Source organism: Lepisosteus oculatus, chromosome 7 (genome assembly GCF_040954835.1).
Source record: "Lepisosteus oculatus isolate fLepOcu1 chromosome 7, fLepOcu1.hap2, whole genome shotgun sequence".
NCBI lineage: Eukaryota > Metazoa > Chordata > Actinopteri > Semionotiformes > Lepisosteidae > Lepisosteus > Lepisosteus oculatus.
In genome coordinates this window covers 4044598-4116686 of record NC_090702.1, presented here as the reverse complement: position 1 = coordinate 4116686, position 72089 = coordinate 4044598, and positions in this window count along the sequence as shown.

Sequence of the window (72089 nt, the reverse complement as noted above, 5' to 3'; positions counted from 1 at the left end):
TTCAAACTCTAGCCATGGGCTTGAAAATCAAAGGCATATTAAAAATAAAGCCAAAATGTATTACATGTTTCAGACATTTAGGCCACGTAAGCCTAAACGTACATTCATTCAGCACTCCGTTTTACACAAAATGTCCAATGAAAGAATATTTTTGAAAAATTAATTTGACCATTCCTGACACACTCTTTCGGTTTTGGCAGTGTTGTATTGTCTTTTCAGACTAATATTTTGATTCAGACATGCAAATTTCCCAGTCAAATGAGTGTAATATTGAGAAAGTTGTCTTTGAGAAATATTTGAACCCTAACCCTAACTAGCAAAACCCGAAGCTAGGGTTAGGGTTTTTTTTCCCATACAATGTAGACAGTTTTGGATGGTATGGCTGTGTTTTAGGGTTGAAAGAATACTTAGGAATCTAGTTCTTTCAATGTTTTCTAAACCTTTTTTTCTGACCCATATGGCTGTATACAGTGCTTTGCTCCAAAAAGGAATGGTGTCTGAATTGCCCGACATGCAACAGTTCGAAAGAACCTGATTTCACTTTCAAACTCTAGCCATGGGCTTGAAAATCAAAGGCATATTAAAAATAAAGCCAAAATGTATTACATGTTTCAGACATTTAGGCCACGTAAGCCTAAACGTACATTCATTCAGCACTCCGTTTTACACAAAATGTCCAATGAAAGAATACTTTTGAAAAATTAATTTGACCATTCCTGACACACTCTTTCGGTTTTGGCAGTGTTGTATTGTCTTTTCAGACTAATATTTTGATTCAGACATGCAAATTTCCCAGTCAAATGAGTGGAATATTGAGAAAGTTGTCTTTGAGAAATATTTGAACCCTAACCCTAACTAGCAAAACCCGAAGCTAGGGTTAGGGTTTTATTCCCATACAATGTAGACAGTTTTTGATGGTATGGCTGTGTTTTAGGGTTGAAAGGATACTTAGGAATCTAGTTCTTTCAATGGTTTCTAAACATTTTTTTCTGACCCATATGGCTGTATACAGTGCTTTGCTCCAAAAAGGAATGGTGTCTGAATTGCCCGACAAGCAACAGTTGGAAAGAACCTGATTTAACTTTCAAACTCTTGCCATGGGCTTGAAAATCAAAGGCATATTAACAAATAAAGCCAAAATGTATTACATGTTTCAGACATTTAGGCCACTTAAGCCTAAACGTACATACATTCAGCAGTCCCTTTTACAAAAAATGTCCAATGAAAGAATAATTTTGAAAAATTAATTTGACCATTCCTGACACACTCTTTCGGTTTTGGCAGTGTTGTATTGTCTTTTCAGACTAATATTTTGATTCAGACATGCAAATTTCCCAGTCAAATGAGTGGAATATTGAGAAAGTTGTCTTTGAGAAATATTTGAACCCTAACCCTAACTAGCAAAACCCGAAGCTAGGGTTAGGGTTTTATTCCCATACAATGTAGACAGTTTTTGATGGTATGGCTGTGTTTTAGGGTTGAAAGGATACTTAGGAATCTAGTTCTTTCAATGGTTTCTAAACATTTTTTTCTGACCCATATGGCTGTATACAGTGCTTTGCTCCAAAAAGGAATGGTGTCTGAATTGCCCGACAAGCAACAGTTCGAAAGAACCTGATTTAACTTTCAAACTCTTGCCATGGGCTTGAAAATCAAAGGCATATTAACAAATAAAGCCAAAATGTATTACATGTTTCAGACATTTAGGCCACTTAAGCCTAAACGTACATTCATTCAGCACTCCGTTTTACACAAAATGTCCAATGAAAGAATATTTTTGAAAAATTAATTTGACCATTCCTGACACACTCTTTCGGTTTTGGCAGTGTTGTATTGTCTTTTCAGACTAATATTTTGATTCAGACATGCAAATTTCCCAGTCAAATGAGTGGAATATTGAGAAAGTTGTCTTTGAGAAATATTTGAACCCTAACCCTAACTAGCAAAACCCGAAGCTAGGGATAGGGTTTTTTTTCCCATACAATGTAGACAGTTTTGGATGGTATGGCTGTGTTTTAGGGTTGAAAGAATACTTAGGAATCTAGTTCTTTCAATGTTTTCTAAACATTTTTTTCTGACCCATATGGCTGTATACAGTGCTTTGCTCCAAAAAGGAATGGTGTCTGAATTGCCCGACAAGCAACAGTTCGAAAGAACCTGAATTAACTTTCAAACTCTTGCCATGGGCTTGAAAATCAAAGGCATATTAAAAATAAAGCCAAATTGTATTACATGTTTCAGACATTTAGGCCACTTAAGCTTAAACGTACATTCATTCAGCACTCCGTTTTACACAAAATGTCCAATGAAAGAATATTTTTGAAAAATTAATTTGACCATTCCTGACACACTCTTTCGGTTTTGGCAGTGTTGTATTGTCTTTTCAGACTAATATTTTGATTCAGACATGCAAATTTCCCAGTCAAATGAGTGTAATATTGAGAAAGTTGTCTTTGAGAAATATTTGAACCCTAACCCTAACTAGCAAAACCCGAAGCTAGGGTTAGGGTTTTTTTTCCCATACAATGTAGACAGTTTTGGATGGTATGGCTGTGTTTTAGGGTTGAAAGAATACTTAGGAATCTAGTTCTTTCAATGTTTTCTAAACCTTTTTTTCTGACCCATATGGCTGTATACAGTGCTTTGCTCCAAAAAGGAATGGTGTCTGAATTGCCCGACATGCAACAGTTCGAAAGAACCTGATTTCACTTTCAAACTCTAGCCATGGGCTTGAAAATCAAAGGCATATTAAAAATAAAGCCAAAATGTATTACATGTTTCAGACATTTAGGCCACGTAAGCCTAAACGTACATTCATTCAGCACTCCGTTTTACACAAAATGTCCAATGAAAGAATACTTTTGAAAAATTAATTTGACCATTCCTGACACACTCTTTCGGTTTTGGCAGTGTTGTATTGTCTTTTCAGACTAATATTTTGATTCAGACATGCAAATTTCCCAGTCAAATGAGTCGAATATTGAGAAAGTTGTCTTTGAGAAATATTTGAACCCTAACCCTAACTAGCAAAACCCGAAGCTAGGGTTAGGGTTTTATTCCCATACAATGTAGACAGTTTTTGATGGTATGGCTGTGTTTTAGGGTTGAAAGGATACTTAGGAATCTAGTTCTTTCAAAGGTTTCTAAACATTTTTTTCTGACCCATATGGCTGTATACAGTGCTTTGCTCCAAAAAGGAATGGTGTCTGAATTGCCCGACAAGCAACAGTTCGAAAGAACCTGATTTCACTTTCAAACTCTAGCCATGGGCTTGAAAATCAAAGGCATATTAAAAATAAAGCCAAAATGTATTACATGTTTCAGACATTTAGGCCACGTAAGCCTAAACGTACATTCATTCAGCACTCCGTTTTACACAAAATGTCCAATGAAAGAATATTTTTGAAAAATTAATTTGACCATTCCTGACACACTCTTTCGGTTTTGGCAGTGTTGTATTGTCTTTTCAGACTAATATTTTGATTAAGACATGCAAATTTCCCAGTCAAATGAGTGTAATATTGAGAAAGTTGTCTTTGAGAAATATTTGAACCCTAACCCTAACTAGCAAAACCCGAAGCTAGGGTTAGGGTTTTTTTTCCCATACAATGTAGACAGTTTTGGATGGTATGGCTGTGTTTTAGGGTTGAAAGAATACTTAGGAATCTAGTTCTTTCAATGTTTTCTAAACCTTTTTTTCTGACCCATATGGCTGTATACAGTGCTTTGCTCCAAAAAGGAATGGTGTCTGAATTGCCCGACATGCAACAGTTCGAAAGAACCTGATTTCACTTTCAAACTCTAGCCATGGGCTTGAAAATCAAAGGCATATTAAAAATAAAGCCAAAATGTATTACATGTTTCAGACATTTAGGCCACGTAAGCCTAAACGTACATTCATTCAGCACTCCGTTTTACACAAAATGTCCAATGAAAGAATACTTTTGAAAAATTAATTTGACCATTCCTGACACACTCTTTCGGTTTTGGCAGTGTTGTATTGTCTTTTCAGACTAATATTTTGATTCAGACATGCAAATTTCCCAGTCAAATGAGTGGAATATTGAGAAAGTTGTCTTTGAGAAATATTTGAACCCTAACCCTAACTAGCAAAACCCGAAGCTAGGGTTAGGGTTTTATTCCCATACAATGTAGACAGTTTTTGATGGTATGGCTGTGTTTTAGGGTTGAAAGGATACTTAGGAATCTAGTTCTTTCAATGGTTTCTAAACATTTTTTTCTGACCCATATGGCTGTATACAGTGCTTTGCTCCAAAAAGGAATGGTGTCTGAATTGCCCGACAAGCAACAGTTGGAAAGAACCTGATTTAACTTTCAAACTCTTGCCATGGGCTTGAAAATCAAAGGCATATTAACAAATAAAGCCAAAATGTATTACATGTTTCAGACATTTAGGCCACTTAAGCCTAAACGTACATACATTCAGCAGTCCCTTTTACAAAAAATGTCCAATGAAAGAATAATTTTGAAAAATTAATTTGACCATTCCTGACACACTCTTTCGGTTTTGGCAGTGTTGTATTGTCTTTTCAGACTAATATTTTGATTCAGACATGCAAATTTCCCAGTCAAATGAGTGGAATATTGAGAAAGTTGTCTTTGAGAAATATTTGAACCCTAACCCTAACTAGCAAAACCCGAAGCTAGGGTTAGGGTTTTATTCCCATACAATGTAGACAGTTTTTGATGGTATGGCTGTGTTTTAGGGTTGAAAGGATACTTAGGAATCTAGTTCTTTCAATGGTTTCTAAACATTTTTTTCTGACCCATATGGCTGTATACAGTGCTTTGCTCCAAAAAGGAATGGTGTCTGAATTGCCCGACAAGCAACAGTTCGAAAGAACCTGATTTAACTTTCAAACTCTTGCCATGGGCTTGAAAATCAAAGGCATATTAACAAATAAAGCCAAATTGTATTACATGTTTCAGACATTTAGGCCACTTAAGCCTAAACGTACATTCATTCAGCACTCCGTTTTACACAAAATGTCCAATGAAAGAATATTTTTGAAAAATTAATTTGACCATTCCTGACACACTCTTTCGGTTTTGGCAGTGTTGTATTGTCTTTTCAGACTAATATTTTGATTCAGACATGCAAATTTCCCAGTCAAATGAGTGGAATATTGAGAAAGTTGTCTTTGAGAAATATTTGAACCCTAACCCTAACTAGCAAAACCCGAAGCTAGGGTTAGGGTTTTTTTTCCCATACAATGTAGACAGTTTTTGATGGTATGGCTCTGTTTTATGGTTGAAAGGATACCTAGGAATCTAGTTCTTTCAATGTTTTCTAAACATTTTTTTCTGACCCATATGGCTGTATACAGTGCTTTGCTCCAAAAAGGAATGGTGTCTGAATTGCCCGACAAGCAACAGTTCGAAAGAACCTGATTTCACTTTCAAACTCTTGCCATGGGCTTGAAAATCAAAGGCATATTAACAAATAAAGCCAAAATGTATTACATGTTTCAGACATTTAGGCCACTTAAGCCTAAACGTACATTCATTCAGCACTCCGTTTTACACAAAATGTCCAATGAAAGAATACTTTTGAAAAATTAATTTGACCATTCCTGACACACTCTTTCGGTTTTGGCAGTGTTGTATTGTCTTTTCAGACTAATATTTTGATTCAGACATGCAAATTTCCCAGTCAAATGAGTGGAATATTGAGAAAGTTGTCTTTGAGAAATATTTGAACCCTAACCCTAACTAGCAAAACCCGAAGCTAGGGTTAGGGTTTTATTCCCATACAATGTAGACAGTTTTTGATGGTATGGCTGTGTTTTAGGGTTGAAAGGATACTTAGGAATCTAGTTCTTTCAATGGTTTCTAAACATTTTTTTCTGACCCATATGGCTGTATACAGTGCTTTGCTCCAAAAAGGAATGGTGTCTGAATTGCCCGACAAGCAACAGTTGGAAAGAACCTGATTTAACTTTCAAACTCTTGCCATGGGCTTGAAAATCAAAGGCATATTAACAAATAAAGCCAAAATGTATTACATGTTTCAGACATTTAGGCCACTTAAGCCTAAACGTACATACATTCAGCAGTCCCTTTTACAAAAAATGTCCAATGAAAGAATAATTTTGAAAAATTAATTTGACCATTCCTGACACACTCTTTCGGTTTTGGCAGTGTTGTATTGTCTTTTCAGACTAATATTTTGATTCAGACATGCAAATTTCCCAGTCAAATGAGTGGAATATTGAGAAAGTTGTCTTTGAGAAATATTTGAACCCTAACCCTAACTAGCAAAACCCGAAGCTAGGGTTAGGGTTTTATTCCCATACAATGTAGACAGTTTTTGATGGTATGGCTGTGTTTTAGGGTTGAAAGGATACTTAGGAATCTAGTTCTTTCAATGGTTTCTAAACATTTTTTTCTGACCCATATGGCTGTATACAGTGCTTTGCTCCAAAAAGGAATGGTGTCTGAATTGCCCGACAAGCAACAGTTCGAAAGAACCTGATTTAACTTTCAAACTCTTGCCATGGGCTTGAAAATCAAAGGCATATTAACAAATAAAGCCAAAATGTATTACATGTTTCAGACATTTAGGACACTTAAGCCTAAACGTACATTCATTCAGCACTCCGTTTTACACAAAATGTCCAATGAAAGAATATTTTTGAAAAATTAATTTGACCATTCCTGACACACTCTTTCGGTTTTGGCAGTGTTGTATTGTCTTTTCAGAGTAATATTTTGATTCAGACATGCAAATTTCCCAGTCAAATGAGTGGAATATTGAGAAAGTTGTCTTTGAGAAATATTTGAACCCTAACCCTAACTAGCAAAACCCGAAGCTAGGGTTAGGGTTTTATTCCCATACAATGTAGACAGTTTTTGATGGTATGGCTGTGTTTTAGGGTTGAAAGGATACTTAGGAATCTAGTTCTTTCAATGGTTTCTAAACATTTTTTTCTGACCCATATGGCTGTATACAGTGCTTTGCTCCAAAAAGGAATGGTGTCTGAATTGCCCGACAAGCAACAGTTGGAAAGAACCTGATTTAACTTTCAAACTCTTGCCATGGGCTTGAAAATCAAAGGCATATTAACAAATAAAGCCAAAATGTATTACATGTTTCAGACATTTAGGCCACTTAAGCCTAAACGTACATACATTCAGCAGTCCCTTTTACAAAAAATGTCCAATGAAAGAATAATTTTGAAAAATTAATTTGACCATTCCTGACACACTCTTTCGGTTTTGGCAGTGTTGTATTGTCTTTTCAGACTAATATTTTGATTCAGACATGCAAATTTCCCAGTCAAATGAGTGGAATATTGAGAAAGTTGTCTTTGAGAAATATTTGAACCCTAACCCTAACTAGCAAAACCCGAAGCTAGGGTTAGGGTTTTATTCCCATACAATGTAGACAGTTTTTGATGGTATGGCTGTGTTTTAGGGTTGAAAGGATACTTAGGAATCTAGTTCTTTCAATGTTTTCTAAACATTTTTTTCTGACCCATATGGCTGTATACAGTGCTTTGCTCCAAAAAGGAATGGTGTCTGAATTGCCCGACAAGCAACAGTTGGAAAGAACCTGATTTAACTTTCAAACTCTTGCCATGGGCTTGAAAATCAAAGGCATATTAACAAATAAAGCCAAAATGTATTACATGTTTCAGACATTTAGGCCACTTAAGCCTAAACGTACATACATTCAGCAGTCCCTTTTACAAAAAATGTCCAATGAAAGAATAATTTTGAAAAATTAATTTGACCATTCCTGACACACTCTTTCGGTTTTGGCAGTGTTGTATTGTCTTTTCAGACTAATATTTTGATTCAGACATGCAAATTTCCCAGTCAAATGAGTGGAATATTGAGAAAGTTGTCTTTGAGAAATATTTGAACCCTAACCCTAACTAGCAAAACCCGAAGCTAGGGTTAGGGTTTTATTCCCATACAATGTAGACAGTTTTTGATGGTATGGCTGTGTTTTAGGGTTGAAAGGATACTTAGGAATCTAGTTCTTTCAATGGTTTCTAAACATTTTTTTCTGACCCATATGGCTGTATACAGTGCTTTGCTCCAAAAAGGAATGGTGTCTGAATTGCCCGACAAGCAACAGTTCGAAAGAACCTGATTTAACTTTCAAACTCTTGCCATGGGCTTGAAAATCAAAGGCATATTAACAAATAAAGCCAAATTGTATTACATGTTTCAGACATTTAGGCCACTTAAGCCTAAACGTACATTCATTCAGCACTCCGTTTTACACAAAATGTCCAATGAAAGAATATTTTTGAAAAATTAATTTGACCATTCCTGACACACTCTTTCGGTTTTGGCAGTGTTGTATTGTCTTTTCAGACTAATATTTTGATTCAGACATGCAAATTTCCCAGTCAAATGAGTGGAATATTGAGAAAGTTGTCTTTGAGAAATATTTGAACCCTAACCCTAACTAGCAAAACCCGAAGCTAGGGTTAGGGTTTTTTTTCCCATACAATGTAGACAGTTTTGGATGGTATGGCTGTGTTTTAGGGTTGAAAGAATACTTAGGAATCTAGTTCTTTCAATGTTTTCTAAACCTTTTTTTCTGACCCATATGGCTGTATACAGTGCTTTGCTCCAAAAAGGAATGGTGTCTGAATTGCCCGACAAGCAACAGTTGGAAAGAACCTGATTTAACTTTCAAACTCTTGCCATGGGCTTGAAAATCAAAGGCATATTAACAAATAAAGCCAAATTGTATTACATGTTTCAGACATTTAGGACACTTAAGCTTAAACGTACATTCATTCAGCACTCCGTTTTACACAAAATGTCCAATGAAAGAATACTTTTGAAAAATTAATTTGACCATTCCTGACACACTCTTTCTGTTTTGGCAGTGTTGTATTGTCTTTTCAGACTAATATTTTGATTCAGACATGCAAATTTCCCAGTCAAATGAGTGGAATATTGAGAAAGTTGTCTTTGAGAAATATTTGAACCCTAACCCTAACTAGCAAAACCCGAAGCTAGGGTTAGGGTTTTATTCCCATACAATGTAGACAGTTTTTGATGGTATGGCTGTGTTTTAGGGTTGAAAGGATACTTAGGAATCTAGTTCTTTCAATGGTTTCTAAACATTTTTTTCTGACCTATATGGCTGTATACAGTGCTTTGCTCCAAAAAGGAATGGTGTCTGAATTGCCCAACAAGCAACAGTTGGAAAGAACCTGATTTAACTTTCAAACTCTTGCCATGGGCTTGAAAATCAAAGGCATATTAACAAATAAAGCCAAAATGTATTACATGTTTCAGACATTTAGGCCACTTAAGCCTAAACGTACATTCATTCAGCACTCCGTTTTACACAAAATGTCCAATGAAAGAATATTTTTGAAAAATTAATTTGACCATTCCTGACACACTCTTTCGGTTTTGGCAGTGTTGTATTGTCTTTTCAGACTAATATTTTGATTCAGACATGCAAATTTCCCAGTCAAATGAGTGGAATATTGAGAAAGTTGTCTTTGAGAAATATTTGAACCCTAACCCTAACTAGCAAAACCCGAAGCTAGGGTTAGGGTTTTTTTTCCCATACAATGTAGACAGTTTTGGATGGTATGGCTGTGTTTTAGGGTTGAAAGAATACTTAGGAATCTAGTTCTTTCAATGTTTTCTAAACATTTTTTTCTGACCCATATGGCTGTATACAGTGCTTTGCTCCAAAAAGGAATGGTGTCTGAATTGCCCGACAAGCAACAGTTCGAAAGAACCTGATTTCACTTTCAAACTCTTGCCATGGGCTTGAAAATCAAAGGCATATTAACAAATAAAGCCAAAATGTATTACATGTTTCAGACATTTAGGCCACTTAAGCCTAAACGTACATTCATTCAGCACTCCGTTTTACACAAAATGTCCAATGAAAGAATATTTTTGAAAAATTAATTTGACCATTCCTGACACACTCTTTCGGTTTTGGCAGTGTTGTATTGTCTTTTCAGACTAATATTTTGATTCAGACATGCAAATTTCCCAGTCAAATGAGTGGAATATTGAGAAAGTTGTCTTTGAGAAATATTTGAACCCTAACCCTAACTAGCAAAACCCGAAGCTAGGGTTAGGGTTTTTTTTCCCATACAATGTAGACAGTTTTGGATGGTATGGCTGTGTTTTAGGGTTGAAAGAATACTTAGGAATCTAGTTCTTTCAATGTTTTCTAAACATTTTTTTCTGACCCATATGGCTGTATACAGTGCTTTGCTCCAAAAAGGAATGGTGTCTGAATTGCCCGACAAGCAACAGTTCGAAAGAACCTGATTTCACTTTCAAACTCTAGCCATGGGCTTGAAAATCAAAGGCATATTAAAAATAAAGCCAAAATGTATTACATGTTTCAGACATTTAGGCCACGTAAGCCTAAACGTACATTCATTCAGCACTCCGTTTTACACAAAATGTCCAATGAAAGAATATTTTTGAAAAATTAATTTGACCATTCCTGACACACTCTTTCGGTTTTGGCAGTGTTGTATTGTCTTTTCAGACTAATATTTTGATTCAGACATGCAAATTTCCCAGTCAAATGAGTGGAATATTGAGAAAGTTGTCTTTGAGAAATATTTGAACCCTAACCCTAACTAGCAAAACCCGAAGCTAGGGTTAGGGTTTTTTTTCCCATACAATGTAGACAGTTTTGGATGGTATGGCTGTGTTTTAGGGTTGAAAGAATACTTAGGAATCTAGTTCTTTCAATGTTTTCTAAACATTTTTTTCTGACCCATATGGCTGTATACAGTGCTTTGCTCCAAAAAGGAATGGTGTCTGAATTGCCCGACAAGCAACAGTTGGAAAGAACCTGATTTCACTTTCAAACTCTTGCCATGGGCTTGAAAATCAAAGGCATATTAACAAATAAAGCCAAAATGTATTACATGTTTCAGACATTTAGGCCACTTAAGCCTAAACGTACATTCATTCAGCACTCCGTTTTACACAAAATGTCCAATGAAAGAATATTTTTGAAAAATTAATTTGACCATTCCTGACACACTCTTTCGGTTTTGGCAGTGTTGTATTGTCTTTTCAGACTAATATTTTGATTCAGACATGCAAATTTCCCAGTCAAATGAGTGGAATATTGAGAAAGTTGTCTTTGAGAAATATTTGAACCCTAACCCTAACTAGCAAAACCCGAAGCTAGGGTTAGGGTTTTTTTTCCCATACAATATAGACAGTTTTGGATGGTATGGCTGTGTTTTAGGGTTAAAGAATACTTAGGAATCTAGTTCTTTCAATGTTTTCTAAACATTTTTTTCTGACCCATATGGCTGTATACAGTGCTTTGCTCCAAAAAGGAATGGTGTCTGAATTGCCCGACAAGCAACAGTTGGAAAGAACCTGATTTCACTTTCAAACTCTAGCCATGGGCTTGAAAATCAAAGGCATATTAAAAATAAAGCCAAAATGTATTACATGTTTCAGACATTTAGGCCACTTAAGCCTAAACGTACATTCATTCAGCACTCCGTTTTACACAAAATGTCCAATGAAAGAATATTTTTGAAAAATTAATTTGACCATTCCTGACACACTCTTTCGGTTTTGGCAGTGTTGTATTGTCTTTTCAGACTAATATTTTGATTCAGACATGCAAATTTCCCAGTCAAATGAGTGGAATATTGAGAAAGTTGTCTTTGAGAAATATTTGAACCCTAACCCTAACTAGCAAAACCCGAAGCTAGGGTTAGGGTTTTTTTTCCCATACAATGTAGACAGTTTTGGATGGTATGGCTGTGTTTTAGGGTTGAAAGAATACTTAGGAATCTAGTTCTTTCAATGTTTTCTAAACATTTTTTTCTGACCCATATGGCTGTATACAGTGCTTTGCTCCAAAAAGGAATGGTGTCTGAATTGCCCGACAAGCAACAGTTGGAAAGAACCTGATTTAACTTTCAAACTCTTACCATGGGCTTGAAAATCAAAGGCATATTAACAAATAAAGCCAAAATGTATTACATGTTTCAGACATTTAGGCCACGTAAGCCTAAACGTACATTCATTCAGCACTCCGTTTTACACAAAATGTCCAATGAAAGAATATTTTTGAAAAATTAATTTGACCATTCCTGACACACTCTTTCGGTTTTGGCAGTGTTGTATTGTCTTTTCAGACTAATATTTTGATTCAGACATGCAAATTTCCCAGTCAAATGAGTGGAATATTGAGAAAGTTGTCTTTGAGAAATATTTGAACCCTAACCCTAACTAGCAAAACCCGAAGCTAGGGTTAGGGTTTTTTTTCCCATACAATGTAGACAGTTTTGGATGGTATGGCTGTGTTTTAGGGTTGAAAGAATACTTAGGAATCTAGTTCTTTCAATGTTTTCTAAACATTTTTTTCTGACCCATGTGGCTGTATACAGTGCTTTGCTCCTTAAAGGAATGGTGTCTGAATTGCCCGACAAGCAACAGTTCGAAAGAACCTGATTTAACTTTCAAACTCTTGCCATGGGCTTGAAAATCAAACGCATATTAAAAATAAAGCCAAATTGTATTACATGTTTCAGACATTTAGGCCACTTAAGCTTAAACGTACATTCATTCAGCACTCAGTTTTACACAAAATGTCCAATGAAAGAATATTTTTGAAAAATTAATTTGACCATTCCTGACACACTCTTTCGGTTTTGGCAGTGTTGTATTGTCTTTTCAGAATAATATTTTGATTCAGACATGCAAATTTCCCAGTCAAATGAGTGGAATATTGAGAAAGTTGTCTTTGAGAAATATTTGAACCCTAACCCTAACTAGCAAAACCCGAAGCTAGGGTTAGGGTTTTTTTTCCCATACAATGTAGACAGTTTTGGATGGTATGGCTGTGTTTTAGGGTTGAAAGAATACTTAGGAATCTAGTTCTTTCAATGTTTTCTAAACCTTTTTTTCTGACCCATATGGCTGTATACAGTGCTTTGCTCCAAAAAGGAATGGTGTCTGAATTGCCCGACAAGCAACAGTTCGAAAGAACCTGATTTAACTTTCAAACTCTTGCCATGGGCTTGAAAATCAAAGGCATATTAACAAATAAACCAAAATGTATTACATGTTTCAGACATTTAGGACACTTAAGCCTAAACGTACATTCATTCAGCACTCCGTTTTACACAAAATGTCCAATGAAAGAATATTTTTGAAAAATTAATTTGACCATTCCTGACACACTCTTTCGGTTTTGGCAGTGTTGTATTGTCTTTTCAGACTAATATTTTGATTCAGACATGCAAATTTCCCAGTCAAATGAGTGGAATATTGAGAAAGTTGTCTTTGAGAAATATTTGAACCCTAACCCTAACTAGCAAAACCCGAAGCTAGGGTTAAGGTTTTTTTTCCCATAAAATGTAGACAGTTTTGGATGGTATGGCTGTGTTTTAGGGTTGAAAGAATACTTAGGAATCTAGTTCTTTCAATGTTTTCTAAACATTTTTTTCTGACCCATATGGCTGTATACAGTGCTTTGCTCCAAAAAGGAATGGTGTCTGAATTGCCCGAAAAGCAACAGTTGGAAAGAACCTGATTTAACTTTCAAACTCTTGCCATGGGCTTGAAAATCAAAGGCATATTAACAAATAAAGCCAAAATGTATTACATGTTTCAGACATTTAGGCCACTTAAGCCTAAACGTACATTCATTCAGCACTCCGTTTTACACAAAATGTCCAATGAAAGAATATTTTTGAAAAATTAATTTGACCATTCCTGACACACTCTTTCGGTTTTGGCAGTGTTGTATTGTCTTTTCAGACTAATATTTTGATTCAGACATGCAAATTTCCCAGTCAAATGAGTGGAATATTGAGAAAGTTGTCTTTGAGAAATATTTGAACCCTAACCCTAACTAGCAAAACCCGAAGCTAGGGTTAGGGTTTTTTTTCCCATACAATGTAGACAGTTTTGGATGGTATGGCTGTGTTTTAGGGTTGAAAGAATACTTAGGAATCTAGTTCTTTCAATGTTTTCTAAACATTTTTTTCTGACCCATATGGCTGTATACAGTGCTTTGCTCCAAAAAGGAATGGTGTCTGAATTGCCCGACAAGCAACAGTTGGAAAGAACCTGATTTAACTTTCAAACTCTTACCATGGGCTTGAAAATCAAAGGCATATTAACAAATAAAGCCAAAATGTATTACATGTTTCAGACATTTAGGCCACGTAAGCCTAAACGTACATTCATTCAGCACTCCGTTTTACACAAAATGTCCAATGAAAGAATATTTTTGAAAAATTAATTTGACCATTCCTGACACACTCTTTCGGTTTTGGCAGTGTTGTATTGTCTTTTCAGACTAATATTTTGATTCAGACATGCAAATTTCCCAGTCAAATGAGTGGAATATTGAGAAAGTTGTCTTTGAGAAATATTTGAACCCTAACCCTAACTAGCAAAACCCGAAGCTAGGGTTAGGGTTTTTTTTCCCATACAATGTAGACAGTTTTGGATGGTATGGCTGTGTTTTAGGGTTGAAAGAATACTTAGGAATCTAGTTCTTTCAATGTTTTCTAAACATTTTTTTCTGACCCATGTGGCTGTATACAGTGCTTTGCTCCTTAAAGGAATGGTGTCTGAATTGCCCGACAAGCAACAGTTCGAAAGAACCTGATTTAACTTTCAAACTCTTGCCATGGGCTTGAAAATCAAACGCATATTAAAAATAAAGCCAAATTGTATTACATGTTTCAGACATTTAGGCCACTTAAGCTTAAACGTACATTCATTCAGCACTCAGTTTTACACAAAATGTCCAATGAAAGAATATTTTTGAAAAATTAATTTGACCATTCCTGACACACTCTTTCGGTTTTGGCAGTGTTGTATTGTCTTTTCAGAATAATATTTTGATTCAGACATGCAAATTTCCCAGTCAAATGAGTGGAATATTGAGAAAGTTGTCTTTGAGAAATATTTGAACCCTAACCCTAACTAGCAAAACCCGAAGCTAGGGTTAGGGTTTTTTTTCCCATACAATGTAGACAGTTTTGGATGGTATGGCTGTGTTTTAGGGTTGAAAGAATACTTAGGAATCTAGTTCTTTCAATGTTTTCTAAACCTTTTTTTCTGACCCATATGGCTGTATACAGTGCTTTGCTCCAAAAAGGAATGGTGTCTGAATTGCCCGACAAGCAACAGTTCGAAAGAACCTGATTTAACTTTCAAACTCTTGCCATGGGCTTGAAAATCAAAGGCATATTAACAAATAAACCAAAATGTATTACATGTTTCAGACATTTAGGACACTTAAGCCTAAACGTACATTCATTCAGCACTCCGTTTTACACAAAATGTCCAATGAAAGAATATTTTTGAAAAATTAATTTGACCATTCCTGACACACTCTTTCGGTTTTGGCAGTGTTGTATTGTCTTTTCAGACTAATATTTTGATTCAGACATGCAAATTTCCCAGTCAAATGAGTGGAATATTGAGAAAGTTGTCTTTGAGAAATATTTGAACCCTAACCCTAACTAGCAAAACCCGAAGCTAGGGTTAAGGTTTTTTTTCCCATAAAATGTAGACAGTTTTGGATGGTATGGCTGTGTTTTAGGGTTGAAAGAATACTTAGGAATCTAGTTCTTTCAATGTTTTCTAAACATTTTTTTCTGACCCATATGGCTGTATACAGTGCTTTGCTCCAAAAAGGAATGGTGTCTGAATTGCCCGAAAAGCAACAGTTGGAAAGAACCTGATTTAACTTTCAAACTCTTGCCATGGGCTTGAAAATCAAAGGCATATTAACAAATAAAGCCAAAATGTATTACATGTTTCAGACATTTAGGCCACTTAAGCCTAAACGTACATTCATTCAGCACTCCGTTTTACACAAAATGTCCAATGAAAGAATATTTTTGAAAAATTAATTTGACCATTCCTGACACACTCTTTCGGTTTTGGCAGTGTTGTATTGTCTTTTCAGACTAATATTTTGATTCAGACATGCAAATTTCCCAGTCAAATGAGTGGAATATTGAGAAAGTTGTCTTTGAGAAATATTTGAACCCTAACCCTAACTAGCAAAACCCGAAGCTAGGGTTAGGGTTTTTTTTCCCATACAATGTAGACAGTTTTGGATGGTATGGCTGTGTTTTAGGGTTGAAAGAATACTTAGGAATCTAGTTCTTTCAATGTTTTCTAAACCTTTTTTTCTGACCCATATGGCTGTATACAGTGCTTTGCTCCAAAAAGGAATGGTGTCTGAATTGCCCGACAAGCAACAGTTCGAAAGAACCTGATTTAACTTTCAAACTCTTGCCATGGGCTTGAAAATCAAAGGCATATTAACAAATAAAGCCAAAATGTATTACATGTTTCAGACATTTAGGCCACTTAAGCTTAAACGTACATTCATTCAGCACTCCGTTTTACACAAAATGTCCAATGAAAGAATACTTTTGAAAAATTAATTTGACCATTCCTGACACACTCTTTCTGTTTTGGCAGTGTTGTATTGTCTTTTCAGACTAATATTTTGATTCAGACATGCAAATTTCCCAGTCAAATGAGTGGAATATTGAGAAAGTTGTCTTTGAGAAATATTTGAACCCTAACCCTAACTAGCAAAACCCGAAGCTAGGGTTAGGGTTTTATTCCCATACAATGTAGACAGTTTTTGATGGTATGGCTGTGTTTTAGGGTTGAAAGGATACTTAGGAATCTAGTTCTTTCAATGGTTTCTAAACATTTTTTTCTGACCCATATGGCTGTATACAGTGCTTTGCTCCAAAAAGGAATGGTGTCTGAATTGCCCGACAAGCAACAGTTCGAAAGAACCTGATTTCACTTTCAAACTCTAGCCATGGGCTTGAAAATCAAAGGCATATTAAAAATAAAGCCAAAATGTATTACATGTTTCAGACATTTAGGCCACGTAAGCCTAAACGTACATTCATTCAGCACTCCGTTTTACACAAAATGTCCAATGAAAGAATATTTTTGAAAAATTAATTTGACCATTCCTGACACACTCTTTCGGTTTTGGCAGTGTTGTATTGTCTTTTCAGACTAATATTTTGATTCAGACATGCAAATTTCCCAGTCAAATGAGTGGAATATTGAGAAAGTTGTCTTTGAGAAATATTTGAACCCTAACCCTAACTAGCAAAACCCGAAGCTAGGGTTAGGGTTTTTTTTCCCATACAATGTAGACAGTTTTGGATGGTATGGCTGTGTTTTAGGGTTGAAAGAATACTTAGGAATCTAGTTCTTTCAATGTTTTCTAAACATTTTTTTCTGACCCATGTGGCTGTATACAGTGCTTTGCTCCTTAAAGGAATGGTGTCTGAATTGCCCGACAAGCAACAGTTCGAAAGAACCTGATTTAACTTTCAAACTCTTGCCATGGGCTTGAAAATCAAAGGCATATTAAAAATAAAGCCAAATTGTATTACATGTTTCAGACATTTAGGCCACTTAAGCTTAAACGTACATTCATTCAGCACTCAGTTTTACACAAAATGTCCAATGAAAGAATATTTTTGAAAAATTAATTTGACCATTCCTGACACACTCTTTCGGTTTTGGCAGTGTTGTATTGTCTTTTCAGAATAATATTTTGATTCAGACATGCAAATTTCCCAGTCAAATGAGTGGAATATTGAGAAAGTTGTCTTTGAGAAATATTTGAACCCTAACCCTAACTAGCAAAACCCGAAGCTAGGGTTAGGGTTTTTTTTCCCATACAATGTAGACAGTTTTGGATGGTATGGCTGTGTTTTAGGGTTGAAAGAATACTTAGGAATCTAGTTCTTTCAATGTTTTCTAAACCTTTTTTTCTGACCCATATGGCTGTATACAGTGCTTTGCTCCAAAAAGGAATGGTGTCTGAATTGCCCGACAAGCAACAGTTCGAAAGAACCTGATTTAACTTTCAAACTCTTGCCATGGGCTTGAAAATCAAAGGCATATTAACAAATAAACCAAAATGTATTACATGTTTCAGACATTTAGGACACTTAAGCCTAAACGTACATTCATTCAGCACTCCGTTTTACACAAAATGTCCAATGAAAGAATATTTTTGAAAAATTAATTTGACCATTCCTGACACACTCTTTCGGTTTTGGCAGTGTTGTATTGTCTTTTCAGACTAATATTTTGATTCAGACATGCAAATTTCCCAGTCAAATGAGTGGAATATTGAGAAAGTTGTCTTTGAGAAATATTTGAACCCTAACCCTAACTAGCAAAACCCGAAGCTAGGGTTAAGGTTTTTTTTCCCATAAAATGTAGACAGTTTTGGATGGTATGGCTGTGTTTTAGGGTTGAAAGAATACTTAGGAATCTAGTTCTTTCAATGTTTTCTAAACATTTTTTTCTGACCCATATGGCTGTATACAGTGCTTTGCTCCAAAAAGGAATGGTGTCTGAATTGCCCGAAAAGCAACAGTTGGAAAGAACCTGATTTAACTTTCAAACTCTTGCCATGGGCTTGAAAATCAAAGGCATATTAACAAATAAAGCCAAAATGTATTACATGTTTCAGACATTTAGGCCACTTAAGCCTAAACGTACATTCATTCAGCACTCCGTTTTACACAAAATGTCCAATGAAAGAATATTTTTGAAAAATTAATTTGACCATTCCTGACACACTCTTTCGGTTTTGGCAGTGTTGTATTGTCTTTTCAGACTAATATTTTGATTCAGACATGCAAATTTCCCAGTCAAATGAGTGGAATATTGAGAAAGTTGTCTTTGAGAAATATTTGAACCCTAACCCTAACTAGCAAAACCCGAAGCTAGGGTTAGGGTTTTTTTTCCCATACAATGTAGACAGTTTTGGATGGTATGGCTGTGTTTTAGGGTTGAAAGAATACTTAGGAATCTAGTTCTTTCAATGTTTTCTAAACCTTTTTTTCTGACCCATATGGCTGTATACAGTGCTTTGCTCCAAAAAGGAATGGTGTCTGAATTGCCCGACAAGCAACAGTTCGAAAGAACCTGATTTAACTTTCAAACTCTTGCCATGGGCTTGAAAATCAAAGGCATATTAACAAATAAAGCCAAAATGTATTACATGTTTCAGACATTTAGGCCACTTAAGCTTAAACGTACATTCATTCAGCACTCCGTTTTACACAAAATGTCCAATGAAAGAATACTTTTGAAAAATTAATTTGACCATTCCTGACACACTCTTTCTGTTTTGGCAGTGTTGTATTGTCTTTTCAGACTAATATTTTGATTCAGACATGCAAATTTCCCAGTCAAATGAGTGGAATATTGAGAAAGTTGTCTTTGAGAAATATTTGAACCCTAACCCTAACTAGCAAAACCCGAAGCTAGGGTTAGGGTTTTATTCCCATACAATGTAGACAGTTTTTGATGGTATGGCTGTGTTTTAGGGTTGAAAGGATACTTAGGAATCTAGTTCTTTCAATGGTTTCTAAACATTTTTTTCTGACCCATATGGCTGTATACAGTGCTTTGCTCCAAAAAGGAATGGTGTCTGAATTGCCCGACAAGCAACAGTTCGAAAGAACCTGATTTCACTTTCAAACTCTAGCCATGGGCTTGAAAATCAAAGGCATATTAAAAATAAAGCCAAAATGTATTACATGTTTCAGACATTTAGGCCACGTAAGCCTAAACGTACATTCATTCAGCACTCCGTTTTACACAAAATGTCCAATGAAAGAATATTTTTGAAAAATTAATTTGACCATTCCTGACACACTCTTTCGGTTTTGGCAGTGTTGTATTGTCTTTTCAGACTAATATTTTGATTCAGACATGCAAATTTCCCAGTCAAATGAGTGGAATATTGAGAAAGTTGTCTTTGAGAAATATTTGAACCCTAACCCTAACTAGCAAAACCCGAAGCTAGGGTTAGGGTTTTTTTTCCCATACAATGTAGACAGTTTTGGATGGTATGGCTGTGTTTTAGGGTTGAAAGAATACTTAGGAATCTAGTTCTTTCAATGTTTTCTAAACATTTTTTTCTGACCCATATGGCTGTATACAGTGCTTTGCTCCAAAAAGGAATGGTGTCTGAATTGCCCGACAAGCAACAGTTGGAAAGAACCTGATTTAACTTTCAAACTCTTGCCATGGGCTTGAAAATCAAAGGCATATTAACAAATAAAGCCAAAATGTATTACATGTTTCAGACATTTAGGCCACTTAAGCCTAAACGTACATTCATTCAGCACTCCGTTTTACACAAAATGTCCAATGAAAGAATATTTTTGAAAAATTAATTTGACCATTCCTGACACACTCTTTCGGTTTTGGCAGTGTTGTATTGTCTTTTCAGACTAATATTTTGATTCAGACATGCAAATTTCCCAGTCAAATGAGTGGAATATTGAGAAAGTTGTCTTTGAGAAATATTTGAACCCTAACCCTAACTAGCAAAACCCGAAGCTAGGGTTAGGGTTTTTTTTCCCATACAATGTAGACAGTTTTGGATGGTATGGCTGTGTTTTAGGGTTGAAAGAATACTTAGGAATCTAGTTCTTTCAATGTTTTCTAAACATTTTTTTCTGACCCATATGGCTGTATACAGTGCTTTGCTCCAAAAAGGAATGGTGTCTGAATTGCCCGACAAGCAACAGTTCGAAAGAACCTGATTTCACTTTCAAACTCTTGCCATGGGCTTGAAAATCAAAGGCATATTAACAAATAAAGCCAAATTGTATTACATGTTTCAGACATTTAGGCCACTTAAGCTTAAACGTACATTCATTCAGCACTCCGTTTTACACAAAATGTCCAATGAAAGAATATTTTTGAAAAATTAATTTGACCATTCCTGACACACTCTTTCGGTTTTGGCAGTGTTGTATTGTCTTTTCAGACTAATATTTTGATTCAGACATGCAAATTTCCCAGTCAAATGAGTGGAATATTGAGAAAGTTGTCTTTGAGAAATATTTGAACCCTAACCCTAACTAGCAAAACCCGAAGCTAGGGATAGGGTTTTTTTTCCCATACAATGTAGACAGTTTTGGATGGTATGGCTGTGTTTTAGGGTTGAAAGAATACTTAGGAATCTAGTTCTTTCAATGGTTTCTAAACATTTTTTTCTGACCCATATGGCTGTATACAGTGCTTTGCTCCAAAAAGGAATGGTGTCTGAATTGCCCGACAAGCAACAGTTCGAAAGAACCTGATTTCACTTTCAAACTCTAGCCATGGGCTTGAAAATCAAAGGCATATTAAAAATAAAGCCAAAATGTATTACATGTTTCAGACATTTAGGCCACGTAAGCCTAAACGTACATTCATTCAGCACTCCGTTTTACACAAAATGTCCAATGAAAGAATATTTTTGAAAAATTAATTTGACCATTCCTGACACACTCTTTCGGTTTTGGCAGTGTTGTATTGTCTTTTCAGACTAATATTTTGATTCAGACATGCAAATTTCCCAGTCAAATGAGTGGAATATTGAGAAAGTTGTCTTTGAGAAATATTTGAACCCTAACCCTAACTAGCAAAACCCGAAGCTAGGGTTAGGGTTTTTTTTCCCATACAATGTAGACAGTTTTGGATGGTATGGCTGTGTTTTAGGGTTGAAAGAATACTTAGGAATCTAGTTCTTTCAAAGTTTTCTAAACATTTTTTTCTGACCCATATGGCTGTATACAGTGCTTTGCTCCTTAAAGGAATGGTGTCTGAATTGCCCGACAAGCAACAGTTCGAAAGAACCTGATTTCACTTTCAAACTCTAGCCATGGGCTTGAAAATCAGGAATTTGACCATTCCTGACACACTCTTTTTGGTTTTGGCAGTGTTGTATTGTCTTTTCAGACTAATATTTTGATTCAGACATGCAAATTTCCCAGTCAAATGAGTGGAATATTGAGAAAGTTGTCTTTGAGAAATATTTGAACCCTAACCCTAACTAGCAAAACCCGAAGCTAGGGTTAGGGTTTTTTTTCCCATACAATGTAGACAGTTTTGGATGGTATGGCTGTGTTTTAGGGTTGAAAGAATACTTAGGAATCTAGTTCTTTCAATGTTTTCTAAACATTTTTTTCTGACCCATATGGCTGTATACAGTGCTTTGCTCCAAAAAGGAATGGTGTCTGAATTGCCCGACAAGCAACAGTTCGAAAGAACCTGATTTCACTTTCAAACTCTAGCCATGGGCTTGAAAATCAAAGGCATATTAAAAATAAAGCCAAAATGTATTACATGTTTCAGACATTTAGGCCACGTAAGCCTAAACGTACATTCATTCAGCACTCCGTTTTACACAAAATTTCCAATGAAAGAATATTTTTGAAAAATTAATTTGACCATTCCTGACACACTCTTTCGGTTTTGGCAGTGTTGTATTGTCTTTTCAGACTAATATTTTGATTCAGACATGCAAATTTCCCAGTCAAATGAGTGGAATATTGAGAAAGTTGTCTTTGAGAAATATTTGAACCCTAACCCTAACTAGCAAAACCCGAAGCTAGGGTTAGGGTTTTTTTTCCCATACAATGTAGACAGTTTTGGATGGTATGGCTGTGTTTTAGGGTTGAAAGAATACTTAGGAATCTAGTTCTTTCAATGTTTTCTAAACATTTTTTTCTGACCCATATGGCTGTATACAGTGCTTTGCTCCAAAAAGGAATGGTGTCTGAATTGCCCGACAAGCAACAGTTGGAAAGAACCTGATTTAACTTTCAAACTCTTGCCATGGGCTTGAAAATCAAAGGCATATTAACAAATAAAGCCAAAATGTATTACATGTTTCAGACATTTAGGCCACTTAAGCCTAAACGTACATTCATTCAGCACTCCGTTTTACACAAAATGTCCAATGAAAGAATATTTTTGAAAAATTAATTTGACCATTCCTGACACACTCTTTCGGTTTTGGCAGTGTTGTATTGTCTTTTCAGACTAATATTTTGATTCAGACATACAAAATTTCCCAGTCAAATGAGTGGAATATTGAGAAAGTTGTCTTTGAGAAATATTTGAACCCTAACCCTAACTAGCAAAACCCGAAGCTAGGGATAGGGTTTTTTTTCCCATACAATGTAGACAGTTTTGGATGGTATGGCTGTGTTTTAGGGTTGAAAGAATACTTAGGAATCTAGTTCTTTCAATGGTTTCTAAACATTTTTTTCTGACCCATATGGCTGTATACAGTGCTTTGCTCCAAAAAGGAATGGTGTCTGAATTGCCCGACAAGCAACAGTTCGAAAGAACCTGATTTCACTTTCAAACTCTAGCCATGGGCTTGAAAATCAAAGGCATATTAAAAATAAAGCCAAAATGTATTACATGTTTCAGACATTTAGGCCACGTAAGCCTAAACGTACATTCATTCAGCACTCCGTTTTACACAAAATGTCCAATGAAAGAATATTTTTGAAAAATTAATTTGACCATTCCTGACACACTCTTTCGGTTTTGGCAGTGTTGTATTGTCTTTTCAGACTAATATTTTGATTCAGACATGCAAATTTCCCAGTCAAATGAGTGGAATATTGAGAAAGTTGTCTTTGAGAAATATTTGAACCCTAACCCTAACTAGCAAAACCCGAAGCTAGGGTTAGGGTTTTTTTTCCCATACAATGTAGACAGTTTTGGATGGTATGGCTGTGTTTTAGGGTTGAAAGAATACTTAGGAATCTAGTTCTTTCAATGTTTTCTAAACATTTTTTTCTGACCCATATGGCTGTATACAGTGCTTTGCTCCTTAAAGGAATGGTGTCTGAATTGCCCGACAAGCAACAGTTCGAAAGAACCTGATTTCACTTTCAAACTCTAGCCATGGGCTTGAAAATCAGGAATTTGACCATTCCTGACACACTCTTTCGGTTTTGGCAGTGTTGTATTGTCTTTTCAGACTAATATTTTGATTCAGACATGCAAATTTCCCAGTCAAATGAGTGGAATATTGAGAAAGTTGTCTTTGAGAAATATTTGAACCCTAACCCTAACTAGCAAAACCCGAAGCTAGGGTTAGGGTTTTTTTTCCCATACAATGTAGACAGTTTTGGATGGTATGGCTGTGTTTTAGGGTTGAAAGAATACTTAGGAATCTAGTTCTTTCAATGTTTTCTAAACATTTTTTTCTGACCCATATGGCTGTATACAGTGCTTTGCTCCAAAAAGGAATGGTGTCTGAATTGCCCGACAAGCAACAGTTCGAAAGAACCTGATTTCACTTTCAAACTCTTGCCATGGGCTTGAAAATCAAAGGCATATTAACAAATAAAGCCAAAATGTATTACATGTTTCAGACATTTAGGCCACTTAAGCCTAAACGTACATTCATTCAGCACTCCGTATTACACAAAATGTCCAATGAAAGAATATTTTTGAAAAATTAATTTGACCATTCCTGACACACTCTTTCGGTTTTGGCAGTGTTGTATTGTCTTTTCAGACTAATATTTTGATTCAGACATGCAAATTTCCCAGTCAAATGAGTGGAATATTGAGAAAGTTGTCTTTGAGAAATATTTGAACCCTAACCCTAACTAGCAAAACCCGAAGCTAGGGTTAGGGTTTTTTTTCCCATACAATGTAGACAGTTTTGGATGGTATGGCTGTGTTTTAGGGTTGAAAGAATACTTAGGAATCTAGTTCTTTCAATGTTTTCTAAACATTTTTTTCTGACCCATATGGCTGTATACAGTGCTTTGCTCCAAAAAGGAATGGTGTCTGAATTGCCCGACAAGCAACAGTTCGAAAGAACCTGATTTAACTTTCAAACTCTTGCCATGGGCTTGAAAATCAAAGGCATATTAACAAATAAAGCCAAATTGTATTACATGTTTCAGACATTTAGGCCACTTAAGCTTAAACGTACATTCATTCAGCACTCCGTTTTACACAAAATGTCCAATGAAAGAATACTTTTGAAAAATTAATTTGACCATTCCTGACACACTCTTTCGGTTTTGGCAGTGTTGTATTGTCTTTTCAGACTAATATTTTGATTCAGACATGCAAATTTCCCAGTCAAATGAGTGGAATATTGAGAAAGTTGTCTTTGAGAAATATTTGAACCCTAACCCTAACTAGCAAAACCCGAAGCTAGGGTTAGGGTTTTTTTTCCCATACAATGTAGACAGTTTTGGATGGTATGGCTGTGTTTTAGGGTTGAAAGGATACTTAGGAATCTAGTTCTTTCAATGGTTTCTAAACATTTTTTTCTGACCCATATGGCTGTATACAGTTCTTTGCTCCAAAAAGGAATGGTGTCTGAATTGCCCGACAAGCAACAGTTGGAAAGAACCTGATTTAACTTTCAAACTCTTGCCATGGGCTTGAAAATCAAAGGCATATTAACAAATAAAGCCAAAATGTATTACATGTTTCAGACATTTAGGACACTTAAGCCTAAACGTACATTCATTCAGCACTCCGTTTTACACAAAATGTCCAATGAAAGAATATTTTTGAAAAATTAATTTGACCATTCCTGACACACTCTTTCGGTTTTGGCAGTGTTGTATTGTCTTTTCAGACTAATATTTTGATTCAGACATGCAAATTTCCCAGTCAAATGAGTGGAATATTGAGAAAGTTGTCTTTGAGAAATATTTGAACCCTAACCCTAACTAGCAAAACCCGAAGCTAGGGTTAGGGTTTTTTTTCCCATACAATGTAGACAGTTTTGGATGGTATGGCTGTGTTTTAGGGTTGAAAGAATACTTAGGAATCTAGTTCTTTCAATGTTTTCTAAACCTTTTTTTCTGACCCATATGGCTGTATACAGTGCTTTGCTCCAAAAAGGAATGGTGTCTGAATTGCCCGACAAGCAACAGTTCGAAAGAACCTGATTTAACTTTCAAACTCTTGCCATGGGCTTGAAAATCAAAGGCATATTAACAAATAAAGCCAAATTGTATTACATGTTTCAGACATTTAGGCCACTTAAGCTTAAACGTACATTCATTCAGCACTCCGTTTTACACAAAATGTCCAATGAAAGAATACTTTTGAAAAATTAATTTGACCATTCCTGACACACTCTTTCTGTTTTGGCAGTGTTCTATTGTCTTTTCAGACTAATATTTTGATTCAGACATGCAAATTTCCCAGTCAAATGAGTGGAATATTGAGAAAGTTGTCTTTGAGAAATATTTGAACCCTAACCCTAACTAGCAAAACCCGAAGCTAGGGTTAGGGTTTTTTTTCCCCATACAATGTAGACAGTTTTGGATGGTATGGCTGTGTTTTAGGGTTGAAAGAATACTTTGGAATCTAGTTCTTTCAATGTTTTCTAAACCTTTTTTTCTGACCCATATGGCTGTATACAGTGCTTTGCTCCAAAAAGGAATGGTGTCTGAATTGCCCGACAAGCAACAGTTCGAAAGAACCGGATTTCACTTTCAAACTCTTGCCATGGGCTTGAAAATCAAAGGCATATTAACAAATAAAGCCAAAATGTATTACATGTTTCAGACATTTAGGCCACTTAAGCCTAAACGTACATTCATTCAGCACTCCGTATTACACAAAATGTCCAATGAAAGAATATTTTTGAAAAATTAATTTGACCATTCCTGACACACTCTTTCGGTTTTGGCAGTGTTGTATTGTCTTTTCAGACTAATATTTTGATTCAGACATGCAAATTTCCCAGTCAAATGAGTGGAATATTGAGAAAGTTGTCTTTGAGAAATATTTGAACCCTAACCCTAACTAGCAAAACCCGAAGCTAGGGTTAGGGTTTTTTTTCCCATACAATGTAGACAGTTTTGGATGGTATGGCTGTGTTTTAGGGTTGAAAGAATACTTAGGAATCTAGTTCTTTCAATGTTTTCTAAACCTTTTTTTCTGACCCATATGGCTGTATACAGTGCTTTGCTCCAAAAAGGAATGGTGTCTGAATTGCCCGACAAGCAACAGTTCGAAAGAACCTGATTTAACTTTCAAACTCTTGCCATGGGCTTGAAAATCAAAGGCATATTAACAAATAAAGCCAAATTGTATTACATGTTTCAGACATTTAGGCCACTTAAGCTTAAACGTACATTCATTCAGCACTCCGTTTTACACAAAATGTCCAATGAAAGAATACTTTTGAAAAATTAATTTGACCATTCCTGACACACTCTTTCGGTTTTGGCAGTGTTGTATTGTCTTTTCAGACTAATATTTTGATTCAGACATGCAAATTTCCCAGTCAAATGAGTGGAATATTGAGAAAGTTGTCTTTGAGAAATATTTGAACCCTAACCCTAACTAGCAAAACCCGAAGCTAGGGTTAGGGTTTTTTTTCCCATACAATGTAGACAGTTTTGGATGGTATGGCTGTGTTTTAGGGTTGAAAGAATACTTAGGAATCTAGTTCTTTCAATGGTTTTTAAACCTTTTTTTCTGACCCATATGGCTGTATACAGTGCTTTGCTCCAAAAAGTAATGGTGTCTGAATTGCCCGACAACCAACAGTTGGAAAGAACCTGATTTAACTTTCAAACTCTTGCCATGGGCTTGAAAATCAAAGGCATATTAACAAATAAAGCCAAAATGTATTACATGTTTCAGACATTTAGGACACTTAAGCCTAAACGTACATTCATTCAGCACTCCGTTTTACACAAAATGTCCAATGAAAGAATATTTTTGAAAAATTAATTTGACCATTCCTGACACACTCTTTCGGTTTTGGCAGTGTTGTATTGTCTTTTCAGACTAATATTTTGATTCAGACATGCAAATTTCCCAGTCAAATGAGTGGAATATTGAGAAAGTTGTCTTTGAGAAATATTTGAACCCTAACCCTAACTAGCAAAACCCGAAGCTAGGGTTAGGGTTTTTTTTCCCATACAATGTTGACAGTTTTGGATGGTATGGCTGTGTTTTAGGGTTGAAAGAATACTTAGGAATCTAGTTCTTTCAATGTTTTCTAAACCTTTTTTTCTGACCCATATGGCTGTATACAGTGCTTTGCTCCAAAAAGGAATGGTGTCTGAATTGCCCGACAAGCAACAGTTGGAAAGAATCTGATTTAACTTTCAAACTCTTGCCATGGGCTTGAAAATCAAAGGCATATTAACAAATAAAGCCAAAATGTATTACATGTTTCAGACATTTAGGCCACTTCAGCCTAAACGTACATTCATTCAGCACTCGGTTTTACACAAAATGTCCAATGAAAGAATATTTTTGAAAAATTAATTTGACCATTCCTGACACACTCTTTCGGTTTTGGCAGTGTTGTATTGTCTTTTCAGACTAATATTTTGATTCAGACATGCAAATTTCCCAGTCAAATGAGTGGAATATTGAGAAAGTTGTCTTTGAGAAATATTTGAACCCTAACCCTAACTAGCAAAACCCGAAGCTAGGGTTAGGGTTTTTTTTCCCATACAATGTAGACAGTTTTTGATGGTATGGCTGTGTTTTAGGGTTGAAAGAATACTTAGGAATCTAGTTCTTTCAATGGTTTCTAAACATTTTTTTCTGACCCATATGGCTGTATACAGTGCTTTGCTCCAAAAAGGAATGGTGTCTGAATTGCCCGACAAGCAACAGTTGGAAAGAACCTGATTTAACTTTCAAACTCTTGCCATGGGCTTGAAAATCAAAGGCATATTAACAAATAAAGCCAAAATGTATTACATGTTTCAGACATTTAGGACACTTAAGCCTAAACGTACATTCATTCAGCACTCCGTTTTACACAAAATGTCCAATGAAAGAATATTTTTGAAAAATTAATTTGACCATTCCTGACACACTCTTTCGGTTTTGGCAGTGTTGTATTGTCTTTTCAGACTAATATTTTGATTCAGACATGCAAATTTCCCAGTCAAATGAGTGGAATATTGAGAAAGTTGTCTTTGAGAAATATTTGAACCCTAACCCTAACTAGCAAAACCCGAAGCTAGGGTTAGGGTTTTTTTTCCCATACAATGTAGACAGTTTTGGATGGTATGGCTGTGTTTTAGGGTTGAAAGAATACTTAGGAATCTAGTTCTTTCAATGTTTTCTAAACCTTTTTTTCTGACCCATATGGCTGTATACAGTGCTTTGCTCCAAAAAGGAATGGTGTCTGAATTGCCCGACAAGCAACAGTTCGAAAGAACCTGATTTAACTTTCAAACTCTTGCCATGGGCTTGAAAATCAAAGGCATATTAACAAATAAAGCCAAATTGTATTACATGTTTCAGACATTTAGGCCACTTAAGCTTAAACGTACATTCATTCAGCACTCCGTTTTACACAAAATGTCCAATGAAAGAATACTTTTGAAAAATTAATTTGACCATTCCTGACACACTCTTTCTGTTTTGGCAGTGTTCTATTGTCTTTTCAGACTAATATTTTGATTCAGACATGCAAATTTCCCAGTCAAATGAGTGGAATATTGAGAAAGTTGTCTTTGAGAAATATTTGAACCCTAACCCTAACTAGCAAAACCCGAAGCTAGGGTTAGGGTTTTTTTTCCCCATACAATGTAGACAGTTTTGGATGGTATGGCTGTGTTTTAGGGTTGAAAGAATACTTTGGAATCTAGTTCTTTCAATGTTTTCTAAACCTTTTTTTCTGACCCATATGGCTGTATACAGTGCTTTGCTCCAAAAAGGAATGGTGTCTGAATTGCCCGACAAGCAACAGTTCGAAAGAACCGGATTTCACTTTCAAACTCTTGCCATGGGCTTGAAAATCAAAGGCATATTAACAAATAAAGCCAAAATGTATTACATGTTTCAGACATTTAGGCCACTTAAGCCTAAACGTACATTCATTCAGCACTCCGTATTACACAAAATGTCCAATGAAAGAATATTTTTGAAAAATTAATTTGACCATTCCTGACACACTCTTTCGGTTTTGGCAGTGTTGTATTGTCTTTTCAGACTAATATTTTGATTCAGACATGCAAATTTCCCAGTCAAATGAGTGGAATATTGAGAAAGTTGTCTTTGAGAAATATTTGAACCCTAACCCTAACTAGCAAAACCCGAAGCTAGGGTTAGGGTTTTTTTTCCCATACAATGTAGACAGTTTTGGATGGTATGGCTGTGTTTTAGGGTTGAAAGAATACTTAGGAATCTAGTTCTTTCAATGTTTTCTAAACCGTTTTTTCTGACCCATATGGCTGTATACAGTGCTTTGCTCCAAAAAGGAATGGTGTCTGAATTGCCCGACAAGCAACAGTTCGAAAGAACCTGATTTCACTTTCAAACTCTTGCCATGGGCTTGAAAATCAAAGGCATATTAACAAATAAAGCCAAATTGTATTACATGTTTCAGACATTTAGGCCACTTAAGCTTAAACGTACATTCATTCAGCACTCCGTTTTACACAAAATGTCCAATGAAAGAATACTTTTGAAAAATTAATTTGACCATTCCTGACACACTCTTTCGGTTTTGGCAGTGTTGTATTGTCTTTTCAGACTAATATTTTGATTCAGACATGCAAATTTCCCAGTCAAATGAGTGGAATATTGAGAAAGTTGTCTTTGAGAAATATTTGAACCCTAACCCTAACTAGCAAAACCCGAAGCTAGGGTTAGGGTTTTTTTTCCCATACAATGTAGACAGTTTTGGATGGTATGGCTGTGTTTTAGGGTTGAAAGAATACTTAGGAATCTAGTTCTTTCAATGTTTTCTAAACCTTTTTTTCTGACCCATATGGCTGTATACAGTGCTTTGCTCCAAAAAGGAATGGTGTCTGAATTGCCCGACAAGCAACAGTTCGAAAGAACCTGATTTAACTTTCAAACTCTTGCCATGGGCTTGAAAATCAAAGGCATATTAACAAATAAAGCCAAATTGTATTACATGTTTCAGACATTTAGGCCACTTAAGCTTAAACGTACATTCATTCAGCACTCCGTTTTACACAAAATGTCCAATGAAAGAATACTTTTGAAAAATTAATTTGACCATTCCTGACACACTCTTTCGGTTTTGGCAGTGTTGTATTGTCTTTTCAGACTAATATTTTGATTCAGACATGCAAATTTCCCAGTCAAATGAGTGGAATATTGAGAAAGTTGTCTTTGAGAAATATTTGAACCCTAACCCTAACTAGCAAAACCCGAAGCTAGGGTTAGGGTTTTTTTTCCCATACAATGTAGACAGTTTTGGATGGTATGGCTGTGTTTTAGGGTTGAAAGAATACTTAGGAATCTAGTTCTTTCAATGGTTTTTAAACCTTTTTTTCTGACCCATATGGCTGTATACAGTGCTTTGCTCCAAAAAGTAATGGTGTCTGAATTGCCCGACAACCAACAGTTGGAAAGAACCTGATTTAACTTTCAAACTCTTGCCATGGGCTTGAAAATCAAAGGCATATTAACAAATAAAGCCAAAATGTATTACATGTTTCAGACATTTAGGACACTTAAGCCTAAACGTACATTCATTCAGCACTCCGTTTTACACAAAATGTCCAATGAAAGAATATTTTTGAAAAATTAATTTGACCATTCCTGACACACTCTTTCGGTTTTGGCAGTGTTGTATTGTCTTTTCAGACTAATATTTTGATTCAGACATGCAAATTTCCCAGTCAAATGAGTGGAATATTGAGAAAGTTGTCTTTGAGAAATATTTGAACCCTAACCCTAACTAGCAAAACCCGAAGCTAGGGTTAGGGTTTTTTTTCCCATACAATGTTGACAGTTTTGGATGGTATGGCTGTGTTTTAGGGTTGAAAGAATACTTAGGAATCTAGTTCTTTCAATGTTTTCTAAACCTTTTTTTCTGACCCATATGGCTGTATACAGTGCTTTGCTCCAAAAAGGAATGGTGTCTGAATTGCCCGACAAGCAACAGTTGGAAAGAATCTGATTTAACTTTCAAACTCTTGCCATGGGCTTGAAAATCAAAGGCATATTAACAAATAAAGCCAAAATGTATTACATGTTTCAGACATTTAGGCCACTTCAGCCTAAACGTACATTCATTCAGCACTCGGTTTTACACAAAATGTCCAATGAAAGAATATTTTTGAAAAATTAATTTGACCATTCCTGACACACTCTTTCGGTTTTGGCAGTGTTGTATTGTCTTTTCAGACTAATATTTTGATTCAGACATGCAAATTTCCCAGTCAAATGAGTGGAATATTGAGAAAGTTGTCTTTGAGAAATATTTGAACCCTAACCCTAACTAGCAAAACCCGAAGCTAGGGTTAGGGTTTTTTTTCCCATACAATGTAGACAGTTTTTGATGGTATGGCTGTGTTTTAGGGTTGAAAGAATACTTAGGAATCTAGTTCTTTCAATGGTTTCTAAACATTTTTTTCTGACCCATATGGCTGTATACAGTGCTTTGCTCCAAAAAGGAATGGTGTCTGAATTGCCCGACAAGCAACAGTTGGAAAGAACCTGATTTAACTTTCAAACTCTTGCCATGGGCTTGAAAATCAAAGGCATATTAACAAATAAAGCCAAAATGTATTACATGTTTCAGACATTTAGGACACTTAAGCCTAAACGTACATTCATTCAGCACTCCGTTTTACACAAAATGTCCAATGAAAGAATATTTTTGAAAAATTAATTTGACCATTCCTGACACACTCTTTCGGTTTTGGCAGTGTTGTATTGTCTTTTCAGACTAATATTTTGATTCAGACATGCAAATTTCCCAGTCAAATGAGTGGAATATTGAGAAAGTTGTCTTTGAGAAATATTTGAACCCTAACCCTAACTAGCAAAACCCGAAGCTAGGGTTAGGGTTTTTTTTCCCATACAATGTAGACAGTTTTGGATGGTATGGCTGTGTTTTAGGGTTGAAAGAATACTTAGGAATCTAGTTCTTTCAATGTTTTCTAAACCTTTTTTTCTGACCCATATGGCTGTATACAGTGCTTTGCTCCAAAAAGGAATGGTGTCTGAATTGCCCGACAAGCAACAGTTCGAAAGAACCTGATTTAACTTTCAAACTCTTGCCATGGGCTTGAAAATCAAAGGCATATTAACAAATAAAGCCAAATTGTATTACATGTTTCAGACATTTAGGCCACTTAAGCTTAAACGTACATTCATTCAGCACTCCGTTTTACACAAAATGTCCAATGAAAGAATACTTTTGAAAAATTAATTTGACCATTCCTGACACACTCTTTCTGTTTTGGCAGTGTTCTATTGTCTTTTCAGACTAATATTTTGATTCAGACATGCAAATTTCCCAGTCAAATGAGTGGAATATTGAGAAAGTTGTCTTTGAGAAATATTTGAACCCTAACCCTAACTAGCAAAACCCGAAGCTAGGGTTAGGGTTTTTTTTCCCCATACAATGTAGACAGTTTTGGATGGTATGGCTGTGTTTTAGGGTTGAAAGAATACTTTGGAATCTAGTTCTTTCAATGTTTTCTAAACCTTTTTTTCTGACCCATATGGCTGTATACAGTGCTTTGCTCCAAAAAGGAATGGTGTCTGAATTGCCCGACAAGCAACAGTTCGAAAGAACCGGATTTCACTTTCAAACTCTTGCCATGGGCTTGAAAATCAAAGGCATATTAACAAATAAAGCCAAAATGTATTACATGTTTCAGACATTTAGGCCACTTAAGCCTAAACGTACATTCATTCAGCACTCCGTATTACACAAAATGTCCAATGAAAGAATATTTTTGAAAAATTAATTTGACCATTCCTGACACACTCTTTCGGTTTTGGCAGTGTTGTATTGTCTTTTCAGACTAATATTTTGATTCAGACATGCAAATTTCCCAGTCAAATGAGTGGAATATTGAGAAAGTTGTCTTTGAGAAATATTTGAACCCTAACCCTAACTAGCAAAACCCGAAGCTAGGGTTAGGGTTTTTTTTCCCATACAATGTAGACAGTTTTGGATGGTATGGCTGTGTTTTAGGGTTGAAAGAATACTTAGGAATCTAGTTCTTTCAATGTTTTCTAAACCTTTTTTTCTGACCCATATGGCTGTATACAGTGCTTTGCTCCAAAAAGGAATGGTGTCTGAATTGCCCGACAAGCAACAGTTCGAAAGAACCTGATTTCACTTTCAAACTCTTGCCATGGGCTTGAAAATCAAAGGCATATTAACAAATAAAGCCAAATTGTATTACATGTTTCAGACATTTAGGCCACTTAAGCTTAAACGTACATTCATTCAGCACTCCGTTTTACACAAAATGTCCAATGAAAGAATACTTTTGAAAAATTAATTTGACCATTCCTGACACACTCTTTCGGTTTTGGCAGTGTTGTATTGTCTTTTCAGACTAATATTTTGATTCAGACATGCAAATTTCCCAGTCAAATGAGTGGAATATTGAGAAAGTTGTCTTTGAGAAATATTTGAACCCTAACCCTAACTAGCAAAACCCGAAGCTAGGGTTAGGGTTTTTTTTCCCATACAATGTAGACAGTTTTGGATGGTATGGCTGTGTTTTAGGGTTGAAAGAATACTTAGGAATCTAGTTCTTTCAATGTTTTCTAAACCTTTTTTTCTGACCCATATGGCTGTATACAGTGCTTTGCTCCAAAAAGGAATGGTGTCTGAATTGCCCGACAAGCAACAGTTCGAAAGAACCTGATTTAACTTTCAAACTCTTGCCATGGGCTTGAAAATCAAAGGCATATTAACAAATAAAGCCAAATTGTATTACATGTTTCAGACATTTAGGCCACTTAAGCTTAAACGTACATTCATTCAGCACTCCGTTTTACACAAAATGTCCAATGAAAGAATACTTTTGAAAAATTAATTTGACCATTCCTGACACACTCTTTCGGTTTTGGCAGTGTTGTATTGTCTTTTCAGACTAATATTTTGATTCAGACATGCAAATTTCCCAGTCAAATGAGTGGAATATTGAGAAAGTTGTCTTTGAGAAATATTTGAACCCTAACCCTAACTAGCAAAACCCGAAGCTAGGGTTAGGGTTTTTTTTCCCATACAATGTAGACAGTTTTGGATGGTATGGCTGTGTTTTAGGGTTGAAAGAATACTTAGGAATCTAGTTCTTTCAATGGTTTTTAAACCTTTTTTTCTGACCCATATGGCTGTATACAGTGCTTTGCTCCAAAAAGTAATGGTGTCTGAATTGCCCGACAACCAACAGTTGGAAAGAACCTGATTTAACTTTCAAACTCTTGCCATGGGCTTGAAAATCAAAGGCATATTAACAAATAAAGCCAAAATGTATTACATGTTTCAGACATTTAGGACACTTAAGCCTAAACGTACATTCATTCAGCACTCCGTTTTACACAAAATGTCCAATGAAAGAATATTTTTGAAAAATTAATTTGACCATTCCTGACACACTCTTTCGGTTTTGGCAGTGTTGTATTGTCTTTTCAGACTAATATTTTGATTCAGACATGCAAATTTCCCAGTCAAATGAGTGGAATATTGAGAAAGTTGTCTTTGAGAAATATTTGAACCCTAACCCTAACTAGCAAAACCCGAAGCTAGGGTTAGGGTTTTTTTTCCCATACAATGTTGACAGTTTTGGATGGTATGGCTGTGTTTTAGGGTTGAAAGAATACTTAGGAATCTAGTTCTTTCAATGTTTTCTAAACCTTTTTTTCTGACCCATATGGCTGTATACAGTGCTTTGCTCCAAAAAGGAATGGTGTCTGAATTGCCCGACAAGCAACAGTTGGAAAGAATCTGATTTAACTTTCAAACTCTTGCCATGGGCTTGAAAATCAAAGGCATATTAACAAATAAAGCCAAAATGTATTACATGTTTCAGACATTTAGGCCACTTCAGCCTAAACGTACATTCATTCAGCACTCGGTTTTACACAAAATGTCCAATGAAAGAATATTTTTGAAAAATTAATTTGACCATTCCTGACACACTCTTTCGGTTTTGGCAGTGTTGTATTGTCTTTTCAGACTAATATTTTGATTCAGACATGCAAATTTCCCAGTCAAATGAGTGGAATATTGAGAAAGTTGTCTTTGAGAAATATTTGAACCCTAACCCTAACTAGCAAAACCCGAAGCTAGGGTTAGGGTTTTTTTTCCCATACAATGTAGACAGTTTTTGATGGTATGGCTGTGTTTTAGGGTTGAAAGAATACTTAGGAATCTAGTTCTTTCAATGGTTTCTAAACATTTTTTTCTGACCCATATGGCTGTATACAGTGCTTTGCTCCAAAAAGGAATGGTGTCTGAATTGCCCGACAAGCAACAGTTGGAAAGAACCTGATTTAACTTTCAAACTCTTGCCATGGGCTTGAAAATCAAAGGCATATTAACAAATAAAGCCAAAATGTATTACATGTTTCAGACATTTAGGACACTTAAGCCTAAACGTACATTCATTCAGCACTCCGTTTTACACAAAATGTCCAATGAAAGAATATTTTTGAAAAATTAATTTGACCATTCCTGACACACTCTTTCGGTTTTGGCAGTGTTGTATTGTCTTTTCAGACTAATATTTTGATTCAGACATGCAAATTTCCCAGTCAAATGAGTGGAATATTGAGAAAGTTGTCTTTGAGAAATATTTGAACCCTAACCCTAACTAGCAAAACCCGAAGCTAGGGTTAGGGTTTTTTTTCCCATACAATGTAGACAGTTTTGGATGGTATGGCTGTGTTTTAGGGTTGAAAGAATACTTAGGAATCTAGTTCTTTCAATGTTTTCTAAACCTTTTTTTCTGACCCATATGGCTGTATACAGTGCTTTGCTCCAAAAAGGAATGGTGTCTGAATTGCCCGACAAGCAACAGTTCGAAAGAACCTGATTTAACTTTCAAACTCTTGCCATGGGCTTGAAAATCAAAGGCATATTAACAAATAAAGCCAAATTGTATTACATGTTTCAGACATTTAGGCCACTTAAGCTTAAACGTACATTCATTCAGCACTCCGTTTTACACAAAATGTCCAATGAAAGAATACTTTTGAAAAATTAATTTGACCATTCCTGACACACTCTTTCTGTTTTGGCAGTGTTCTATTGTCTTTTCAGACTAATATTTTGATTCAGACATGCAAATTTCCCAGTCAAATGAGTGGAATATTGAGAAAGTTGTCTTTGAGAAATATTTGAACCCTAACCCTAACTAGCAAAACCCGAAGCTAGGGTTAGGGTTTTTTTTCCCCATACAATGTAGACAGTTTTGGATGGTATGGCTGTGTTTTAGGGTTGAAAGAATACTTTGGAATCTAGTTCTTTCAATGTTTTCTAAACCTTTTTTTCTGACCCATATGGCTGTATACAGTGCTTTGCTCCAAAAAGGAATGGTGTCTGAATTGCCCGACAAGCAACAGTTCGAAAGAACCGGATTTCACTTTCAAACTCTTGCCATGGGCTTGAAAATCAAAGGCATATTAACAAATAAAGCCAAAATGTATTACATGTTTCAGACATTTAGGCCACTTAAGCCTAAACGTACATTCATTCAGCACTCCGTATTACACAAAATGTCCAATGAAAGAATATTTTTGAAAAATTAATTTGACCATTCCTGACACACTCTTTCGGTTTTGGCAGTGTTGTATTGTCTTTTCAGACTAATATTTTGATTCAGACATGCAAATTTCCCAGTCAAATGAGTGGAATATTGAGAAAGTTGTCTTTGAGAAATATTTGAACCCTAACCCTAACTAGCAAAACCCGAAGCTAGGGTTAGGGTTTTTTTTCCCATACAATGTAGACAGTTTTGGATGGTATGGCTGTGTTTTAGGGTTGAAAGAATACTTAGGAATCTAGTTCTTTCAATGTTTTCTAAACCTTTTTTTCTGACCCATATGGCTGTATACAGTGCTTTGCTCCAAAAAGGAATGGTGTCTGAATTGCCCGACAAGCAACAGTTCGAAAGAACCTGATTTCACTTTCAAACTCTTGCCATGGGCTTGAAAATCAAAGGCATATTAACAAATAAAGCCAAATTGTATTACATGTTTCAGACATTTAGGCCACTTAAGCTTAAACGTACATTCATTCAGCACTCCGTTTTACACAAAATGTCCAATGAAAGAATACTTTTGAAAAATTAATTTGACCATTCCTGACACACTCTTTCTGTTTTGGCAGTGTTGTATTGTCTTTTCAGACTAATATTTTGATTCAGACATGCAAATTTCCCAGTCAAATGAGTGGAATATTGAGAAAGTTGTCTTTGAGAAATATTTGAACCCTAACCCTAACTAGCAAAACCCGAAGCTAGGGTTAGGGTTTTTTTTCCCATACAATGTAGACAGTTTTGGATGGTATGGCTGTGTTTTAGGGTTGAAAGAATACTTAGGAATCTAGTTCTTTCAATGTTTTCTAAACCTTTTTTTCTGACCCATATGGCTGTATACAGTGCTTTGCTCCAAAAAGGAATGGTGTCTGAATTGCCCGACAAGCAACAGTTCGAAAGAACCTGATTTAACTTTCAAACTCTTGCCATGGGCTTGAAAATCAAAGGCATATTAACAAATAAAGCCAAATTGTATTACATGTTTCAGACATTTAGGCCACTTAAGCTTAAACGTACATTCATTCAGCACTCCGTTTTACACAAAATGTCCAATGAAAGAATACTTTTGAAAAATTAATTTGACCATTCCTGACACACTCTTTCGGTTTTGGCAGTGTTGTATTGTCTTTTCAGACTAATATTTTGATTCAGACATGCAAATTTCCCAGTCAAATGAGTGGAATATTGAGAAAGTTGTCTTTGAGAAATATTTGAACCCTAACCCTAACTAGCAAAACCCGAAGCTAGGGTTAGGGTTTTTTTTCCCATACAATGTAGACAGTTTTGGATGGTATGGCTGTGTTTTAGGGTTGAAAGAATACTTAGGAATCTAGTTCTTTCAATGGTTTCTAAACCTTTTTTTCTGACCCATATGGCTGTATACAGTGCTTTGCTCCAAAAAGTAATGGTGTCTGAATTGCCCGACAACCAACAGTTGGAAAGAACCTGATTTCACTTTCAAACTCTTGCCATGGGCTTGAAAATCAAAGGCATATTAACAAATAAAGCCAAAATGTATTACATGTTTCAGACATTTAGGCCACTTAAGCCTAAACGTAAATTCATTCAGCACTCCGTATTACACAAAATGTCCAATGAAAGAATATTTTTGAAAAATTAATTTGACCATTCCTGACACACTCTTTCGGTTTTGGCAGTGTTGTATTGTCTTTTCAGACTAATATTTTGATTCAGACATGCAAATTTCCCAGTCAAATGAGTGGAATATTGAGAAAGTTGTCTTTGAGAAATATTTGAACCCTAACCCTAACTAGCAAAACCCGAAGCTAGGGTTAGGGTTTTTTTTCCCATACAATGTAGACAGTTTTGGATGGTATGGCTGTGTTTTAGGGTTGAAAGAATACTTAGGAATCTAGTTCTTTCAATGTTTTCTAAACCTTTTTTTCTGACCCATATGGCTGTATACAGTGCTTTGCTCCAAAAAGGAATGGTGTCTGAATTGCCCGACAAGCAACAGTTCGAAAGAACCTGATTTAACTTTCAAACTCTTGCCATGGGCTTGAAAATCAAAGGCATATTAACAAATAAAGCCAAATTGTATTACATGTTTCAGACATTTAGGCCACTTAAGCTTAAACGTACATTCATTCAGCACTCCGTTTTACACAAAATGTCCAATGAAAGAATACTTTTGAAAAATTAATTTGACCATTCCTGACACACTCTTTCGGTTTTGGCAGTGTTGTATTGTCTTTTCAGACTAATATTTTGATTCAGACATGCAAATTTCCCAGTCAAATGAGTGGAATATTGAGAAAGTTGTCTTTGAGAAATATTTGAACCCTAACCCTAACTAGCAAAACCCGAAGCTAGGGTTAGGGTTTTTTTTCCCATACAATGTAGACAGTTTTGGATGGTATGGCTGTGTTTTAGGGTTGAAAGAATACTTAGGAATCTAGTTCTTTCAATGGTTTTTAAACCTTTTTTTCTGACCCATATGGCTGTATACAGTGCTTTGCTCCAAAAAGTAATGGTGTCTGAATTGCCCGACAACCAACAGTTGGAAAGAACCTGATTTAACTTTCAAACTCTTGCCATGGGCTTGAAAATCAAAGGCATATTAACAAATAAAGCCAAAATGTATTACATGTTTCAGACATTTAGGACACTTAAGCCTAAACGTACATTCATTCAGCACTCCGTTTTACACAAAATGTCCAATGAAAGAATATTTTTGAAAAATTAATTTGACCATTCCTGACACACTCTTTCGGTTTTGGCAGTGTTGTATTGTCTTTTCAGACTAATATTTTGATTCAGACATGCAAATTTCCCAGTCAAATGAGTGGAATATTGAGAAAGTTGTCTTTGAGAAATATTTGAACCCTAACCCTAACTAGCAAAACCCGAAGCTAGGGTTAGGGTTTTTTTTCCCATACAATGTTGACAGTTTTGGATGGTATGGCTGTGTTTTAGGGTTGAAAGAATACTTAGGAATCTAGTTCTTTCAATGTTTTCTAAACCTTTTTTTCTGACCCATATGGCTGTATACAGTGCTTTGCTCCAAAAAGGAATGGTGTCTGAATTGCCCGACAAGCAACAGTTGGAAAGAATCTGATTTAACTTTCAAACTCTTGCCATGGGCTTGAAAATCAAAGGCATATTAACAAATAAAGCCAAAATGTATTACATGTTTCAGACATTTAGGCCACTTCAGCCTAAACGTACATTCATTCAGCACTCGGTTTTACACAAAATGTCCAATGAAAGAATATTTTTGAAAAATTAATTTGACCATTCCTGACACACTCTTTCGGTTTTGGCAGTGTTGTATTGTCTTTTCAGACTAATATTTTGATTCAGACATGCAAATTTCCCAGTCAAATGAGTGGAATATTGAGAAAGTTGTCTTTGAGAAATATTTGAACCCTAACCCTAACTAGCAAAACCCGAAGCTAGGGTTAGGGTTTTTTTTCCCATACAATGTAGACAGTTTTTGATGGTATGGCTGTGTTTTAGGGTTGAAAGAATACTTAGGAATCTAGTTCTTTCAATGGTTTCTAAACATTTTTTTCTGACCCATATGGCTGTATACAGTGCTTTGCTCCAAAAAGGAATGGTGTCTGAATTGCCCGACAAGCAACAGTTGGAAAGAACCTGATTTAACTTTCAAACTCTTGCCATGGGCTTGAAAATCAAAGGCATATTAACAAATAAAGCCAAAATGTATTACATGTTTCAGACATTTAGGACACTTAAGCCTAAACGTACATTCATTCAGCACTCCGTTTTACACAAAATGTCCAATGAAAGAATATTTTTGAAAAATTAATTTGACCATTCCTGACACACTCTTTCGGTTTTGGCAGTGTTGTATTGTCTTTTCAGACTAATATTTTGATTCAGACATGCAAATTTCCCAGTCAAATGAGTGGAATATTGAGAAAGTTGTCTTTGAGAAATATTTGAACCCTAACCCTAACTAGCAAAACCCGAAGCTAGGGTTAGGGTTTTTTTTCCCATACAATGTAGACAGTTTTGGATGGTATGGCTGTGTTTTAGGGTTGAAAGAATACTTAGGAATCTAGTTCTTTCAATGTTTTCTAAACAATTTTTTCTGACCCATATGGCTGTATACAGTGCTTTGCTCCAAAAAGGAATGGTGTCTGAATTGCCCGACAAGCAACAGTTCGAAAGAACCTGATTTCACTTTCAAACTCTAGCCATGGGCTTGAAAATCAAAGGCATATTAAAAATAAAGCCAAAATGTATTACATGTTTCAGACATTTAGGCCACGTAAGCCTAAACGTACATTCATTCAGCACTCCGTTTTACACAAAATGTCCAATGAAAGAATATTTTTGAAAAATTAATTTGACCATTCCTGACACACTCTTTCGGTTTTGGCAGTGTTGTATTGTCTTTTCAGACTAATATTTTGATTCAGACATGCAAATTTCCCAGTCAAATGAGTGGAATATTGAGAAAGTTGTCTTTGAGAAATATTTGAACCCTAACCCTAACTAGCAAAACCCGAAGCTAGGGTTAGGGTTTTTTTTCCCATACAATGTAGACAGTTTTGGATGGTATGGCTGTGTTTTAGGGTTGAAAGAATACTTAGGAATCTAGTTCTTTCAATGTTTTCTAAACCTTTTTTTCTGACCCATATGGCTGTATACAGTGCTTTGCTCCAAAAAGGAATGGTGTCTGAATTGCCCGACAAGCAACAGTTGGAAAGAACCTGATTTAACTTTCAAACTCTTGCCATGGGCTTGAAAATCAAAGGCATATTAACAAATAAAGCCAAAATGTATTACATGTTTCAGACATTTAGGACACTTAAGCCTAAACGTACATTCATTCAGCACTCCGTTTTACACAAAATGTCCAATGAAAGAATATTTTTGAAAAATTAATTTGACCATTCCTGACACACTCTTTCGGTTTTGGCAGTGTTGTATTGTCTTTTCAGACTAATATTTTGATTCAGACATGCAAATTTCCCAGTCAAATGAGTGGAATATTGAGAAAGTTGTCTTTGAGAAATATTTGAACCCTAACCCTAACTAGCAAAACCCGAAGCTAGGGTTAGGGTTTTTTTTCCCATACAATGTAGACAGTTTTGGATGGTATGGCTGTGTTTTAGGGTTGAAAGAATACTTAGGAATCTAGTTCTTTCAATGGTTTCTAAACCTTTTTTTCTGACCCATATGGCTGTATACAGTGCTTTGCTCCAAAAAGTAATGGTGTCTGAATTGCCCGACAACCAACAGTTGGAAAGAACCTGATTTAACTTTCAAACTCTTGCCATGGGCTTGAAAATCAAAGGCATATTAACAAATAAAGCCAAAATGTATTACATGTTTCAGACATTTAGGACACTTAAGCCTAAACGTACATTCATTCAGCACTCCGTTTTACACAAAATGTCCAATGAAAGAATATTTTTGAAAAATTAATTTGACCATTCCTGACACACTCTTTCGGTTTTGGCAGTGTTGTATTGTCTTTTCAGACTAATATTTTGATTCAGACATGCAAATTTCCCAGTCAAATGAGTGGAATATTGAGAAAGTTGTCTTTGAGAAATATTTGAACCCTAACCCTAACTAGCAAAACCCGAAGCTAGGGTTAGGGTTTTTTTTCCCATACAATGTTGACAGTTTTGGATGGTATGGCTGTGTTTTAGGGTTGAAAGAATACTTAGGAATCTAGTTCTTTCAATGTTTTCTAAACCTTTTTTTCTGACCCATATGGCTGTATACAGTGCTTTGCTCCAAAAAGGAATGGTGTCTGAATTGCCCGACAAGCAACAGTTGGAAAGAATCTGATTTAACTTTCAAACTCTTGCCATGGGCTTGAAAATCAAAGGCATATTAACAAATAAAGCCAAAATGTATTACATGTTTCAGACATTTAGGCCACTTCAGCCTAAACGTACATTCATTCAGCACTCGGTTTTACACAAAATGTCCAATGAAAGAATATTTTTGAAAAATTAATTTGACCATTCCTGACACACTCTTTCGGTTTTGGCAGTGTTGTATTGTCTTTTCAGACTAATATTTTGATTCAGACATGCAAATTTCCCAGTCAAATGAGTGGAATATTGAGAAAGTTGTCTTTGAGAAATATTTGAACCCTAACCCTAACTAGCAAAACCCGAAGCTAGGGTTAGGGTTTTTTTTCCCATACAATGTAGACAGTTTTTGATGGTATGGCTGTGTTTTAGGGTTGAAAGAATACTTAGGAATCTAGTTCTTTCAATGGTTTCTAAACATTTTTTTCTGACCCATATGGCTGTATACAGTGCTTTGCTCCAAAAAGGAATGGTGTCTGAATTGCCCGACAAGCAACAGTTGGAAAGAACCTGATTTAACTTTCAAACTCTTGCCATGGGCTTGAAAATCAAAGGCATATTAACAAATAAAGCCAAAATGTATTACATGTTTCAGACATTTAGGACACTTAAGCCTAAACGTACATTCATTCAGCACTCCGTTTTACACAAAATGTCCAATGAAAGAATACTTTTGAAAAATTAATTTGACCATTCCTGACACACTCTTTCTGTTTTGGCAGTGTTGTATTGTCTTTTCAGACTAATATTTTGATTCAGACATGCAAATTTCCCAGTCAAATGAGTGGAATATTGAGAAAGTTGTCTTTGAGAAATATTTGAACCCTAACCCTAACTAGCAAAACCCGAAGCTAGGGTTAGGGTTTTTTTTCCCATACAATGTAGACAGTTTTGGATGGTATGGCTGTGTTTTAGGGTTGAAAGAAAACTTAGGAATCTAGTTCTTTCAATGTTTTCTAAACATTTTTTTCTGACCCATATGGCTGTATACAGTGCTTTGCTCCAAAAAGGAATGGTGTCTGAATTGCCCGACAAGCAACAGTTGGAAAGAACCTGATTTAACTTTCAAACTCTTGCCATGGGCTTGAAAATCAAAGGCATATTAACAAATAAAGCCAAAATGTATTACATGTTTCAGACATTTAGGCCACTTAAGCCTAAACGTACATTCATTCAGCACTCCGTTTTACACAAAATGTCCAATGAAAGAATATTTTTGAAAAATTAATTTGACCATTCCTGACACACTCTTTCGGTTTTGGCAGTGTTGTATTGTCTTTTCAGACTAATATTTTGATTCAGACATGCAAATTTCCCAGTCAAATGAGTGGAATATTGAGAAAGTTGTCTTTGAGAAATATTTGAACCCTAACCCTAACTAGCAAAACCCGAAGCTAGGGTTAGGGTTTTTTTTCCCATACAATGTAGACAGTTTTGGATGGTATGGCTGTGTTTTAGGGTTGAAAGAATACTTAGGAATCTAGTTCTTTCAATGTTTTCTAAACATTTTTTTCTGACCCATATGGCTGTATACAGTGCTTTGCTCCAAAAAGGAATGGTGTCTGAATTGCCCGACAAGCAACAGTTGGAAAGAACCTGATTTAACTTTCAAACTCTTGCCATGGGCTTGAAAATCAAAGGCATATTAACAAATAAAGCCAAAATGTATTACATGTTTCAGACATTTAGGCCACTTAAGCCTAAACGTACATTCATTCAGCACTCCGTTTTACACAAAATGTCCAATGAAAGAATATTTTTGAAAAATTAATTTGACCATTCCTGACACACACTTTCGGTTTTGGCAGTGTTGTATTGTCTTTTCAGACTAATATTTTGATTCAGACATGCAAATTTCCCAGTCAAATGAGTGGAATATTGAGAAAGTTGTCTTTGAGAAATATTTGAACCCTAACCCTAACTAGCAAAACCCGAAGCTAGGGTTAGGGTTTTTTTTCCCATACAATGTAGACAGTTTTGGATGGTATGGCTGTGTTTTAGGGTTGAAAGAATACTTAGGAATCTAGTTCTTTCAATGTTTTCTAAACCTTTTTTTCTGACCCATATGGCTGTATACAGTGCTTTGCTCCAAAAAGGAATGGTGTCTGAATTGCCCGACAAGCAACAGTTGGAAAGAACCTGATTTAACTTTCAAACTCTTGCCATGGGCTTGAAAATCAAAGGCATATTAATAAATAAAGCCAAAATGTATTACATGTTTCAGACATTTAGGACACTTAAGCCTAAACGTACATTCATTCAGCACTCCGTTTTACACAAAATGTCCAATGAAAGAATACTTTTGAAAAATTAATTTGACCATTCCTGACACACTCTTTCTGTTTTGGCAGTGTTGTATTGTCTTTTCAGACTAATATTTTGATTCAGACATGCAAATTTCCCAGTCAAATGAGTGGAATATTGAGAAAGTTGTCTTTGAGAAATATTTGAACCCTAACCCTAACTAGCAAAACCCGAAGCTAGGGTTAGGGTTTTTTTTCCCATACAATGTAGACAGTTTTGGATGGTATGGCTGTGTTTTAGGGTTGAAAGAAAACTTAGGAATCTAGTTCTTTCAATGTTTTCTAAACATTTTTTTCTGACCCATATGGCTGTATACAGTGCTTTGCTCCAAAAAGGAATGGTGTCTGAATTGCCCGACAAGCAACAGTTCGAAAGAACCTGATTTAACTTTCAAACTCTTGCCATGGGCTTGAAAATCAAAGGCATATTAACAAATAAAGCCAAAATGTATTACATGTTTCAGACATTTAGGACACTTAAGCCTAAACGTACATTCATTCAGCACTCCGTTTTACACAAAATGTCCAATGAAAGAATACTTTTGAAAAATTAATTTGACCATTCCTGACACACTCTTTCGGTTTTGGCAGTGTTGTATTGTCTTTTCAGACTAATATTTTGATTCAGACATGCAAATTTCCCAGTCAAATGAGTGGAATATTGAGAAAGTTGTCTTTGAGAAATATTTGAACCCTAACCCTAACTAGCAAAACCCGAAGCTAGGGTTAGGGTTTTTTTTCCCATACAATGTAGACAGTTTTGGATGGTATGGCTGTGTTTTAGGGTTGAAAGAATACTTAGGAATCTAGTTCTTTCAATGTTTTCTAAACATTTTTTTCTGACCCATATGGCTGTATACAGTGCTTTGCTCCAAAAAGGAATGGTGTCTGAATTGCCCGACAAGCAACAGTTCGAAAGAACCTGATTTCACTTTCAAACTCTAGCCATGGGCTTGAAAATCAAAGGCATATTAAAAATAAAGCCAAAATGTATTACATGTTTCAGACATTTAGGCCACGTTAGCCTAAACGTACATTCATTCAGCACTCCGTTTTACACAAAATGTCCAATGAAAGAATATTTTTGAAAAATTAATTTGACCATTCCTGACACACTCTTTCGGTTTTGGCAGTGTTGTATTGTCTTTTCAGACTAATATTTTGATTCAGACATGCAAATTTCCCAGTCAAATGAGTGGAATATTGAGAAAGTTGTCTTTGAGAAATATTTGAACCCTAACCCTAACTAGCAAAACCCGAAGCTAGGGTTAGGGTTTTTTTTCCCATACAATGTAGACAGTTTTGGATGGTATGGCTGTGTTTTAGGGTTGAAAGAATACTTAGGAATCTAGTTCTTTCAATGTTTTCTAAACATTTTTTTCTGACCCATATGGCTGTATACAGTGCTTTGCTCCAAAAAGGAATGGTGTCTGAATTGCCCGACAAGCAACAGTTCGAAAGAACCTGATTTAACTTTCAAACTCTTGCCATGGGCTTGAAAATCAAAGGCATATTAACAAATAAAGCCAAATTGTATTACATGTTTCAGACATTTAGGCCACTTAAGCTTAAACGTACATTCATTCAGCACTCCGTTTTACACAAAATGTCCAATGAAAGAATACTTTTGAAAAATTAATTTGACCATTCCTGACACACTCTTTCGGTTTTGGCAGTGTTGTATTGTCTTTTCAGACTAATATTTTGATTCAGACATGCAAATTTCCCAGTCAAATGAGTGGAATATTGAGAAAGTTGTCTTTGAGAAATATTTGAACCCTAACCCTAACTAGCAAAACCCGAAGCTGGGGTTAGGGTTTTTTTTCCCATACAATGTAGACAGTTTTTGATGGTATGGCTGTGTTTTAGGGTTGAAAGAATACTTAGGAATCTAGTTCTTTCAATGGTTTCTAAACATTTTTTTCTGACCCATATGGCTGTATACAGTGCTTTGCTCCAAAAAGGAATGGTGTCTGAATTGCCCGACAACCAACAGTTGGAAAGAACCTGATTTAACTTTCAAACTCTTGCCATGGGCTTGAAAATCAAAGGCATATTAACAAATAAAGCCAAAATGTATTACATGTTTCAGACATTTAGGACACTTAAGCCTAAACGTACATTCATTCAGCACTCCGTTTTACACAAAATGTCCAATGAAAGAATATTTTTGAAAAATTAATTTGACCATTCCTGACACACTCTTTCGGTTTTGGCAGTGTTGTATTGTCTTTTCAGACTAATATTTTGATTCAGACATGCAAATTTCCCAGTCAAATGAGTGGAATATTGAGAAAGTTGTCTTTGAGAAATATTTGAACCCTAACCCTAACTAGCAAAACCCGAAGCTAGGGTTAGGGTTTTTTTTCCCATACAATGTAGACAGTTTTGGATGGTATGGCTGTGTTTTAGGGTTGAAAGAATACTTAGGAATCTAGTTCTTTCAATGTTTTCTAAACCTTTTTTTCTGACCCATATGGCTGTATACAGTGCTTTGCTCCAAAAAGGAATGGTGTCTGAATTGCCCGACAAGCAACAGTTCGAAAGAACCTGATTTAACTTTCAAACTCTTGCCATGGGCTTGAAAATCAAAGGCATATTAACAAATAAAGCCAAAATGTATTACATGTTTCAGACATTTAGGACACTTAAGCCTAAACGTACATTCATTCAGCACTCCGTTTTACACAAAATGTCCAATGAAAGAATACTTTTGAAAAATTAATTTGACCATTCCTGACACACTCTTTCGGTTTTGGCAGTGTTGTATTGTCTTTTCAGACTAATATTTTGATTCAGACATGCAAATTTCCCAGTCAAATGAGTGGAATATTGAGAAAGTTGTCTTTGAGAAATATTTGAACCCTAACCCTAACTAGCAAAACCCGAAGCTAGGGTTAGGGTTTTTTTTCCCATACAATGTAGACAGTTTTGGATGGTATGGCTGTGTTTTAGGGTTGAAAGAATACTTAGGAATCTAGTTCTTTCAATGTTTTCTAAACCTTTTTTTCTGACCCATATGGCTGTATACAGTGCTTTGCTCCAAAAAGGAATGGTGTCTGAATTGCCCGACAAGCAACAGTTGGAAAGAACCTGATTTAACTTTCAAACTCTTGCCATGGGCTTGAAAATCAAAGGCATATTAATAAATAAAGCCAAAATGTATTACATGTTTCAGACATTTAGGACACTTAAGCCTAAACGTACATTCATTCAGCACTCCGTTTTACACAAAATGTCCAATGAAAGAATACTTTTGAAAAATTAATTTGACCATTCCTGACACACTCTTTCTGTTTTGGCAGTGTTGTATTGTCTTTTCAGACTAATATTTTGATTCAGACATGCAAATTTCCCAGTCAAATGAGTGGAATATTGAGAAAGTTGTCTTTGAGAAATATTTGAACCCTAACCCTAACTAGCAAAACCCGAAGCTAGGGTTAGGGTTTTTTTTCCCATACAATGTAGACAGTTTTGGATGGTATGGCTGTGTTTTAGGGTTGAAAGAAAACTTAGGAATCTAGTTCTTTCAATGTTTTCTAAACATTTTTTTCTGACCCATATGGCTGTATACAGTGCTTTGCTCCAAAAAGGAATGGTGTCTGAATTGCCCGACAAGCAACAGTTCGAAAGAACCTGATTTAACTTTCAAACTCTTGCCATGGGCTTGAAAATCAAAGGCATATTAACAAATAAAGCCAAAATGTATTACATGTTTCAGACATTTAGGACACTTAAGCCTAAACGTACATTCATTCAGCACTCCGTTTTACACAAAATGTCCAATGAAAGAATACTTTTGAAAAATTAATTTGACCATTCCTGACACACTCTTTCGGTTTTGGCAGTGTTGTATTGTCTTTTCAGACTAATATTTTGATTCAGACATGCAAATTTCCCAGTCAAATGAGTGGAATATTGAGAAAGTTGTCTTTGAGAAATATTTGAACCCTAACCCTAACTAGCAAAACCCGAAGCTAGGGTTAGGGTTTTTTTTCCCATACAATGTAGACAGTTTTGGATGGTATGGCTGTGTTTTAGGGTTGAAAGAATACTTAGGAATCTAGTTCTTTCAATGTTTTCTAAACATTTTTTTCTGACCCATATGGCTGTATACAGTGCTTTGCTCCAAAAAGGAATGGTGTCTGAATTGCCCGACAAGCAACAGTTCGAAAGAACCTGATTTCACTTTCAAACTCTAGCCATGGGCTTGAAAATCAAAGGCATATTAAAAATAAAGCCAAAATGTATTACATGTTTCAGACATTTAGGCCACGTTAGCCTAAACGTACATTCATTCAGCACTCCGTTTTACACAAAATGTCCAATGAAAGAATATTTTTGAAAAATTAATTTGACCATTCCTGACACACTCTTTCGGTTTTGGCAGTGTTGTATTGTCTTTTCAGACTAATATTTTGATTCAGACATGCAAATTTCCCAGTCAAATGAGTGGAATATTGAGAAAGTTGTCTTTGAGAAATATTTGAACCCTAACCCTAACTAGCAAAACCCGAAGCTAGGGTTAGGGTTTTTTTTCCCATACAATGTAGACAGTTTTGGATGGTATGGCTGTGTTTTAGGGTTGAAAGAATACTTAGGAATCTAGTTCTTTCAATGTTTTCTAAACATTTTTTTCTGACCCATATGGCTGTATACAGTGCTTTGCTCCAAAAAGGAATGGTGTCTGAATTGCCCGACAAGCAACAGTTCGAAAGAACCTGATTTAACTTTCAAACTCTTGCCATGGGCTTGAAAATCAAAGGCATATTAACAAATAAAGCCAAATTGTATTACATGTTTCAGACATTTAGGCCACTTAAGCTTAAACGTACATTCATTCAGCACTCCGTTTTACACAAAATGTCCAATGAAAGAATACTTTTGAAAAATTAATTTGACCATTCCTGACACACTCTTTCGGTTTTGGCAGTGTTGTATTGTCTTTTCAGACTAATATTTTGATTCAGACATGCAAATTTCCCAGTCAAATGAGTGGAATATTGAGAAAGTTGTCTTTGAGAAATATTTGAACCCTAACCCTAACTAGCAAAACCCGAAGCTGGGGTTAGGGTTTTTTTTCCCATACAATGTAGACAGTTTTTGATGGTATGGCTGTGTTTTAGGGTTGAAAGAATACTTAGGAATCTAGTTCTTTCAATGGTTTCTAAACATTTTTTTCTGACCCATATGGCTGTATACAGTGCTTTGCTCCAAAAAGGAATGGTGTCTGAATTGCCCGACAACCAACAGTTGGAAAGAACCTGATTTAACTTTCAAACTCTTGCCATGGGCTTGAAAATCAAAGGCATATTAACAAATAAAGCCAAAATGTATTACATGTTTCAGACATTTAGGACACTTAAGCCTAAACGTACATTCATTCAGCACTCCGTTTTACACAAAATGTCCAATGAAAGAATATTTTTGAAAAATTAATTTGACCATTCCTGACACACTCTTTCGGTTTTGGCAGTGTTGTATTGTCTTTTCAGACTAATATTTTGATTCAGACATGCAAATTTCCCAGTCAAATGAGTGGAATATTGAGAAAGTTGTCTTTGAGAAATATTTGAACCCTAACCCTAACTAGCAAAACCCGAAGCTAGGGTTAGGGTTTTTTTTCCCATACAATGTAGACAGTTTTGGATGGTATGGCTGTGTTTTAGGGTTGAAAGAATACTTAGGAATCTAGTTCTTTCAATGTTTTCTAAACCTTTTTTTCTGACCCATATGGCTGTATACAGTGCTTTGCTCCAAAAAGGAATGGTGTCTGAATTGCCCGACAAGCAACAGTTCGAAAGAACCTGATTTAACTTTCAAACTCTTGCCATGGGCTTGAAAATCAAAGGCATATTAACAAATAAAGCCAAAATGTATTACATGTTTCAGACATTTAGGACACTTAAGCCTAAACGTACATTCATTCAGCACTCCGTTTTACACAAAATGTCCAATGAAAGAATACTTTTGAAAAATTAATTTGACCATTCCTGACACACTCTTTCGGTTTTGGCAGTGTTGTATTGTCTTTTCAGACTAATATTTTGATTCAGACATGCAAATTTCCCAGTCAAATGAGTGGAATATTGAGAAAGTTGTCTTTGAGAAATATTTGAACCCTAACCCTAACTAGCAAAACCCGAAGCTAGGGTTAGGGTTTTTTTTCCCATACAATGTAGACAGTTTTGGATGGTATGGCTGTGTTTTAGGGTTGAAAGAATACTTAGGAATCTAGTTCTTTCAATGTTTTCTAAACATTTTTTTCTGACCCATATGGCTGTATACAGTGCTTTGCTCCAAAAAGGAATGGTGTCTGAATTGCCCGACAAGCAACAGTTCGAAAGAACCTGATTTCACTTTCAAACTCTAGCCATGGGCTTGAAAATCAAAGGCATATTAAAAATAAAGCCAAAATGTATTACATGTTTCAGACATTTAGGCCACGTTAGCCTAAACGTACATTCATTCAGCACTCCGTTTTACACAAAATGTCCAATGAAAGAATATTTTTGAAAAATTAATTTGACCATTCCTGACACACTCTTTCGGTTTTGGCAGTGTTGTATTGTCTTTTCAGACTAATATTTTGATTCAGACATGCAAATTTCCCAGTCAAATGAGTGGAATATTGAGAAAGTTGTCTTTGAGAAATATTTGAACCCTAACCCTAACTAGCAAAACCCGAAGCTAGGGTTAGGGTTTTTTTTCCCATACAATGTAGACAGTTTTGGATGGTATGGCTGTGTTTTAGGGTTGAAAGAATACTTAGGAATCTAGTTCTTTCAATGTTTTCTAAACATTTTTTTTCTGACCCATATGGCTGTATACAGTGCTTTGCTCCAAAAAGGAATGGTGTCTGAATTGCCCGACAAGCAACAGTTCGAAAGAACCTGATTTAACTTTCAAACTCTTGCCATGGGCTTGAAAATCAAAGGCATATTAACAAATAAAGCCAAATTGTATTACATGTTTCAGACATTTAGGCCACTTAAGCTTAAACGTACATTCATTCAGCACTCCGTTTTACACAAAATGTCCAATGAAAGAATACTTTTGAAAAATTAATTTGACCATTCCTGACACACTCTTTCGGTTTTGGCAGTGTTGTATTGTCTTTTCAGACTAATATTTTGATTCAGACATGCAAATTTCCCAGTCAAATGAGTGGAATATTGAGAAAGTTGTCTTTGAGAAATATTTGAACCCTAACCCTAACTAGCAAAACCCGAAGCTGGGGTTAGGGTTTTTTTTCCCATACAATGTAGACAGTTTTTGATGGTATGGCTGTGTTTTAGGGTTGAAAGAATACTTAGGAATCTAGTTCTTTCAATGGTTTCTAAACATTTTTTTCTGACCCATATGGCTGTATACAGTGCTTTGCTCCAAAAAGGAATGGTGTCTGAATTGCCCGACAAGCAACAGTTGGAAAGAACCTGATTTAACTTTCAAACTCTTGCCATGGGCTTGAAAATCAAAGGCATATTAACAAATAAAGCCAAAATGTATTACATGTTTCAGACATTTAGGACACTTAAGCCTAAACGTACATTCATTCAGCACTCCGTTTTACACAAAATGTCCAATGAAAGAATATTTTTGAAAAATTAATTTGACCATTCCTGACACACTCTTTCGGTTTTGGCAGTGTTGTATTGTCTTTTCAGACTAATATTTTGATTCAGACATGCAAATTTCCCAGTCAAATGAGTGGAATATTGAGAAAGTTGTCTTTGAGAAATATTTGAACCCTAACCCTAACTAGCAAAACCCGAAGCTAGGGTTAGGGTTTTTTTTCCCATACAATGTAGACAGTTTTGGATGGTATGGCTGTGTTTTAGGGTTGAAAGAATACTTAGGAATCTAGTTCTTTCAATGTTTTCTAAACCTTTTTTTCTGACCCATATGGCTGTATACAGTGCTTTGCTCCAAAAAGGAATGGTGTCTGAATTGCCCGACAAGCAACAGTTCGAAAGAACCTGATTTAACTTTCAAACTCTTGCCATGGGCTTGAAAATCAAAGGCATATTAACAAATAAAGCCAAAATGTATTACATGTTTCAGACATTTAGGACACTTAAGCCTAAACGTACATTAATTCAGCACTCCGTTTTACACAAAATGTCCAATGAAAGAATATTTTTGAAAAATTAATTTGACCATTCCTGACACACTCTTTCTGTTTTGGCAGTGTTGTATTGTCTTTTCAGACTAATATTTTGATTCAGACATGCAAATTTCCCAGTAAAATGAGTGGAATATTGAGAAAGTTGTCTTTGAGAAATATTTGAACCCTAACCCTAACTAGCAAAACCCGAAGCTAGGGTTAGGGTTTTATTCCCATACAATGTAGACAGTTTTTGATGGTATGGCTGTGTTTTAGGGTTGAAAGAATACTTAGGAATCTAGTTCTTTCAATGGTTTCTAAACATTTTTTTCTGACCCATATGGCTGTATACAGTGCTTTGCTCCAAAAAGGAATGGTGTCTGAATTGCCCGACAAGCAACAGTTGGAAAGAACCTGATTTAACTTTCAAACTCTTGCCATGGGCTTGAAAATCAAAGGCATATTAACAAATAAAGCCAAAATGTATTACATGTTTCAGACATTTAGGCCACTTAAGCCTAAACGTACATTCATTCAGCACTCCGTTTTACACAAAATGTCCAATGAAAGAATACTTTTGAAAAATTAATTTGACCATTCCTGACACACTCTTTCTGTTTTGGCAGTGTTGTATTGTCTTTTCAGACTAATATTTTGATTCAGACATGCAAATTTCCCAGTCAAATGAGTGGAATATTGAGAAAGTTGTCTTTGAGAAATATTTGAACCCTAACCCTAACTAGCAAAACCCGAAGCTAGGGTTAGGGTTTTTTTTCCCATACAATGTAGACAGTTTTGGATGGTATGGCTGTGTTTTAGGGTTGAAAGAAAACTTAGGAATCTAGTTCTTTCAATGTTTTCTAAACATTTTTTTCTGACCCATATGGCTGTATACAGTGCTTTGCTCCAAAAAGGAATGGTGTCTGAATTGCCCGACAAGCAACAGTTGGAAAGAACCTGATTTAACTTTCAAACTCTTGCCATGGGCTTGAAAATCAAAGGCATATTAACAAATAAAGCCAAAATGTATTACATGTTTCAGACATTTAGGCCACTTAAGCCTAAACGTACATTCATTCAGCACTCCGTTTTACACAAAATGTCCAATGAAAGAATATTTTTGAAAAATTAATTTGACCATTCCTGACACACTCTTTCGGTTTTGGCAGTGTTGTATTGTCTTTTCAGACTAATATTTTGATTCAGACATGCAAATTTCCCAGTCAAATGAGTGGAATATTGAGAAAGTTGTCTTTGAGAAATATTTGAACCCTAACCCTAACTAGCAAAACCCGAAGCTAGGGTTAGGGTTTTTTTTCCCATACAATGTAGACAGTTTTGGATGGTATGGCTGTGTTTTAGGGTTGAAAGAATACTTAGGAATCTAGTTCTTTCAAAGTTTTCTAAACATTTTTTTCTGACCCATATGGCTGTATACAGTGCTTTGCTCCAAAAAGGAATGGTGTCTGAATTGCCCGACAAGCAACAGTTCGAAAGAACCTGATTTCACTTTCAAACTCTAGCCATGGGCTTGAAAATCAAAGGCATATTAAAAATAAAGCCAAAATGTATTACATGTTTCAGACATTTAGGCCACGTAAGCCTAAACGTACATTCATTCAGCACTCCGTTTTACACAAAATGTCCAATGAAAGAATATTTTTGAAAAATTAATTTGACCATTCCTGACACACTCTTTCGGTTTTGGCAGTGTTGTATTGTCTTTTCAGACTAATATTTTGATTCAGACATGCAAATTTCCCAGTCAAATGAGTGGAATATTGAGAAAGTTGTCTTTGAGAAATATTTGAACCCTAACCCTAACTAGCAAAACCCGAAGCTAGGGTTAGGGTTTTTTTTCCCATACAATGTAGACAGTTTTGGATGGTATGGCTGTGTTTTAGGGTTGAAAGAATACTTAGGAATCTAGTTCTTTCAATGTTTTCTAAACATTTTTTTCTGACCCATATGGCTGTATACAGTGCTTTGCTCCAAAAAGGAATGGTGTCTGAATTGCCCGACAAGCAACAGTTCGAAAGAACCTGATTTAACTTTCAAACTCTTGCCATGGGCTTGAAAATCAAAGGCATATTAACAAATAAAGCCAAAATGTATTACATGTTTCAGACATTTAGGCCACTTAAGCCTAAACGTACATTCATTCAGCACTCCGTATTACACAAAATGTCCAATGAAAGAATATTTTTGAAAAATTAATTTGACCATTCCTGACACACTCTTTCGGTTTTGGCAGTGTTGTATTGTCTTTTCAGACTAATATTTTGATTCAGACATGCAAATTTCCCAGTCAAATGAGTGGAATATTGAGAAAGTTGTCTTTGAGAAATATTTGAACCCTAACCCTAACTAGCAAAACCCGAAGCTAGGGTTAGGGTTTTTTTTCCCATACAATGTAGACAGTTTTGGATGGTATGGCTGTGTTTTAGGGTTGAAAGAATACTTAGGAATCTAGTTCTTTCAATGTTTTCTAAACCTTTTTTTCTGACCCATATGGCTGTATACAGTGCTTTGCTCCAAAAAGGAATGGTGTCTGAATTGCCCGACAAGCAACAGTTCGAAAGAACCTGATTTAACTTTCAAACTCTTGCCATGGGCTTGAAAATCAAAGGCATATTAACAAATAAAGCCAAATTGTATTACATGTTTCAGACATTTAGGCCACTTAAGCTTAAACGTACATTCATTCAGCACTCCGTTTTACACAAAATGTCCAATGAAAGAATACTTTTGAAAAATTAATTTGACCATTCCTGACACACTCTTTCGGTTTTGGCAGTGTTGTATTGTCTTTTCAGACTAATATTTTGATTCAGACATGCAAATTTCCCAGTCAAATGAGTGGAATATTGAGAAAGTTGTCTTTGAGAAATATTTGAACCCTAACCCTAACTAGCAAAACCCGAAGCTAGGGTTAGGGTTTTTTTACCCATACAATGTAGACAGTTTTGGATGGTATGGCTGTGTTTTAGGGTTGAAAGAATACTTTGGAATCTAGTTCTTTCAATGTTTTCTAAACCTTTTTTTCTGACCCATATGGCTGTATACAGTGCTTTGCTCCAAAAAGGAATGGTGTCTGAATTGCCCGACAAGCAACAGTTCGAAAGAACCTGATTTCACTTTCAAACTCTTGCCATGGGCTTGAAAATCAAAGGCATATTAACAAATAAAGCCAAAATGTATTACATGTTTCAGACATTTAGGCCACTTAAGCCTAAACGTACATTCATTCAGCACTCCGTTTTACACAAAATGTCCAATGAAAGAATATTTTTGAAAAATTAATTTGACCATTCCTGACACACTCTTTCGGTTTTGGCAGTGTTGTATTGTCCTTTCAGACTAATATTTTGATTCAGACATGCAAATTTCCCAGTCAAATGAGTGGAATATTGAGAAAGTTGTCTTTGAGAAATATTTGAACCCTAACCCTAACTAGCAAAACCCGAAGCTAGGGTTAGGGTTTTTTTTCCCATACAATGTAGACAGTTTTGGATGGTATGGCTGTGTTTTAGGGTTGAAAGAATACTTAGGAATCTAGTTCTTTCAATGTTTTCTAAACCTTTTTTTCTGACCCATATGGCTGTATACAGTGCTTTGCTCCAAAAAGGAATGGTGTCTGAATTGCCCGACAAGCAACAGTTCGAAAGAACCTGATTTAACTTTCAAACTCTTGCCTTGGGCTTGAATATCAAAGGCATATTAACAAATAAAGCCAAATTGTATTACATGTTTCAGACATTTAGGCCACTTAAGCTTAAACGTACATTCATTCAGCACTCCGTTTTACACAAAATGTCCAATGAAAGAATACTTTTGAAAAATTAATTTGACCATTCCTGACACACTCTTTCGGTTTTGGCAGTGTTGTATTGTCTTTTCAGACTAATATTTTGATTCAGACATGCACATTTCCCAGTCAAATGAGTGGAATATTGAGAAAGTTGTCTTTGAGAAATATTTGAACCCTAACCCTAACTAGCAAAACCCGAAGCTAGGGTTAGGGTTTTTTTTCCCATACAATGTACACAGTTTTGGATGGTATGGCTGTGTTTTAGGGTTGAAAGAATACTTTGGAATCTAGTTCTTTCAATGTTTTCTAAACCTTTTTTTCTGACCCATATGGCTGTATACAGTGCTTTGCTCCAAAAAGGAATGGTGTCTGAATTGCCCGACAAGCAACAGTTCGAAAGAACCTGATTTTACTTTCAAACTCTTGCCATGGGCTTGAAAATCAAAGGCATATTAACAAATGAAGCCAAAATGTATTACATGTTTCAGACATTTAGGCCACTTAAGCCTAAACGTACATTCATTCAGCACTCCGTTTTACACAAAATGTCCAATGAAAGAATATTTTTGAAAAATTAATTTGACCATTCCTGACACACTCTTTCGGTTTTGGCAGTGTTGTATTGTCTTTTCAGACTAATATTTTGATTCAGACATGCAAATTTCCCAGTCAAATGAGTGGAATATTGAGAAAGTTGTCTTTGAGAAATATTTGAACCCTAACCCTAACTAGCAAAACCCGAAGCTAGGGTTAGGGTTTTTTTTCCCATACAATGTAGACAGTTTTGGATGGTATGGCTGTGTTTTAGGGTTGAAAGAATACTTTGGAATCTAGTTCTTTCAATGTTTTCTAAACCTTTTTTTCTGACCCATATGGCTGTATACAGTGCTTTGCTCCAAAAAGGAATGGTGTCTGAATTGCCCGACAAGCAACAGTTCGAAAGAACCTGATTTCACTTTCAAACTCTTGCCATGGGCTTGAAAATCAAAGGCATATTAACAAATAAAGCCAAATTGTATTACATGTTTCAGACATTTAGGCCACTTAAGCTTAAACGTACATTCATTCAGCACTCCGTTTTACACAAAATGTCCAATGAAAGAATACTTTTGAAAAATTAATTTGACCATTCCTGACACACTCTTTCGGTTTTGGCAGTGTTGTATTGTCTTTTCAGACTAATATTTTGATTCAGACATGCAAATTTCCCAGTCAAATGAGTGGAATATTGAGAAAGTTGTCTTTGAGAAATATTTGAACCCTAACCCTAACTAGCAAAACCCGAAGCTAGGGTTAGGGTTTTATTCCCATATAATGTAGACAGTTTTGGATGGTATGGCTGTGTTTTAGGGTTGAAAGGATACTTAGGAATCTAGTTCTTTCAATGGTTTCTAAACATTTTTTTCTGACCCATATGGCTGTATACAGTGCTTTGCTCCAAAAAGGAATGGTGTCTGAATTGCCCGACAAGCAACAGTTCGAAAGAACCTGATTTAACTATCAAACTCTTGCCATGGGCTTGAAAATCAAAGGCATATTAACAAATAAAGCCAAAATGTATTACATGTTTCAGACATTTAGGCCACGTAAGCCTAAACGTACATTCATTCAGCACTCCGTTTTACACAAAATGTCCAATGAAAGAATATTTTTGAAAAATTAATTTGACCATTCCTGACACACTCTTTCGGTTTTGGCAGTGTTGTATTGTCTTTTCAGACTAATATTTTGATTCAGACATGCAAATTTCCCAGTCAAATGAGTGGAATATTGAGAAAGTTGTCTTTGAGAAATATTTGAACCCTAACCCTAACTAGCAAAACCCGAAGCTAGGGTTAGGGTTTTTTTTCCCATACAATGTAGACAGTTTTGGATGGTATGGCTGTGTTTTAGGGTTGAAAGAATACTTTGGAATCTAGTTCTTTCAATGTTTTCTAAACCTTTTTTTCTGACCCATATGGCTGTATACAGTGCTTTGCTCCAAAAAGGAATGGTGTCTGAATTGCCCGACAAGCAACAGTTGGAAAGAACCTGATTTCACTTTCAAACTCTTGCCATGGGCTTGAAAATCAAAGGCATATTAACAAATAAAGCCAAAATGTATTACATGTTTCAGACATTTAGGCCACTTAAGCCTAAACGTACATTCATTCAGCACTCCGTTTTACACAAAATGTCCAATGAAAGAATATTTTTGAAAAATTAATTTGACCATTCCTGACACACTCTTTCGGTTTTGGCAGTGTTGTATTGTCTTTTCAGACTAATATTTTGATTCAGACATGCAAATTTCCCAGTCAAATGAGTGGAATATTGAGAAAGTTGTCTTTGAGAAATATTTGAACCCTAACCCTAACTAGCAAAACCCGAAGCTAGGGTTAGGGTTTTTTTTCCCATACAATGTAGACAGTTTTGGATGGTATGGCTGTGTTTTAGGGTTGAAAGAATACTTTGGAATCTAGTTCTTTCAATGTTTTCTAAACCTTTTTTTCTGACCCATATGGCTGTATACAGTGCTTTGCTCCAAAAAGGAATGGTGTCTGAATTGCCCGACAAGCAACAGTTCGAAAGAACCTGATTTCACTTTCAAACTCTTGCCATGGGCTTGAAAATCAAAGGCATATTAACAAATAAAGCCAAATTGTATTACATGTTTCAGACATTTAGGCCACTTAAGCTTAAACGTACATTCATTCAGCACTCCGTTTTACACAAAATGTCCAATGAAAGAATACTTTTGAAAAATTAATTTGACCATTCCTGACACACTCTTTCGGTTTTGGCAGTGTTGTATTGTCTTTTCAGACTAATATTTTGATTCAGACATGCAAATTTCCCAGTCAAATGAGTGGAATATTGAGAAAGTTGTCTTTGAGAAATATTTGAACCCTAACCCTAACTAGCAAAACCCGAAGCTAGGGTTAGGGTTTTATTCCCATATAATGTAGACAGTTTTGGATGGTATGGCTGTGTTTTAGGGTTGAAAGGATACTTAGGAATCTAGTTCTTTCAATGGTTTCTAAACATTTTTTTCTGACCCATATGGCTGTATACAGTGCTTTGCTCCAAAAAGGAATGGTGTCTGAATTGCCCGACAAGCAACAGTTCGAAAGAACCTGATTTAACTTTCAAACTCTTGCCATGGGCTTGAAAATCAAAGGCATATTAACAAATAAAGCCAAAATGTATTACATGTTTCAGACATTTAGGCCACGTAAGCCTAAACGTACATTCATTCAGCACTCCGTTTTACACAAAATGTCCAATGAAAGAATATTTTTGAAAAATTAATTTGACCATTCCTGACACACTCTTTCGGTTTTGGCAGTGTTGTATTGTCTTTTCAGACTAATATTTTGATTCAGACATGCAAATTTCCCAGTCAAATGAGTGGAATATTGAGAAAGTTGTCTTTGAGAAATATTTGAACCCTAACCCTAACTAGCAAAACCCGAAGCTAGGGTTAGGGTTTTTTTTCCCATACAATGTAGACAGTTTTGGATGGTATGGCTGTGTTTTAGGGTTGAAAGAATACTTTGGAATCTAGTTCTTTCAATGTTTTCTAAACCTTTTTTTCTGACCCATATGGCTGTATACAGTGCTTTGCTCCAAAAAGGAATGGTGTCTGAATTGCCCGACAAGCAACAGTTCGAAAGAACCTGATTTCACTTTCAAACTCTTGCCATGGGCTTGAAAATCAAAGGCATATTAACAAATGAAGCCAAAATGTATTACATGTTTCAGACATTTAGGCCACTTAAGCCTAAACGTACATTCATTCAGCACTCCGTTTTACACAAAATGTCCAATGAAAGAATATTTTTGAAAAATTAATTTGACCATTCCTGACACACTCTTTCGGTTTTGGCAGTGTTGTATTGTCTTTTCAGACTAATATTTTGATTCAGACATGCAAATTTCCCAGTCAAATGAGTGGAATATTGAGAAAGTTGTCTTTGAGAAATATTTGAACCCTAACCCTAACTAGCAAAACCCGAAGCTAGGGTTAGGGTTTTTTTACCCATACAATGTAGACAGTTTTGGATGGTATGGCTGTGTTTTAGGGTTGAAAGAATACTTTGGAATCTAGTTCTTTCAATGTTTTCTAAACCTTTTTTTCTGACCCATATGGCTGTATACAGTGCTTTGCTCCAAAAAGGAATGGTGTCTGAATTGCCCGACAAGCAACAGTTCGAAAGAACCTGATTTCACTTTCAAACTCTTGCCATGGGCTTGAAAATCAAAGGCATATTAACAAATAAAGCCAAAATGTATTACATGTTTCAGACATTTAGGCCACTTAAGCCTAAACGTACATTCATTCAGCACTCCGTTTTACACAAAATGTCCAATGAAAGAATATTTTTGAAAAATTAATTTGACCATTCCTGACACACTCTTTCGGTTTTGGCAGTGTTGTATTGTCCTTTCAGACTAATATTTTGATTCAGACATGCAAATTTCCCAGTCAAATGAGTGGAATATTGAGAAAGTTGTCTTTGAGAAATATTTGAACCCTAACCCTAACTAGCAAAACCCGAAGCTAGGGTTAGGGTTTTTTTTCCCATACAATGTAGACAGTTTTGGATGGTATGGCTGTGTTTTAGGGTTGAAAGAATACTTAGGAATCTAGTTCTTTCAATGTTTTCTAAACCTTTTTTTCTGACCCATATGGCTGTATACAGTGCTTTGCTCCAAAAAGGAATGGTGTCTGAATTGCCCGACAAGCAACAGTTCGAAAGAACCTGATTTAACTTTCAAACTCTTGCCTTGGGCTTGAAAATCAAAGGCATATTAACAAATAAAGCCAAATTGTATTACATGTTTCAGACATTTAGGCCACTTAAGCTTAAACGTACATTCATTCAGCACTCCGTTTTACACAAAATGTCCAATGAAAGAATACTTTTGAAAAATTAATTTGACCATTCCTGACACACTCTTTCGGTTTTGGCAGTGTTGTATTGTCTTTTCAGACTAATATTTTGATTCAGACATGCACATTTCCCAGTCAAATGAGTGGAATATTGAGAAAGTTGTCTTTGAGAAATATTTGAACCCTAACCCTAACTAGCAAAACCCGAAGCTAGGGTTAGGGTTTTTTTTCCCATACAATGTACACAGTTTTGGATGGTATGGCTGTGTTTTAGGGTTGAAAGAATACTTTGGAATCTAGTTCTTTCAATGTTTTCTAAACCTTTTTTTCTGACCCATATGGCTGTATACAGTGCTTTGCTCCAAAAAGGAATGGTGTCTGAATTGCCCGACAAGCAACAGTTCGAAAGAACCTGATTTTACTTTCAAACTCTTGCCATGGGCTTGAAAATCAAAGGCATATTAACAAATGAAGCCAAAATGTATTACATGTTTCAGACATTTAGGCCACTTAAGCCTAAACGTACATTCATTCAGCACTCCGTTTTACACAAAATGTCCAATGAAAGAATATTTTTGAAAAATTAATTTGACCATTCCTGACACACTCTTTCGGTTTTGGCAGTGTTGTATTGTCTTTTCAGACTAATATTTTGATTCAGACATGCAAATTTCCCAGTCAAATGAGTGGAATATTGAGAAAGTTGTCTTTGAGAAATATTTGAACCCTAACCCTAACTAGCAAAACCCGAAGCTAGGGTTAGGGTTTTTTTTCCCATACAATGTAGACAGTTTTGGATGGTATGGCTGTGTTTTAGGGTTGAAAGAATACTTTGGAATCTAGTTCTTTCAATGTTTTCTAAACCTTTTTTTCTGACCCATATGGCTGTATACAGTGCTTTGCTCCAAAAAGGAATGGTGTCTGAATTGCCCGACAAGCAACAGTTCGAAAGAACCTGATTTCACTTTCAAACTCTTGCCATGGGCTTGAAAATCAAAGGCATATTAACAAATAAAGCCAAATTGTATTACATGTTTCAGACATTTAGGCCACTTAAGCTTAAACGTACATTCATTCAGCACTCCGTTTTACACAAAATGTCCAATGAAAGAATACTTTTGAAAAATTAATTTGACCATTCCTGACACACTCTTTCGGTTTTGGCAGTGTTGTATTGTCTTTTCAGACTAATATTTTGATTCAGACATGCAAATTTCCCAGTCAAATGAGTGGAATATTGAGAAAGTTGTCTTTGAGAAATATTTGAACCCTAACCCTAACTAGCAAAACCCGAAGCTAGGGTTAGGGTTTTATTCCCATATAATGTAGACAGTTTTGGATGGTATGGCTGTGTTTTAGGGTTGAAAGGATACTTAGGAATCTAGTTCTTTCAATGGTTTCTAAACATTTTTTTCTGACCCATATGGCTGTAGACAGTGCTTTGCTCCAAAAAGGAATGGTGTCTGAATTGCCCGACAAGCAACAGTTCGAAAGAACCTGATTTAACTATCAAACTCTTGCCATGGGCTTGAAAATCAAAGGCATATTAACAAATAAAGCCAAAATGTATTACATGTTTCAGACATTTAGGCCACGTAAGCCTAAACGTACATTCATTCAGCACTCCGTTTTACACAAAATGTCCAATGAAAGAATATTTTTGAAAAATTAATTTGACCATTCCTGACACACTCTTTCGGTTTTGGCAGTGTTGTATTGTCTTTTCAGACTAATATTTTGATTCAGACATGCAAATTTCCCAGTCAAATGAGTGGAATATTGAGAAAGTTGTCTTTGAGAAATATTTGAACCCTAACCCTAACTAGCAAAACCCGAAGCTAGGGTTAGGGTTTTTTTTCCCATACAATGTAGACAGTTTTGGATGGTATGGCTGTGTTTTAGGGTTGAAAGAATACTTTGGAATCTAGTTCTTTCAATGTTTTCTAAACCTTTTTTTCTGACCCATATGGCTGTATACAGTGCTTTGCTCCAAAAAGGAATGGTGTCTGAATTGCCCGACAAGCAACAGTTCGAAAGAACCTGATTTCACTTTCAAACTCTTGCCATGGGCTTGAAAATCAAAGGCATATTAACAAATAAAGCCAAAATGTATTACATGTTTCAGACATTTAGGCCACTTAAGCCTAAACGTACATTCATTCAGCACTCCGTTTTACACAAAATGTCCAATGAAAGAATATTTTTGAAAAATTAATTTGACCATTCCTGACACACTCTTTCGGTTTTGGCAGTGTTGTATTGTCTTTTCAGACTAATATTTTGATTCAGACATGCAAATTTCCCAGTCAAATGAGTGGAATATTGAGAAAGTTGTCTTTGAGAAATATTTGAACCCTAACCCTAACTAGCAAAACCCGAAGCTAGGGTTAGGGTTTTTTTTCCCATACAATGTAGACAGTTTTGGATGGTATGGCTGTGTTTTAGGGTTGAAAGAATACTTTGGAATCTAGTTCTTTCAATGTTTTCTAAACCTTTTTTTCTGACCCATATGGCTGTATACAGTGCTTTGCTCCAAAAAGGAATGGTGTCTGAATTGCCCGACAAGCAACAGTTCGAAAGAACCTGATTTCACTTTCAAACTCTTGCCATGGGCTTGAAAATCAAAGGCATATTAACAAATAAAGCCAAATTGTATTACATGTTTCAGACATTTAGGCCACTTAAGCTTAAACGTACATTCATTCAGCACTCCGTTTTACACAAAATGTCCAATGAAAGAATACTTTTGAAAAATTAATTTGACCATTCCTGACACACTCTTTCGGTTTTGGCAGTGTTGTATTGTCTTTTCAGACTAATATTTTGATTCAGACATGCAAATTTCCCAGTCAAATGAGTGGAATATTGAGAAAGTTGTCTTTGAGAAATATTTGAACCCTAACCCTAACTAGCAAAACCCGAAGCTAGGGTTAGGGTTTTATTCCCATATAATGTAGACAGTTTTGGATGGTATGGCTGTGTTTTAGGGTTGAAAGGATACTTAGGAATCTAGTTCTTTCAATGGTTTCTAAACATTTTTTTCTGACCCATATGGCTGTATACAGTGCTTTGCTCCAAAAAGGAATGGTGTCTGAATTGCCCGACAAGCAACAGTTCGAAAGAACCTGATTTAACTTTCAAACTCTTGCCATGGGCTTGAAAATCAAAGGCATATTAACAAATAAAGCCAAAATGTATTACATGTTTCAGACATTTAGGCCACGTAAGCCTAAACGTACATTCATTCAGCACTCCGTTTTACACAAAATGTCCAATGAAAGAATATTTTTGAAAAATTAATTTGACCATTCCTGACACACTCTTTCGGTTTTGGCAGTGTTGTATTGTCTTTTCAGACTAATATTTTGATTCAGACATGCAAATTTCCCAGTCAAATGAGTGGAATATTGAGAAAGTTGTCTTTGAGAAATATTTGAACCCTAACCCTAACTAGCAAAACCCGAAGCTAGGGTTAGGGTTTTTTTTCCCATACAATGTAGACAGTTTTGGATGGTATGGCTGTGTTTAAGGGTTGAAAGAATACTTTGGAATCTAGTTCTTTCAATGTTTTCTAAACCTTTTTTTCTGACCCATATGGCTGTATACAGTGCTTTGCTCCAAAAAGGAATGGTGTCTGAATTGCCCGACAAGCAACAGTTCGAAAGAACCTGATTTCACTTTCAAACTCTTGCCATGGGCTTGAAAATCAAAGGCATATTAACAAATGAAGCCAAAATGTATTACATGTTTCAGACATTTAGGCCACTTAAGCCTAAACGTACATTCATTCAGCACTCCGTTTTACACAAAATGTCCAATGAAAGAATATTTTTGAAAAATTAATTTGACCATTCCTGACACACTCTTTCGGTTTTGGCAGTGTTGTATTGTCTTTTCAGACTAATATTTTGATTCAGACATGCAAATTTCCCAGTCAAATGAGTGGAATATTGAGAAAGTTGTCTTTGAGAAATATTTGAACCCTAACCCTAACTAGCAAAACCCGAAGCTAGGGTTAGGGTTTTTTTACCCATACAATGTAGACAGTTTTGGATGGTATGGCTGTGTTTTAGGGTTGAAAGAATACTTTGGAATCTAGTTCTTTCAATGTTTTCTAAACCTTTTTTTCTGACCCATATGGCTGTATACAGTGCTTTGCTCCAAAAAGGAATGGTGTCTGAATTGCCCGACAAGCAACAGTTCGAAAGAACCTGATTTCACTTTCAAACTCTTGCCATGGGCTTGAAAATCAAAGGCATATTAACAAATAAAGCCAAAATGTATTACATGTTTCAGACATTTAGGCCACTTAAGCCTAAACGTACATTCATTCAGCACTCCGTTTTACACAAAATGTCCAATGAAAGAATATTTTTGAAAAATTAATTTGACCATTCCTGACACACTCTTTCGGTTTTGGCAGTGTTGTATTGTCTTTTCAGACTAATATTTTGATTCAGACATGCAAATTTCCCAGTCAAATGAGTGGAATATTGAGAAAGTTGTCTTTGAGAAATATTTGAACCCTAACCCTAACTAGCAAAACCCGAAGCTAGGGTTAGGGTTTTTTTTCCCATACAATGTAGACAGTTTTGGATGGTATGGCTGTGTTTTAGGGTTGAAAGAATACTTAGGAATCTAGTTCTTTCAATGTTTTCTAAACCTTTTTTTCTGACCCATATGGCTGTATACAGTGCTTTGCTCCAAAAAGGAATGGTGTCTGAATTGCCCGACAAGCAACAGTTCGAAAGAACCTGATTTAACTTTCAAACTCTTGCCATGGGCTTGAAAATCAAAGGCATATTAACAAATAAAGCCAAATTGTATTACATGTTTCAGACATTTAGGCCACTTAAGCTTAAACGTACATTCATTCAGCACTCCGTTTTACACAAAATGTCCAATGAAAGAATACTTTTGAAAAATTAATTTGACCATTCCTGACACTCTTTCGGTTTTGGCAGTGTTGTATTGTCTTTTCAGACTAATATTTTGATTCAGACATGCAAATTTCCCAGTCAAATGAGTGGAATATTGAGAAAGTTGTCTTTGAGAAATATTTGAACCCTAACCCTAACTAGCAAAACCCGAAGCTAGGGTTAGGGTTTTTTTTCCCATACAATGTAGACAGTTTTGGATGGTATGGCTGTGTTTTAGGGTTGAAAGGATACTTAGGAATCTAGTTCTTTCAATGGTTTCTAAACATTTTTTTCTGACCCATATGGCTGTATACAGTGCTTTGCTCAAAAAAGGAATGGTGTCTGAATTGCCCGACAAGCAACAGTTCGAAAGAACCTGATTTAACTTTCAAACTCTTGCCATGGGCTTGAAAATCAAAGGCATATTAACAAGTAAAGCCAAAATGTATTACATGTTTCAGACATTTAGGCCACTTAAGCCTAAACGTACATTCATTCAGCACTCCGTTTTACACAAAATGTCCAATGAAAGAATATTTTTGAAAAATTAATTTGACCATTCCTGACACACTCTTTCGGTTTTGGCAGTGTTGTATTGTCTTTTCAGACTAATATTTTGATTCAGACATGCAAATTTCCCAGTCAAATGAGTGGAATATTGAGAAAGTTGTCTTTGAGAAATATTTGAACCCTAACCCTAACTAGCAAAACCCGAAGCTAGGGTTAGGGTTTTATTCCCATACAATGTAGACAGTTTTTGATGGTATGGCTGTGTTTTAGGGTTGAAAGAATACTTTGGAATCTAGTTCTTTCAATGTTTTCTAAACCTTTTTTTCTGACCCATATGGCTGTATACAGTGCTTTGCTCCAAAAAGGAATGGTGTCTGAATTGCCCGACAAGCAACAGTTGGAAAGAACCTGATTTCACTTTCAAACTCTTGCCATGGGCTTGAAAATCAAAGGCATATTAACAAATAAAGCCAAAATGTATTACATGTTTCAGACATTTAGGCCACTTAAGCCTAAACGTACATTCATTCAGCACTCCGTTTTACACAAAATGTCCAATGAAAGAATATTTTTGAAAAATTAATTTGACCATTCCTGACACACTCTTTCGGTTTTGGCAGTGTTGTATTGTCTTTTCAGACTAATATTTTGATTCAGACATGCAAATTTCCCAGTCAAATGAGTGGAATATTGAGAAAGTTGTCTTTGAGAAATATTTGAACCCTACCCTAACTAGCAAAACCCGAAGCTAGGGTTAGGGTTTTTTTTCCCATACAATGTAGACAGTTTTGGATGGTATGGCTGTGTTTTAGGGTTGAAAGAATACTTAGGAATCTAGTTCTTTCAATGTTTTCTAAACCTTTTTTTCTGACCCATATGGCTGTATACAGTGCTTTGCTCCAAAAAGGAATGGTGTCTGAATTGCCCGACAAGCAACAGTTCGAAAGAACCTGATTTCACTTTCAAACTCTTGCCATGGGCTTGAAAATCAAAGGCATATTAACAAATAAAGCCAAATTGTATTACATGTTTCAGACATTTAGGCCACTTAAGCTTAAACGTACATTCATTCAGCACTCCGTTTTACACAAAATGTCCAATGAAAGAATACTTTTGAAAAATTAATTTGACCATTCCTGACACACTCTTTCTGTTTTGGCAGTGTTGTATTGTCTTTTCAGACTAATATTTTGATTCAGACATGCAAATTTCCCAGTCAAATGAGTGGAATATTGAGAAAGTTGTCTTTGAGAAATATTTGAACCCTAACCCTAACTAGCAAAACCCGAAGCTAGGGTTAGGGTTTTATTCCCATATAATGTAGACAGTTTTGGATGGTATGGCTGTGTTTTAGGGTTGAAAGGATACTTAGGAATCTAGTTCTTTCAATGGTTTCTAAACATTTTTTTCTGACCCATATGGCTGTATACAGTGCTTTGCTCCAAAAAGGAATGGTGTCTGAATTGCCCGACAAGCAACAGTTCGAAAGAACCTGATTTAACTTTCAAACTCTTGCCATGGGCTTGAAAATCAAAGGCATATTAACAAATAAAGCCAAAATGTATTACATGTTTCAGACATTTAGGCCACGTAAGCCTAAACGTACATTCATTCAGCACTCCGTATTACACAAAATGTCCAATGAAAGAATATTTTTGAAAAATTAATTTGACCATTCCTGACACACTCTTTCGGTTTTGGCAGTGTTGTATTGTCTTTTCAGACTAATATTTTGATTCAGACATGCAAATTTCCCAGTCAAATGAGTGGAATATTGAGAAAGTTGTCTTTGAGAAATATTTGAACCCTAACCCTAACTAGCAAAACCCGAAGCTAGGGTTAGGGTTTTTTTTCCCATACAATGTAGACAGTTTTGGATGGTATGGCTGTGTTTTAGGGTTGAAAGAATACTTTGGAATCTAGTTCTTTCAATGTTTTCTAAACCTTTTTTTCTGACCCATATGGCTGTATACAGTGCTTTGCTCCAAAAAGGAATGGTGTCTGAATTGCCCGACAAGCAACAGTTGGAAAGAACCTGATTTCACTTTCAAACTCTTGCCATGGGCTTGAAAATCAAAGGCATATTAACAAATGAAGCCAAAATGTATTACATGTTTCAGACATTTAGGCCACTTAAGCCTAAACGTACATTCATTCAGCACTCCGTTTTACACAAAATGTCCAATGAAAGAATATTTTTGAAAAATTAATTTGACCATTCCTGACACACTCTTTCGGTTTTGGCAGTGTTGTATTGTCTTTTCAGACTAATATTTTGATTCAGACATGCAAATTTCCCAGTCAAATGAGTGGAATATTGAGAAAGTTGTCTTTGAGAAATATTTGAACCCTAACCCTAACTAGCAAAACCCGAAGCTAGGGTTAGGGTTTTTTTTCCCATACAATGTAGACAGTTTTGGATGGTATGGCTGTGTTTTAGGGTTGAAAGAATACTTTGGAATCTAGTTCTTTCAATGTTTTCTAAACCTTTTTTTCTGACCCATATGGCTGTATACAGTGCTTTGCTCCAAAAAGGAATGGTGTCTGAATTGCCCGACAAGCAACAGTTCGAAAGAACCTGATTTAACTTTCAAACTCTTGCCATGGGCTTGAAAATCAAAGGCATATTAACAAATAAAGCCAAATTGTATTACATGTTTCAGACATTTAGGCCACTTAAGCTTAAACGTACATTCATTCAGCACTCCGTTTTACACAAAATGTCCAATGAAAGAATACTTTTGAAAAATTAATTTGACCATTCCTGACACACTCTTTCGGTTTTGGCAGTGTTGTATTGTCTTTTCAGACTAATATTTTGATTCAGACATGCAAATTTCCCAGTCAAATGAGTGGAATATTGAGAAAGTTGTCTTTGAGAAATATTTGAACCCTAACCCTAACTAGCAAAACCCGAAGCTAGGGTTAGGGTTTTATTCCCATACAATGTAGACAGTTTTTGATGGTATGGCTGTGTTTTAGGGTTGAAAGGATACTTAGGAATCTAGTTCTTTCAATGGTTTCTAAACATTTTTTTCTGACCCATATGGCTGTATACAGTGCTTTGCTCCAAAAAGGAATGGTGTCTGAATTGCCCGACAAGCAACAGTTGGAAAGAACCTGATTTAACTTTCAAACTCTTGCCATGGGCTTGAAAATTAAAGGCATATTAACAAATAAAGCCAAAATGTATTACATGTTTCAGACATTTAGGACACTTAAGCCTAAACGTACATTCATTCAGCACTCCGTTTTACACAAAATGTCCAATGAAAGAATATTTTTGAAAAATTAATTTGACCATTCCTGACACACTCTTTCGGTTTTGGCAGTGTTGTATTGTCTTTTCAGACTAATATTTTGATTCAGACATGCAAATTTCCCAGTCAAATGAGTGGAATATTGAGAAAGTTGTCTTTGAGAAATATTTGAACCCTAACACTAACTAGCAAAACCCGAAGCTAGGGTTAGGGTTTTATTCCCATACAATGTAGACAGTTTTTGATGGTATGGCTGTGTTTTAGGGTTGAAAGGATACTTAGGAATCTAGTTCTTTCAATGTTTTCTAAACATTTTTTTCTGACCCATATGGCTGTATACAGTGCTTTGCTCCAAAAAGGAATGGTGTCTGAATTGCCCGACAAGCAACAGTTGGAAAGAACCTGATTTCACTTTCAAACTCTTGCCATGGGCTTGAAAATCAAAGGCATATTAACAAATAAAGCCAAAATGTATTACATGTTTCAGACATTTAGGCCACTTAAGCCTAAACGTACATTCATTCAGCACTCCGTTTTACACAAAATGTCCAATGAAAGAATATTTTTGAAAAATTAATTTGACCATTCCTGACACACTCTTTCGGTTTTGGCAGTGTTGTATTGTCTTTTCAGACTAATATTTTGATTCAGACATGCAAATTTCCCAGTCAAATGAGTGGAATATTGAGAAAGTTGTCTTTGAGAAATATTTGAACCCTAACCCTAACTAGCAAAACCCGAAGCTAGGGTTAGGGTTTTTTTTCCCATACAATGTAGACAGTTTTGGATGGTATGGCTGTGTTTTAGGGTTGAAAGAATACTTAGGAATCTAGTTCTTTCAATGTTTTCTAAACCTTTTTTTCTGACCCATATGGCTGTATACAGTGCTTTGCTCCAAAAAGGAATGGTGTCTGAATTGCCCGACAAGCAACAGTTCGAAAGAACCTGATTTAACTTTCAAACTCTTGCCATGGGCTTGAAAATCAAAGGCATATTAACAAATAAAGCCAAATTGTATTACATGTTTCAGACATTTAGGCCACTTAAGCTTAAACGTACATTCATTCAGCACTCCGTTTTACACAAAATGTCCAATGAAAGAATACTTTTGAAAAATTAATTTGACCAT